This window comes from Crinia signifera, chromosome 2 (assembly GCF_055691185.1).
Source record: "Crinia signifera chromosome 2, ASM5569118v1, whole genome shotgun sequence".
Lineage (NCBI taxonomy): Eukaryota > Metazoa > Chordata > Amphibia > Anura > Myobatrachidae > Crinia > Crinia signifera.
The window spans coordinates 180,898,772-180,970,860 of NC_139218.1; the positions used below are offsets into that span (position 1 = coordinate 180,898,772).

The 72,089-nt window shown below is 44.0% G+C and overlaps 2 protein-coding genes across 3 annotated transcripts; one reads left to right on the forward strand and one right to left on the reverse strand.

Moving 5' to 3' along the window:
* The first annotated feature begins 21,101 nt into the window (after positions 1-21,101).
* Positions 21,102-35,731, forward strand: ZNF593 (zinc finger protein 593). The gene is made up of 4 exons (XM_083173275.1): positions 21,102-21,260; positions 31,085-31,286; positions 35,118-35,180; positions 35,363-35,731. Exons 2-4 carry the CDS (start codon positions 31,087-31,089, stop codon positions 35,481-35,483), a joined length of 384 nt encoding a protein of 127 aa, XP_083029401.1. The 5' UTR covers positions 21,102-21,260; positions 31,085-31,086; the 3' UTR covers positions 35,484-35,731.
* Positions 35,732-36,143: 412 nt separating this feature from the next.
* On the reverse strand, positions 36,144-55,354 carry ZNF593OS (ZNF593 opposite strand). 2 transcript variants are annotated; one of them, XM_083173274.1, is made up of 3 exons: positions 55,185-55,354; positions 37,245-37,365; positions 36,144-36,979 (listed from the first exon to the last, which is right to left on the reverse strand). In XM_083173274.1, the coding sequence occupies exons 2-3, from the start codon at positions 37,293-37,295 to the stop codon at positions 36,833-36,835; spliced, it is 198 nt and encodes a 65-aa protein (XP_083029400.1). In that variant the 5' UTR covers positions 37,296-37,365; positions 55,185-55,354; the 3' UTR covers positions 36,144-36,832. The 2 variants fall into 2 exon arrangements, with proteins under 2 accessions (XP_083029400.1, XP_083029399.1); XM_083173273.1 differs by lacking the exon at positions 55,185-55,354 and adding an exon at positions 37,491-37,806.
* Between the last annotated feature and the right edge of the window lie 16,735 nt (positions 55,355-72,089).

Genomic DNA, 72,089 nt, shown 5'->3' on the forward strand with positions numbered 1-72,089 from the left:
TTCATATACCCTAAACCTGTGGGTGTACCCTGAGGTGCTTTCACACAACTTATACATTTTTATGCCATACCTTGCCCTCTTACTGGGAAGGTACTGGCGGAATTTAACCCTTCCTTTAAAATGTATAAGGGACTCGTCTATGCAAATGAATTTATCTGGGATGTACATGTCTTCAAATTTGGCACTGAAATGATCAATGACCGGCCTGACTTTGAATAGCCGGTCAAAGGTGGGATCATCTCTGGGTGGGCACTGTGCATTATCGTTGTAATGCAAAAATTTAAGGATCGTCTCAAATCGAGCCCGGGGCATGGCCATACGGTAAAATGGGGTGCTGTACAGAACATCTGTACTCCAATATTGCCTAATTTCTGGCTTTTTTACTATGCCCATATGAAACACCAGACCCCAAAACGTCATCATCTCTACTGCATCTACAGGGGTCCACCTAGCAAATGATGACGTGGGGTTTTGAGCAATAAACTGCTGGGCATATAAATTAGTTTGGTCCACCATTAAATTTATAAAATCATCAGAGAAAAATAATTTGAAAAAGTCAATTTCTCTGAGACCTGTGGAATCAAATTGGATTCCTGGCATGGCCAAAAACTCAGGAACCTGGGGCTCAAAATTGTCTGGTGGTGGGGTCCATACGAGATCAATTATTGGGGGGGGTCTCAGCTGCTCTACGGGGGCGTCTTTGAGGGGGTCCCTCATCACCAGAGGAGGAAGAGGAGCTTAAGGCGAATCCTTCAAATTCCCCGCTTGCATCACTGGCTGTGTCAGAGTCAGAAGCAAGCAGGGCATATGCCTCCTCCGCTGAATACATTCTTCTGGATGACTGGGATGACATTTGGGATGACATTTGGGATGCCATTTTTATTTTTGTGTTACTGGTAGTGAAATGTTTCAACACGTGTATAGTGTAGGGGGGGGGTACAAACTTTATTTCAACCCGGGGGGTATGTAGTGTGTAGTGTGTATGTAGTGTGCAGAAAAAAAAAATACTTTATCCAAAAAAAAAAATGGAGGGGTTAAAAAAAAAAAAAATTGAAGGGGTTAAAAAAAAAAATTGAAGGGGTTAAAAAAAAAAAATTGAAGGGGTTAAAAAAAAAAAAAAAAAAGGTCCTGCGCCAAAAATTGAGCACAGATGTTGGTCAGTAACGTCCGTCACTGAACAGCGCTGAAAGGCAACAGGAATTTGATCAAAAAAAAAAAAAAAAATAGATCAACCCTGTGCCGAAAAAGATGATCAGTGATGTACGTCACTGATCCGCGCACAGCGGCCACAGGACACCCACAAAATCACAGTGTGTGTAAAAAAAAAAATTAAAAAAAGACCCCACAGCACACACAAAAAAAAAAAAAGGTGATCAGTGATGAGACACTGATTACTAGAGACAGGATTATATGCAACATAAAAAGCTTGAAATATGCATGCAAATATGCATGAAAAATACTTAAAATATGCATGAAAAATTTTAAAATATGCTACATTAAATAATAAAAATGTCATTTTTAACTTATTTATTTAAAAATCGGCATACAATTAGTAGCAAATAAACCTCAAAAATAGGCCCACAGCGTCTAGTGCTGTACACAGGATTTATTTTCCCGGCTGCTACAGCAGACTGCAGCGTCCTAGGCTCTTCTTGCATCAACTACACGGACCCTCGTCTCAAGCGCCGATGGATCAAATGTCAGCATAGCGTGTGAGGGCGGCTCAGTGGAAGGCTTCCTCCCTGCACCGCATACTCACTGTGACACGGTATTTCCTCCGCGCCGCGTGATGTCACAACCCTTCCGCCCGCCTCCTCTGCTGCAAAAGTCTCTTGGTGTAAAGTCCCAGGCCAGGGGCAGTTAAAGGTTCAGGAGCTTCATAATGGCATCCGCCCGACTGACTTTTATCAACATGGATTGGCAGCCTAGAGCAGTGTCAGACATAGCGTACATCCAAGGTTCCCCACACTGCACACATATTGCCCCAGCTTGCACACTCTACCACTACCTGTCCAGCAGCAGCAAAGCAGTGCTGTGACTCACGGGTGGGAAGAGGGTTGGGCCTAAAATATGCACCATCACTAGACTTTAGGTAAAATATGCAATAACCAGTGAGAATGGACAAAATATGCAAATGCATATGCAAATATGCAAATGCATATAATCCTGTCTCTACTGATTACCAGTGAGGGGCAGCAGGTGCAACTGACAGTGCAACTGGCAGGTATATATATATATAAAAAAAAAAAAAAACCTCTGCACCCCTAAAAAGTTGCTGATCACCTCAGATATAGTGATCAGCACAAAAGGCGGGGGCAGCAGACACAAAATTTAGCACTCTCTATCACTCTCTGTCGCTATCTCTCTCTATCTCTCTATCTCTCACTATCTAACACTATATGACACTGCAGCAGCAGCAGTGACAGGAATATATATATATAAAAATACCCTGCGCCCCCAAAAAGTTGCTGATCAGTTAATTTATACTGATCAGCACAAAAGGGGGGGCAGCAGTCAGTTATATAAAAAATATATAGCACAATCTGTCACTATCTCTATCTCTCTCTCTCTATCTCTCTCTATCTCTCTCTATCTATCTATAACTATCACACTGCAGCAGCACAAAATATAGCACTCTCTGTCACTAGGCCTCTCTCTCTCTCTCTATCTCTCTCTATCTCTCTCTATGGCCCTTATTCTGGTTGGTGCGGTCGAGCCGCATATGCGGCTCCGACCGCACCAGACGAATCCCCGCCTACAAGACGGATCGGCACGGCCGTCCGTACACGGACGGCTGCCGATCCGCATGAAAATGGCGGGGCGTACGCCTCCACCATGTTGGGACCTGCCCCCTGCATTCGATGGTCGATGACCATCGAAGGCAGGGCCGCACGCTCCCCCCGCTCACGCAAGCTTAGAGCACACGGACAATCGTCCGTGTGAAAGCTTGTATTGGGGCGGGCAGCTGACATCCGGCGATGTCAGCTTTCCGCCCCCATCACTGGCGTCATAGCCTCATTACCATGCATACGCCCCGCGTTTGCATGGGAACGCCCATGAAACGCTGGGCGTATACATAGGGTAATGAGGCTATTAAGCCCCTCACACCCCTATACGCCCCCTTTGCGGCGTCTAAATTTTTTACTCGGCGAATTCCCCTGCACATGCGCAGAGTGACCTCTGCGCATGTGCAGAGTGTAAACATCGGCGGTACGGCCGCACGCGGGCCGTACCGCTCAGATCAAAATAAGGGCCTATATCTCTCTATCTCTCTCTATCTCTCTCTATCTCTCTCTCTAACTATATCACACTGCAGCAGCACAAAATACAGCACTCTCTGACACTATCTGACACTATCTCTCTCTATCTCTCTCTATCTAACTAACGCTATTACACTGCAGCAGCACAAGTTCACAGGAAGTCACAAGTAACAGGATCCAGGAAGCATCCAGCACACTACAAGCACAGATGAAGCAGCCAAGATATTTGCAAGGATCAGGTAAGTATTTTGCAAGGTTCTGGTCAGTATATCGCGGCAGATTGGCACGGTGACCGCACTGCACGCAATTCCAGACCGGAATGGCGTCTGCAGTGCAGTCACCGTTAGTTTAAACCCCCCTCCATGGCTGTGATTGGTCCGTCGGTCCGACGGACCAATCACGGCCTTTGGGGGCGGGCGGGGTGAGGTGGGGTGACACCAGTGTCACCCTTACACCCCGCGGTGATTGGTGCTGTACTTTACAGCACCAATCACCTCCGATCGCGTGTCACCGGCAAACGTTATTCGCCGGTGACACAGAAAACGCTGTAATTGGCTGTTCACACTGAACAGCCAATCACAGCGATCGCCGACGGGGGGGCGGCATCGCAGCCCCCCCTGGGCATGCACGGACATGTCTGCTGTCAGGGACAGCAGACATGTTGAAACTGTCACCGCGTCTATAGACGCGGTGACAGTTAAATGCCATGACGTACATTTACGCCATGTGTCGGGAAGTACTTCCCGACCATGACGTAAATGTACGTCAATTGTCGGGAAGGGGTTAAAACAAGCGCCCATCAATCAAGTATGTGTGTTTTGCATTGTTAATTGTAATAGACCATTGTCCTATCACTACATACCTGCGTTATCCATATATGTTTATGACTTTATTTGCATGTACTGTTACACAGAGTAATTAGAAGATTAAAACTGAAATACTGTAGGCAGAAGATTATGGTGTGGCTGAGAGATGTTTTATATTGTAGCGAGTGCGAATTGCTGATGGTAGACACGTCTGATTGGTGGTGTAAGACACCCCCTAATGATATGTGCACCCCCTAATGAAATGTGCTGCGCACGCCTATTTCAGGGAAATAATGGCTGCTTTATTATTTCCCTCCAATATAGATATCAGTTTAAAGTACACTCCCCAAAAAAACTGCCCATTTTGTTCCAGGAGAGGTTAAGATCGACCCATGGGGACGCTTTGTTTTTATTAATGGTGCTATAAATCATGTTAAAATTTGCATCCTTACAGTTTATGTTCCCCCCCCCTTCTCTTATGAGGTTATTAAAGCTGCCGTTGAATTTTCAGTTAACCATCAAGATAGCCAGGTAGTCTGCCTAGGCGATTTCAATAATGTAATTGACCCACGTGTTGATAGATGGAAACGTACTATCGGTTATGTATCAAAGCACGGTAGTAATTTTGCAGAGTTTATTAGAGAGATTGGGTGGTGGGACCCTTGGAGACTTAAATATCCAGATTCTCAACAATTTTCTTATTACTCCCCTGTACATAAAGTCTTTTCTCGCATTGACCTAATATTAGTTTCTGAAGGTCTTCTCAATGATATTACTCGGATCGAGTATAAAGCTCGAGGAATTTCTGACCACTCCCCTGTTATTATGCATTTAGAGTTAGGGGGGGATCAGGGATTTAAATATTGGAAATTGCAGCCATATTGGTTATCTCAACTGGGTGATAAAAAGGTGATGGAGGACATAATGGCTGAGTTTCTGTCTTTGAACTCTGGGTCCTCAAGTAATATTATTGTGTGGGATGCCTTTAAGGCATTTATTCGGGGAGTTCTAATCAAGAAAATCGCCACTTTGAAGAAGGAACACAGGGTCAAGGCCTCTGAATTAGAAAGTAGGGCGGGGGACTGTGAAAGGTGTTACCTGGGGAGTAAATGTGAGTTGGATAGAGAAGCATGGCAACTGGCGCAAAGGGAATGGGTAGATTATTTACAAGATATCACGTCGAGAAGACTCATTGCTAACTCCCATCGTTGTTACTCAGTAGCAGACAGAGCAGTGAAGTGGATGGCTTATTTAGCAAAACAAGATCAGCCCTCTAATGTGATATCTAAAATACAACTAGGAACTGGGGAAGTGATAAATGAGACCCCACGGATAGTTCAGGCATTCGTTGATCACTTTAGCTCTCTGTATAAATCCCAACTTATTAAGAGTAATAGAGATGTGGAGGAATATTTGGGCCAGATTCAGCTACCCCAGCTATCGCAGGAGCATGCCGAACTTCTGGAGACTCCAATACAATTGGAGGAAATAAGTGAGGCGATTAAATCAATGCCGGCTAATAAAGCTCCCGGATTAGATGGACTTCCTGGGGAGCTGTATCGTGAGTTTGCCCCATTCATTGCTCCACACCTCTTGGATCTTTTTCAGTCAATGGAAAGGGAAGAAAATACCCCCACTTCCATGACCGAGGCCTCAATTATTGTAATTCCCAAGAGTGGGAAGGATCCCTCTCGGGTAGAGTCGTATCGCCCGATATCATTGATCACTTCAGATGCTAAGATCTTTGCAAAAATTCTGGCCATACGTCTTGGTAAAGTGATCAATGATATTATACATCCCGACCAGACGGGTTTTATGTCTGGCAAATCAACAATGACTAACCTGAGAAGGCTCTTTTCATACCTACAAACTGCAGTAAACAGAGAGGAAAATGTTACAGTGGCCTCATTTGACGCAAATAAAGCGTTTGATTCCATTGAGTGGTCTTATCTTTGGGCCACCTTAAAAAGATTTGGTTTTGGGGATCAATATATAGGGTGGATAAGACTTCTGTATAAAGATCCGAAGGCTAGGATGACCATAAATGGATATTCTTCCCCCCTATTTTCATTATTTCGGGGTACAAGGCAGGGGTGTCCGCTTTCTCCGCTACTTTTTGCGGTGGCAGTGGAGCCCCTGGCCTGTGTGCTCCGTGATACTCTACAGGAGTCAGTTGATGCCCATAATATGATATCATTGTATGCGGACGACCTATTGGTAGGGGTCTCGAATCCGGGGAGGGATATTCTTAGAATAGGAAAGAAAAACAGTTTGTATCCCTATTGGAGGGATTGCTGACACCTGAGTGCCATTGGAGAAGCCAGGGGTATCTCCAGGTAAGCTGGCTCTCAGATGTTGTAAAGCCATTATCATGTGGCCTTACACTGGGCTATTAGGCCCATAAATTTGTTATTGTGCATGGGATGGGTTTGGGAGTGTGATTCCCCCTTTGTTGGTATGGCTGGTCTGCTCCAGGGTAGCACACCCTAACACTTTATTAACATTTATGTTTTTTTCCCTATTGTATGTATTATTTTAATCACACCTTCACCTCCCTACATAGCACTTATGTGCTTCTTATTTAACACTTACTAATTTTCATTTGTGTGCTGCCCTGGAGTAGTCAGCCTGTGTCGGCATGTTGGGGGCCCACACCCCAGACCCATACCCAGTGTTAGGGACCCCCAGTGACAGAGACGCCTTGACGTACGGCCTGGGGGCTTAACCCTATATCTGCAGATATATGCAACCAAGATCTCTGTATTGTCTGATTATTATATGTATATTTCTCATTCAGTGTGCAATAGGGATACAAACTGTTTTTCTTTCCTAACCAGATTTACCCCTCCCTGTTGGCACCTGAATGACAGACCTCTGATTGAGCAGCTTACCAATAAAAATGTTGTGCAGTTGAGAGGCATAGATGGGTCAGCAATAGGAGGGATTGCTGACACCTGAGTGCCATTGGAGAAGCCAGGGGTATCTCCAGGTAAGCTGGCTCTCAGATGTTGTAAAGCCATTATCATGTGGCCTTACACTGGGCTATTAGGCCCATAAATTTGTTATTGTGCATGGGATGGGTTTGGGAGTGTGATTCCCCCTTTGTTGGTATGGCTGGTCTGCTCCAGGGTAGCACACCCTAACACTTTATTAACATTTATGTTTTTTTCCCTATTGTATGTATTATTTTAATCACACCTTCACCTCCCTACATAGCACTTATGTGCTTCTTATTTAACACTTACTAATTTTCATTTGTGTGCTGCCCTGGAGTAGTCAGCCTGTGTCGGCATGTTGGGGGCCCACACCCCAGACCCATACCCAGTGTTAGGGACCCCCAGTGACAGAGACGCCTTGACGTACGGCCTGGGGGCTTAACCCTATATCTGCAGATATATGCAACCAAGATCTCTGTATTGTCTGATTATTATATGTATATTTCTCATTCAGTGTGCAATAGGGATACAAACTGTTTTTCTTTCCTAACCAGATTTACCCCTCCCTGTTGGCACCTGAATGACAGACCTCTGATTGAGCAGCTTACCAATAAAAATGTTGTGCAGTTGAGAGGCATAGATGGGTCAGCAATAGGAGGGATTGCTGACACCTGAGTGCCATTGGAGAAGCCAGGGGTATCTCCAGGTAAGCTGGCTCTCAGATGTTGTAAAGCCATTATCATGTGGCCTTACACTGGGCTATTAGGCCCATAAATTTGTTATTGTGCATGGGATGGGTTTGGGAGTGTGATTCCCCCTTTGTTGGTATGGCTGGTCTGCTCCAGGGTAGCACACCCTAACACTTTATTAACATTTATGTTTTTTTCCCTATTGTATGTATTATTTTAATCACACCTTCACCTCCCTACATAGCACTTATGTGCTTCTTATTTAACACTTACTAATTTTCATTTGTGTGCTGCCCTGGAGTAGTCAGCCTGTGTCGGCATGTTGGGGGCCCACACCCCAGACCCATACCCAGTGTTAGGGACCCCCAGTGACAGAGACGCCTTGACGTACGGCCTGGGGGCTTAACCCTATATCTGCAGATATATGCAACCAAGATCTCTGTATTGTCTGATTATTATATGTATATTTCTCATTCAGTGTGCAATAGGGATACAAACTGTTTTTCTTTCCTAACCAGATTTACCCCTCCCTGTTGGCACCTGAATGACAGACCTCTGATTGAGCAGCTTACCAATAAAAATGTTGTGCAGTTGAGAGGCATAGATGGGTCAGCAATAGGAGGGACTGCTGACACCTGAGTGCCATTGGAGAAGCCAGGGGTATCTCCAGGTAAGCTGGCTCTCAGATGTTGTAAAGCCATTATCATGTGGCCTTACACTGGGCTATTAGGCCCATAAATTTGTTATTGTGCATGGGATGGGTTTGGGAGTGTGATTCCCCCTTTGTTGGTATGGCTGGTCTGCTCCAGGGTAGCACACCCTAACACTTTATTAACATTTATGTTTTTTTCCCTATTGTATGTATTATTTTAATCACACCTTCACCTCCCTACATAGCACTTATGTGCTTCTTATTTAACACCTACTAATTTTCATTTGTGTGCTGCCCTGGAGTAGTCAGCCTGTGTCGGCATGTTGGGGGCCCACACCCCAGACCCATACCCAGTGTTAGGGACCCCCAGTGACAGAGACGCCTTGACGTACGGCCTGGGGGCTTAACCCTATATCTGCAGATATATGCAACCAAGATCTCTGTATTGTCTGATTATTATATGTATATTTCTCATTCAGTGTGCAATAGGGATACAAACTGTTTTTCTTTCCTAACCAGATTTACCCCTCCCTGTTGGCACCTGAATGACAGACCTCTGATTGAGCAGCTTACCAATAAAAATGTTGTGCAGTTGAGAGGCATAGATGGGTCAGCAATAGGAGGGATTGCTGACACCTGAGTGCCATTGGAGAAGCCAGGGGTATCTCCAGGTAAGCTGGCTCTCAGATGTTGTAAAGCCATTATCATGTGGCCTTACACTGGGCTATTAGGCCCATAAATTTGTTATTGTGCATGGGATGGGTTTGGGAGTGTGATTCCCCCTTTGTTGGTATGGCTGGTCTGCTCCAGGGTAGCACACCCTAACACTTTATTAACATTTATGTTTTTTTCCCTATTGTATGTATTATTTTAATCACACCTTCACCTCCCTACATAGCACTTATGTGCTTCTTATTTAACACTTACTAATTTTCATTTGTGTGCTGCCCTGGAGTAGTCAGCCTGTGTCGGCATGTTGGGGGCCCACACCCCAGACCCATACCCAGTGTTAGGGACCCCCAGTGACAGAGACGCCTTGACGTACGGCCTGGGGGCTTAACCCTATATCTGCAGATATATGCAACCAAGATCTCTGTATTGTCTGATTATTATATGTATATTTCTCATTCAGTGTGCAATAGGGATACAAACTGTTTTTCTTTCCTAACCAGATTTACCCCTCCCTGTTGGCACCTGAATGACAGACCTCTGATTGAGCAGCTTACCAATAAAAATATTCTTAGAATAATAGAGAAGATACAGGTCTTTGGGCTGTATTCAGGTCTAAGTATGAATTGGGGGAAATCTTGTTTGCTCCATATTGCTGATCAATCTCCTTTGGGCCTGGAAAATATCCCTATTCAATCCACTTCCAAATTTAAATATTTGGGAATTATTGTATCCAAAGACACAAATGAGTTTATCGGGGATAACTTACTGCCATTGTTAAAAGATATTAAGAGCAAGTGCAGATGTTGGAGTAAACTGCCGTTAACTCAAATTGGACGGGTTAATCTTATTAAGATGGCCATTCTTCCAAAACTATTGTATATTTTCCAGCAGTCCCCTGTGTATATTAAAGATGCATATTTTCGGAAAATCAAAAGTATTATCTCAACATTTGTGTGGAGAAATAAGAAGGCAAGAATTAGAATGGAGACCCTGTATAGAGATCGGGATAAAGGAGGACTCGCAATTCCTAATTTTAAAGATTATTATGTATCCGCACAATTGGTCCATATTTGTTCTTGGGTTCGGGAAGAGGAGGCCTCTCTAGACCTGCGTGCGTTAGTGAGATCTACTAACTTGAATTTAACTCCACTACAACTGTTATTGGAGGGCGATCTAAGACGGCACTTTCCCCCAATTATTAAGCAAGCTTTGATAATATGGAAATGGGTGGGTAAGATAATTAAGTATGAAGGTATTGACCCTGAGTTGTCTTTATTCTCCATTGGGACTCTTAAAGCAATTAAAGCACACCAGGGCAGGGTCATTTGGGGAAGATTGGGCATAGAGGTTATTGGTCAGCTGTATCAGGAGCAAACCCTTAAATCCTTTTCTGAATTGCAAGGAGAATTTGATATACCCAAGTATATGTTTTATAGGTTTTTGCAAATCAGGAGTGCATTAACAGAAGCTGGAGTCGGAGATAGGATTAAGATAAGGGAGTCTCCTGCTAAGAGATTTATTAGGTTAGTGAGTACTGGAAAAAGACTCTCGAAAATACATAAATATCTTAAAACACTCACCCAAGATACGGAGTTGCCACTCCTGAAAAGGAGATGGTTGGAAGATATTCCACAGGTGGGTGCTCTTGAGTGGAGTGAGATTCTCGCAGCCCCAAGCAGGGCCACAACATCAATACGAGTACAGCAGGTGCAGTTTAATATCTTACATCGCAGTTATATCACTCCCGTAAGTCTAAGAAAAATGGTTAATACTAATTCTGATAGGTGTCCGAAATGCAAGGTTGAGATTGGGTCTTTTAAGCATCTCCTGTGGGAGTGTGTAATGATAAAGGGATTTTGGGCTGATATAACAAGAATATTGCGGATGGTGGGAGCCCCTCCTGAATTACTCTCTGTTACTAATCTCATTTTGGGGGTTTGGCCCGCGAATACCTATGGAAGGGATTGGGAGCATTCATTGAGGGCGTTCGGAGCAATTGCTAAAGTGATTATTGCCAGACATTGGTTATCATTAGCCGTACCTGATAAACAGGAATGGATAAATTTGATGAACACAACGTGTGCCCATGAGAGATATGTGTATGCAACAAGGGGTAATGGGGCTAAATTCTTAAATATATGGGGTCAATGGAAACAATCTTGTTTCTTTGAAGTCATTGATTGGAAGGTTGGGTAATTCTTTTTCTCATTTTTTTTTTTTTTTTGTAAGGCACTTGTTTTTCTTGTCTGATATATTAGATAATGTATAAGTTAGAATAACACTTGTAATAATTTGTATTGGATAGATTAGAGTATTTGCAATATTGACTAGTGTTTGTGGAAAGGATTTTGTATGGGAATACTAATGGAGATAGCTAGTATATCATGATATTAAGTCGGATAAATAGATGGGTCGAAGATAGTATCACTATTATTTAGATAACACGATGTTAAATATTGGTAGGTATGAGATAAATTGTGTCATAGATATTATATACACGGAATGAGACACCAAGTTTGTTTTTTTTGTTGCAAAAGTATAAGTTAGAAAAGCACATGTAATATCTTGTATTAGATAATTTAGTTGTATAATAGAGATAAATATTGGTATTAAGCCTTGCAGAATATATGCACATTGATTAGTGTTTAAAGAAAGGACCTGGTAAGGGAATATTCACGGTCACAGTAAGCACTTTGAGTTACAAAGTTAGATAAGGAGGTGGTGATCCGAAGAGGGTATTTTTTTGTATTATTAGATGAAAAGATGTTAATTATAGGTAGTAAGAGATAAATTGTGTCTTAAATATTGTATAAGGAACAAGTTGACAAGTCTGCATTAATTATTTATCTACTTATATATTTTTTTTTTTGTCTTGTCTTGACTTGGTTCACAGAACTTTCTATGATATGTAGATAAGTCTGTTAAACTTGATTATAGGACTTCAGACTAATGAATTGGGGAAATAACTCCATTACCCCTACTAAAAGGGAAATCTGTGATAGTAGTGAATTGATTATCTGCCGTGATGTTTGTATCAAGAGGAATTGGGATGTGTGATCATAAACAGCCTGTAAATGTCATTTGTTATTGTATGTGTTTATGTTAGGAAGCAGTACAAAATAGAAGTATTATGGATATATGTCAGAATTTGGGGAGAAATGCACTGGTTTCATTTGTGTATGTTTTATATGTATAAAATTTTGTATTCTTTGTATAAATAAAACTCAATTAAAAAAAAAGTACACTCCCCACCCAATTCTAAAGCTGGGTACACACCTACAGATTTATCTGTCCAATCTGCCTGGTAGGAACAAAAATTTGGTAATGTATGGGAACAAAGGAATTTCGGTACTTCGTTCCTATCAGGGCGCCCAGATTTATTACGTACGCAAGCGTACTGAAATCGCATTGCATCACATATAGTAGTAGCATGCGATGCAAAGCGATTTTCCCGTTCCCGCTCCCTGTCATTCCCGCCCCCTGTCAGATCCTCTCAGAAATCACTCTGAGGTGATATTCTGTCGTGACAAGAAGCATACCTCAGAGCTGGTGGTGATTTGTGGAGATTCTTTACTATTTGATTGCGATTATCGAGATGGCTGGATCTATGACCGTAGGAGGAGCATGCTGTCGCCTTTTTCCAAGCACATGATCTGCTACCAGTGGCGCAGAATTGCGCAAATGGCCATGTGATGCGTCTTTCTTTAAAGGAGTCGATGTGGCGCTGCCATGTGAAAGTGTGCCGGCTCAAGGTGAGCCTGAGAGCGGCACTCTGGTTTCCAGGGTGCCGCTTGTCATTTGTGACCATGCTGCGGTTCATTTATTCGTGGGCCCAGGAGCTCACCTCTATAGAATATTGCAGCCAGCCGCTGGACATTCCCAAAAAAACTGTTGTCCTCTATAACCGCTGGATGCGGGAGGTGGGCGCAATGGACATAATGGCGCAGCCCTAGCGGAGGATTGGTGGACCTGGCCACATAGTTGAAGTGGACGAGACCCTTTTCGTCAAGAGGAGAAACAATGCAGGCCGCATTCTTCACAGCAGTGGATTTTCGGAGGGATATGCCGGGAGACAGGACAGTGCTTCCTGCAAATGGTGCCTAGGCGTGATGCCACAACCTTAATGGACTGCATCCAGCAGAATATAGAGCCGGGCACCACGGTATATACGGACTGCTGGAGGCAGTGGCGTAACTATAGAAGGTGCAGGGGATGCAGCTGCTATGGGGCCCGGTGGCTTGGGGGGCCCAAGGCCCCAGCAAGCTATCCCCTGCACCCTCTAAAAATGTTTTCTTCATTTTTTATTTCTAATAATCACCCGGATATACGTCACGCACAGCTGCACTTGCACAGAGGGAGAGGGGAGGAGGGAACCGTCTTCTGCTGCAGATTCTGCCAGTGTGTGTAGCTGAGCCTGGAGTAGCGGAGCCGGGGCTGCCACTGTATCAGTCAGTGTCCGTCATCCAAGCTCCGCTACTGCAGGCTCAGCTACACACACTGACATAATCTGCAGAAGACACGGCTCCCTCCTTTCGCCTCCCTCCCGGTACACTGCTGTGTAGCCAGCCCTGTGCATTAAACAAAGCAGACATTCTTGATGCGGCTTCCTCCTTTCGTCTACCTCCATGTGAGTACAATGCGGCTGTGTGGGACGTAAATCCGGGGATTATTACAAATAAAAAGTGAGCAAAACATTTTATTAGAGGGTGCAGGAGATAGCCTGCTGGGGCCTCAGCCCCCCCCCCCCCCTCCCTCCCTAGTCGCACCCTCTATTATTATGCCACTGCCCATCACTGCCACAATAACTCCAATCATTTCCCCATCACTGCTGCTATTACTGCCCCATCACTAGCCCTGTCACTGCCACTATTACTATCCCCCATCACTGCCACTATTACTACCCCCATCACTGCCGCTATTACTACCCCCATCAGTAGCCCTGTCATTGCCACTATTACTATCCCCATCACTGCCACTATGACTACCCCTATCACTGCTGCTATTACTGCCCATCACTAGCCCCGTCACTGCCACTATTACTATCCCCCATCACTGCCACTATTACTAACCCCATCACTGCTGCTATTACTGCTCCACTAGCCCCGTCACTGCCACTATTACTATCCCCCATCACTGCCACTATTACTACCCCCATCACCAGTGGTGTAGCTATGAAAATTGTGCCCCCCCCCTCCCCGCCGGGAATTTTTGGCGCCCCCCTCAATAAAAGTTACCCCCCCCGCCTTACCCGCTGCCTCTTGCCGCCGCATCGCTGCCTATGTAACCGGGACATGCATATCTACTCTGCGGTCCCGGCGCTCCTCCTCGCTCGGCTTGGCTCCTGCTATTATAAAAAAAATCTCCTACACAAAATGTCTGCCACCTTACAGCAGACCATTTTTTTGGGTGCTAGAGGAGGCCGCGGCCTCCTCTAGCAGCCTAAAAAAACTGTCTGCTATAACGGGGCAGACATTTTGTGTATGAGATGTTTTATAATAGCAGGAGCCAAGCCGAGCGAGGAGGAGCGCCGGGACCGCAGAGTAGATATGCGTGTCCCGGTTACCTTTTCTCTGGGTGGGGACAGCAGTGGAACAGGCAGGCAGGAGCGGAACGATAGCCCCGCAGACCTCCGGTGCCCACACTTTACTCAGCGCCTCCCCGCCGCTGCGGGGCTATTGTTATGCCACTGCCCATCACTGCCACTATTACTACCCCCATCACTGCCGCTATTATTACCCCTTCACTGCTGCTATTACTGCCCCATCACTAGCCCCGTCATTGCCACTATTACTATCCCCATCACTGCCACTATTACTACCCCCATCACTGCCACTATTACTACCCCCATCACTGCCGCTATTACTACCCCCATCACTGCTGCTATTACTACCCCCATCACTGCTGCTATTACTGTCCCATCACTAGCACCATCACTGCCACTATTACTATCCCCCATCACTACCGCTATTACTACCCCATCACTGCCACTATTACTATCCCCCAACATTGCCACTATTACTACCCTGTTACTACAACCATCAATGCCCCTATACTATCCCCAATCACTATCACTGCCACTATCACTACATTAATCAAATCATTTAAGTAAATTAGTTAACACATGTCGTCATTACTGTGTCAGCTGTATGAATTTGAAGGTGTAAATGTGTTCCTAAAACACCACCACTCTCCACGCCACCACGAAGCGTGGCGAGCGGCGGCGGAACGCGTCCTCCGACCTTTTCATACACCCACTATCCACGTCGGCGTGGAGTTGATTTGATATAGTGTGGCAAACGCAGCGAGTCACCGAGCCCGAAGCGTGGCGAGCGCAGCACGGCCCGCGAGGGGACGCAGATTACTTTACATGTATTCTGCGTCCCCTCACAGGGCTCGCTACACTTGCCACGCTTCAGGCTTGGTGGTTCGCTGCGCTCCCCAAACTTTATATAATCAACTCCATGCCAACATGGATAGTGGGGGTATGAAAAGGTCGGGACGCGTTACGCCGCCACTCGCCACGCTTCAGGGTGGCGTTGATACTGGGGGTGACGCAAAACAATGCCATAGGTGCTTACAATTGTAAGCACCCATCACTTGTAATACTATCCACAAATCACATCTCATTGCATCACAAGCACCCATCACATCTAATCGCATGGGTGCTTGTACAATGAAATATCGCATCGCATCACAGTTGGTGCCATGCGATCCCATGCGATATTTCATTGTATAAGCACAACTGTGCACTTAATATGAACATCGCATCGCACGCATCACACAGCACTATACACGCTACGCGATGCGATTTCACTACGGAGAATAGCCCAGTACTATAAATGCGTACTGGGTGCCCTGCTAGGAAACAAGTACCGGAAATTCAACCAAATGCTGGAAATTAGACAAAAACAATTGTTCAGATAAATTTGTTAACTCAAATGGATTTAACCAATTTTTCCAGTGTTTGGGAGAAAATGTACGATTCTTATATGCTCCCATACATTACTAGATTTTTTTTCCCACCAAATAGATTGGACAGATAAAGCTATAGATGTGTAGCGAACTTTACTCTCTCTGCACACGTTACATCGGGCCTTATTCTAGTTCACTCTTTCTGACAAAATCCTTCTTAGATGGACAAAACCATGTGCACTGCAGGTGAGACAGATGTTACTTGTGCAGAGAGAATTAGATTTGGGTGGGGTTTTAGTTCAAAGTGAGATCTATATTGCAGTGTAAAAATAAAGCAGCCAGTATTTACCCTGCACAGAAACAAAATAACTCACCCAAATCTAATTCTCTCTGCATATGTTACATCTGCCCCCCTGCAGTACACATGGTCTAGCCCATTTAAGAAGGATTTTGTCAGAAAGAGTGAACTAGAATAAGGCCCATCAGCCACACCTGTAGTGCACACGGTTTTGTCCATAAGCAAACCAAATGTGCTTTGCGAATGAACTTGGATCACCCCCGATGTGTGAATTCTGTCCCTCATCACATAACAGAACCTAAGGATGAACTATAAACACAATACTTACATTTTTTTTCTTCATTTTTCAATAAGAATATTAGATATCTTTACTAAGATGGGAGTTCTGTTGAAGATGGGATGTTGCCCGTAACAACCAATCAGATTGTACTTCTTTTTATTTAGTACCTTCTAGAACAGTGGTTCTCAACCTCGGTCCTCAGGACCCACATACAGTGCATGTTTTCCAGGGCACCAGCAGCTGCCCTCTGTATCACCAACTGTCACATTTTAAAAATGCACAGGTATCTGGAAAACATGAACGTGCACGCGCATAATCCCAGGACTAGCATATCTGTCTGAAAGGCTATTCGTGGGATTTTAGTTGACTAAAATTCCGGGTCTTGCACACCTGCAATTGACCTGGGATTAAAAAAAAAAAAACAGGATTGTAGCAGGTTTAAAATCCCAGGTAGTATGTCTGAAAGGGGTATGAGTAAATGTATCCCTTATAGTCAGGCTAATACTGGCCTGTCGGGCTACCGGGGGATTCAACGGTGTGCCCCGCTTGTTTATAACCACACCCAATTGTGTAAGGGAGACGGGGCCTTTGTAGGTTATCACCACGTTCGTTATCACCACCGGGCAGTCTTTAGATATTGGTTGACCCAGCAGCTGTAGTCTGGGAGGCTGCAGAATCTCCTGTCGAGTTCCGTTCCCAGGGAGACTAGCAGGAAGATGTAGTCACACTGCATCATGATGCGGTGGATGTCATCATGACCAGCCGGTGCCGCATGTGGATCGGGGAATATCTACCAGGGCTGCCAAGCTGTAATCAGCCTCAGCAGGAGCAAGAGCAGGGCCAATGTGATTGCTACCTGGCCACTTTCACACTGTTAGCTGCAATTTACAGTGCATCCTGGGCAGCGCTAAGCTCATCCTGCTGAGCAGAGTTATACAGCCTGGAGAATGACCTTAGTTGTGTGGTAGTAACTACCATAGTGGGATGTCAAAGATCTCACATCTCCCCTTGGCCATGCCTGAGGATTCAGGCGATGATGGAGAGATGATCAGCTAGGCACTGGGAGCTCTGTATGATCATTGAAAGTATTATGTTGGGCTTGCCAATTAATGTGTTTTCTGGACTTTAATTGGGAAGAAGCTATGGTATTTTAATGTAGGGGATCATGTGTTTTTTTGGTACTCTTTACCTAGAAGGGCGCCCATCGCGGGCATCGCAAGTACTAAAAAATCGCATGCGATGCGACCGACACGATGACCGCGATTTCCCATAGGGAACAATGTTAAATGTCCCAATTGACCCGATTTTCCATAGGGAACAATGTTAAATGGCCCACAGAGGCCAAATAGGCACCCTGAAGTGTGAAATGGCCCCCACAATTGTTAACGCCACCCCACGATCAACGTCAACCCGAAGCGTGGCGAGCGCAGCGAGCCCGCGAGGGGCGGCGGTACGCGTCCTACGACCTTTTCATACCCCCACTATCCACGTCGGCGTGGAGTTGAGAATAGAAAGTGTGGCGAGGGGACGCGGACACCTTCACAGGTATACGCGTCCCCTCGCGGGCTTCACAGGTGTCTGTGTCCCCTCGCCACGCTTCGGGCTCGGTGGCTCGCTGCGCTCGCCACACTTTCTATTCTCAACTCCACGCCGACGTGGATAGTGGGGGTATGAAAAGGTCGGAGGACGCATACGCCACGCTTCGGGTTGACGTTGATCGTGGGGTGGCGTTAACAATTGGGGGGCCATTTCACATTTCAGGGTGCCTATTTGGCCTCTGTGGGCCATTTAACATTGTTCCCTATGGAAAATCGGGTCAATTGGGACATTTAACATTGTTCCCTATGGGAAATCGCGGTCATCGCATCGGTCGCGATGCCCACGATCAAAATTGTGGGTGCCTTTCTAGGTAAAGAGTACCGTTTTTTTTTTTATTCTATAGGGATGTGTGGGGGTTTTTCTATAGGGATGCTTTTTTTTCCTATGGGGCATAATGTGTGTGTGTGTTTTTTTCCTATGGGGAATAATGTGTTTCATTTGCAAATAGTCCCCATTAATAAAGATTCCTTTATTTGCAAAGATATATAGTTAGTGAGACACTCATCCTAGCAGTCACTGAGAAGTAATGTGCCTGCATTGCAATCACATTATTATTTGTCCCCTCAGCTACTGCCCAGAATCCGGGTGACTGCAAAAGCCTCCTTGAGGGTTGCCACCAAAAATGGGAGAATCCTGGAAATTCCGGGAGAGGTGGAAACCCTAGTGGTGACCGACAATTTTCTGGGCATGGTCTAAACAACACAGGCTGTCCATCACATGCAAATGCTGTGACCCAAAAATGGCCAGCCCGCACCTGGCTTCAAAGTTAGGCAGTGCAGCCAAGGGGGTTTCTGGTAATGTGCGAACCATGTGCGGGGCGTCCTTGCCCTATGCTGGGCGAAAGACTACTGCCAGGAGTTGTAGTTTTGATAAATTTGCTAAATTACAACTCATGCTGAATGAGGTCCATAGTCTGGTATGGCATCTGGGTTAATAAGTTTGGAACAGACATTGAGTTGCAAAGTGAGTTTTAAGTGCTCTAATAATTCACAGGAACTCTAAAGGTGCATACACACTTGGTGTGTATGCAGATCGATGATTGCTGAAATCAATGGACTGAACACTCAATTTAAACTTTAAGCATTATTTCATTTTGCCATTAAAGGGGGGTATCAATAAAAGCTTGTTAAGAGATAAAATCAGCGGCGTAACTATAAAACCAGAGCCTCCCCTGCCGGAAATATCTGCACCCCCTCCTCTAGCATCCTCAAAAAGTGTCTGCTGTAAGGGGGTAGACATTTTGTGAGAACTATTTTTTCCATTATCATGAGCCAGCCAGGAGGAGAGCCGGGACTGCAGACAAGTAGATGCGGGTCCCGGCCACACACCCGGCAGCAATGGCAAGCAGCACCAGCAGGGTAAGGCAGGGCAGTGCAGCACATCAATAGCCCCACGGATACCCGGTGCAACCGTGGGGGTCTGTGGGGCTATTGTTATGCCACTGGATAACATGGTGAGAAATAAAGTAATAAACAATTAGCTCCTGTAATTTTTCAAACTTAGCCTTCAAATTGGAAATTAGAAGCTGATTAGTCAGTTCTTTATCTCTCACAATTTTATCACCTGCCAATCTTTGATAAATACCCTTCTTATAATGCCCACACACTAGGGCAATCGGATGTGATGAGATATCATACTTCGATTTCCCTTGAAGCTTCCTGTGTGATAAATCACATCTGAAGTGCTTTTCCCCTCATTCGATAAGCATACAATCATGTGATAAATCGCATGCCCCATGTGATATAAAATCGTGTGATGTAATGAGGGCTGGGCTATCTGGGGGTATATAAACTGACAGATCGCATATCACATTGCGATAAATTACATGTGTTTCAAAAAACCAAATGCAATCACACATGCCTGGAATAAATATTATGTGCAGCACATAATATCTTGAGATGCGAGCATGGCCGTGCACATACCCTCCAACTGTACCGATTTAGCCGGTACAGTACCATTTTTTTACGGTCTGTACCGGCTAAAAACGGATGTACCAATTGTACCGGTTTTTATCTGCCAGAGGCAATGGAGTCGCCATTGTCTCTGGAGTCCGGCTCCTGGGGTCAAAGAAAGGAGGAGCGGAGCTTTAACAGCATCCACTGTTGCTCCCGCTCCGTGACTGTGGGTGCCGGTTTCTGGTCGCGGGCGTGATGTGTCACATCCGACCGTGACCACAGGGGGCTGTGACGCTGACTGGGCCGGGGCTCAAGTGTCTGGTCGCGGGCGTGACGTGTCATCTGCCCGCGACCTTAACAGAGGGGCCGGGTGCCGGCCAGGAACCTTGCCTGCCTCCCGAGTATGACTCCATCCATTATCTACAGTGCGCAGCGCAGCTCCTTCCCTCCAGGAACTTCAAGCTCCCAGGCTGGCAGGCTTTATTTTAAAAGAGCTGGCGGCCGGATGAAGAAGCACTCTCTTCCTCCCAGACACCCACCAGTAAGCAGTGCCTGCGGTGTTGCTGTGCGTGTGGTAGATGACGTGGAGGGTGGGGGGTGCCAAAATGCCCAGTGAACATTCGGAATGGGGGTGTGACCACGCCCACTTTATCCATGGCCACGCCCCTTCTCGAATGTGTACAGATTTCTACCCTTAAAATGTTGGAGGGTATGCGTGCATCACATCGGGAGACACATTTGATGTGCATATAATTATGCGATTTAACGCACCAATGCGGTCAAAATCAAATGATTGTATGCATTATCGCGCTAGTGTATGAGCACCATAAGAAAGAGTCTTCTCTAGTCCTTTATTTTTGCTAGTTAATTATGTGTTACAATGTTTAAACTATCTACAACACATTCAGTTACAATAAAATGCGAAAAACCTCTTACTAACATTTATACAGCCAGCAATTTACAGGAAGTGCAGATTAAATAATATCAGTACAAAACCTCTGGGGGTCGCTAGCATACGGGAAGGACACATTTCCTCATGACGTCGCCTGACGCATCCTACGTCCTATTGCAAGTGGCGAAAGAGGAGAGACGACATTTTCTTGGAGCCAAGGTTTTATAGTATTTCTCCTGCGCCTAAAGAACAGACGCGGATACGGAGACAATAATAATCACTTTGTAGTTTGCTCTCTTGTACATGTAAACTGTACAGTCTTTCAGCCTCTCAGGCATGGTAGGGAAACTCCGAAGGAAGCCAATTTAGGTGAGTCCGTCCCGTTTCTGTTGCGTGTCGGCAGTACGGGCTGGGGTAGAGCCGGGGTAGTTATATATATGATTGGCGGCTTCGGTCACTTCTTATAGTTTGTCGTAAAACCGGGTTACGGCTCTAGTAAAGTAATAAAACGATATTTATCCCTTCATTTATTCAGTCTATCGTTTTATTACGTTAATTCAGCATGAAATGAATGGTTAAGAACTCTGTGTACCCCAGACCTCGCGAGATTGCCCCTTAAATAACAAGCATTATTGTGGGCATAACAGCAGCGTTAAACTGTTATTGTAGGTGTGGTATAAAATTATATATTTTGTGTATGGTTTAGCAATGAGAAGCCACATATTAGGAAGGTCGAGTTTTTCCCAAGTCACCAATAGTGATGCTTAATATATATATATATATATATATATATATATATATATATATATATATATATATATATATATCTATCATATTTTAGTAGGCTAAAAGTTATGCTGAGGGGGTTGGGAGTAGGGATGGCCATCGACCATTGATGATTTATGGCCGATGTTACCGGTAAATACCTTTGCCATTCATGTGGGAGAACCAGATGGTTTCCCTACATCGATGGCAAAGGAGAACCAATGTTTCCTGTTTTTTTTTTTTTTCTTTTCTTCAAGTTACAGGGACACGGAGCAAAGCTCCACTACTGACATATTTACGTCCCACCCCCTGAGTTCTGATTGGCCCACAGGCCAAAGATGATGAATGACCATCGATAGCTAAAAGTTTTGATGGTTATCCATCAGATAGTTTATGACTATCGATGGCTGGTTGCAGAATTACGATCGATGCTGCACTGATGGCCATTCCTAGTTGGGAGAGGGTAGGTAAAGGTTAGGGATAGGTGGTGCCGGTGCTTGCAGTATTAAATGGAATCTAGGACCCAGAAGAAGATGCTGGAGCTGCCAGCAAGAGTTTGTCAACAGTTAATCGTGTTATCTGGTTGACATTATAGGGTAAATTCTATTTTCCACGCTGTGAATAGCCGACTAATGGATTTCTGCTTGCACCTGTCCTGGGTTGCATAGTGATATTTTCGGGTGCGATTCGATGCGCGCTCCCACGCACATCGCACAGCACAGAACATACTTGCCTACTTTTGTAAACTAGTTTCAGGGAGATTATAGTTGGTAATATAATTTAGCAAAGTGCCATGTTGAGGGGGCGTGTCATGCTCCATCCAAAGGGCGTGTCTAGTTCCATATATGGAGAGATTGTGAAAAGAGATTGTGAACGTGGCACCTAGAAGCGTGGGTGTGTAATTTAAAATGACTTATATCCAAATGTAGATGAGCCCCAGAACAGTAAGAGATACTATACTTGGTAATGTGCTGGGAAATGGTACTGATGATTGAATGTAAATGTTTTTGTCTCTCATTCCTTTTCCCCCCAAAATGTAACAGTGTAATGTGGGCTACGTGAAATGAGGGATATTGCTAGACTAATGAGGGAGAGAGGGAGATTGCTGCTATTTCAGGGAGTCTCCTGCATAATGCAGGAGGGTAGGTAACTATGGCACAGAAAGACTGTGCAGCCTGTACTTTCCTTACTAGATTGCATTATATCTAGTACATAAAGCATGCTGCTGTAGCATATTGTATGCTTTTTGAACTAGATACAATGCAATCTAGTACAAAAAGTATGGAGTTTTTCGTTTCCGTAAGAGCACCGTAAGGCCACAGGATATCTGTTCTTCCCTATGGAGGAGACATTTCACCCAGTAAAGGAACTGTAGCAACATGTGGGCCAGCATGCTGGATGATCCGGTGTGTCTAATCACTAGATATTTTTGGAACAGTCACACACATGCTTGCAGGTCCTCCGGACCAGTTTCCTTTTATTGCTACAAGTTGTAATTTGGAGCATATTTTTCGGGTGGGGATGTTTGCCTTTTCTTGTTTTTATTCTGTTTTTTTATTTTTTTATGACTCTTATACTAGAAATGTTTCCAACCAATTACGGTACATTTTTTCTCTGTCGTCCATCCTGGTGACACAGCTAACAATGGGATGTAGGAGGGTCTGCAGGAGCAAAGCACCTATGCTAACTTCTTTGAGAGTCATGCTCCTCCCTTCTGCATCCCAGCATTCCTCAGTTCATTTTAGGTGCCCACTGGAGTGGGTGCTATTCTGACTGGCTGCGGACTGCAGCCGTTCTCTAGAGTAGCTAAGGGTTTGTTTTTATATTAATATTCTTTTAGTGACAGGCTACAGTTCCAAACTTCCAGAGGAAAGTTCTTTACACTGAAAGCACAGCAGAGGCTGACAGAAGCGCGTCCTGTTAGCACTCTGCACAGTGCTTTAACCTCCATGAAAGGAGGTTTCCTGGGGTGAGTCCTGAACTGGCTCCCTGCTTAGGGGGGGATCTTGGGGGATGGACCCCCTTGCTATGGAACCGCCATTTTACCGGGCTTATAGGCAGAAATCCCTAGGGAGTTGATGCCTATTACAGGAGTCCAGCAGAGCTGGACGCTTCCAAGTGGTCCCAGACTGAGGGGAGACACTGGAAGTAAAGAGAAGCACTTGGTAGGAGCGTCTGAAAGGGGGATGGAGCCAAAATGCTTTCCTCCCCGCTGAAGCAGAGACTTGGTCTCTTCCTGCACTCTGCTCTGGCGCCTTTTCTCTCCACACTGTGTGGAGCTGAAGGAGGATTTCACACTGCAGAGCTGAGTGGAAAGCTTCTCTGGGGCAGCGCTTCCCAAGGTGACCGCTGAGGGTCCATTGCAGTAGACCGATAAGTACTTAGATATATGCCTGACATTGTGCAATGTGTGTGTTATCATGACAGAAAGGAGTAGATTCTCTTGGGGAGGGAGCATCTGCCATGTTAATTAACTGCAGGTTAACTAATTAACTATTGAAGGATCAGGGGGATTTGTGCCCCGTTTGTGAGTCTGTGCCCAGTGGGGCTCAAGCCCAGAGGCCTGAGTCTGCGTGGGTGGCTGCCTTGGGGAGATCTATGAATGCCTTAGTACAGGCTTTGAATAGGCAGAGAGATGATCTGGTTAAGTCTCCTAGGCCTTTTTTCTCCTCTCAACCTTCTGTGGGCTCTATTACCCTATCTCAGGTGGACCCTGTGTTTCTGCAGGTTATGCATGACACAGCTCAGTGTCCATAAAATTAATACTTTTATGGAGCAGTTGTCTAAGGCTCCTGAGGTTACTTCACCTAGACACCCTTTATCCACTCCTCCCCTCCTTAATTTAGAGTCAGACGATGAAGAGGAATGTAATGAAGATATGTTTTGGGACCAGAGGGAAGAATTTGAGTCTTCTGTCCCTGGCATTGAGGATTTGATTTTAGCAGTTAAATAAACATTGAATCTCTCAGATGAGGATAAAGTGCCAATTCAAGGTGTATTTAAGAAACTGCGCAGGGATGCAGTTACTTTTCCCTTGGATGAGGGCATGATAGCATTACTTGGGGAAGCATGGAAGACGCCTGATAAAAGGCTTCTCATGCCCAAGAGATTTGCAAACATGTATCCCATGCCGGAGGAGCATGTGAAATTGTGTGAAAAGATCCCTTTGGTGGATGCACCCGTTGCTAGGTTGTCTAAGACCACTGCTTTACCTGTACAGGGGGGTGCTGCTTTCAAAGACCCCGTGGATAAAAAGTTTGAAGGCTGTCTTAAGGCGGTGTCTGAAGGAGTGGGCTTTACCTTACACCCGATTATTGCATCTGCTTGGGTATCCAAGGCCATGATGAAGTGGGCGTTGTGTAATCAGCTTCAACCTGACACAGAAGCCTTTGCTTTGGCAGAAAAGCTGAAGTGTGCAGCGGAGTATGTTTGTGAGGCTGGTGAAGAAGGCGTATGGATAGTAGTAGATGCTCAATTAGTTCAGTAATACCATTTAGGTGCATGCAAGGGAGGAGTTAATACTGAGTAAGTAAAACAAGACCGTTTCCCCCAGCTCACTGGTGTATGATATGCCCCCAAGTCACGTATGCTTGGGGGCATATCATACACCTGCACAGGTATATGTAACCAGTATCTCTGAATTCTATTATCATGTAGTGTTCAAGATTGGTTACCAATACCATTCAGTGAGCTAGGGGGAACTGTCTTGTTTTACTTACCTGGTGAAGAAGGTGTCAAATGTGTCAGCCACTTCCTTGACAGCTAGGAGAGCTCTCTGGCTTAAGGCTTGGGAAGCTGACAGTGAGTTTAAGAAGTCTCTAGAGGCATTGGCTTTTAAGGGACAACTTCTTTTTGGGACAGAACTGTATTCCCTTATTAAACAATTTACTGAAAGAGCACCTTCCTTCCCACCACATTTGCTAAGCACTTGGTGTCTTGGTTTGGGGCATTTAGACCGTCCTTTCGTTCCTCCTTTCAAGGTGGTGCGTTTCAGGCTCTACCTTTTGGGCTTGTCACAGCGCAGAGAGTTTTCACGAAAGTGATGGCTGTCATGGCGGCGGCTCTCAGGTTGAAGGGGATTGTGATTATTCCATATTTAGACTACTTCTTGTTCAAGGCAGAATCGGCAGAGAAGTTTCAGGAACATCTGACGATTGTGACACCGTTCCTTCGAGACCGCGGGTGGATGTTAAATCTTCCAAAGTCTCATTTAACGCCCACTCAGAAACTTCAGTTTTTGGGTGTGATCTTGGATATGCATCTTTGTCTTCCTCCCAGAGTCCAAAGCAGTCGACAATCGCCAGTTGGTGCTGTCGATTCTCCAGTCACCAAATCCCTTGATATGGCAGAGTTTGAAACTATTGGGCAAAATGGTGGCAACATTCGAGACCCTGCAGTATGCAAGGTTTCACTCAAGGACATTTCAATGGAACATTTTGTCCAGTTGGTACGGGAATCTGAAGTCCATGAAACAGGAAACACTGTTACTGTCTCAGGAGATGAGGGAATTGTTGATCTGGTGGACGGATCTGGAGTCTCTTCATTTGGGGCGTTCCCTTCGCTCGTGGGATTGGTTGGTCGTCACGACCGACGCCAGTCTCAGGGGCTGGGGGGCAGTGGCCCTGCACCTCAGATTACAAGGTCTGTGGTCCATTTTGGAATCAAAACTGCTGATTCTAGAACTCCGGGCAGTGTGGAAAACCCTTCTACAGGCGGAAGACCTCCTGAAGGGATCGCCCATCCAAATACAATCAGACAATGCCAGGGCTGTGGCTTATCTCCACCATCAAGGGGGTACTCGCAGCAGGATGGCCATGCAGGAAGTCTCTCGGATGTTTCAGCGGGCAGAAGTGAACATTCCAGCTCTGTCGGCTGTGTTCATTCCTGGGATCTGGAATGTGGAGGTGGACTTCTTCAGCAGGGCGGAACTGCTGGAAGGAGAATGGGCATTGCATCAGGAAGTTTTTCAGGACATAGTAGCACTCTGGGGGCTCCCAGAGGTGGACTTGATGGCGTCCAGACACAATTGTCCGGTTCCCTGGTTCTGCTCGCGGACCAGGGATTCCCTTGGTGGATGCCATGACAGTTCCATGGTGATTCAGCCTTGCGTATGTATTCCCTCTGTTTCCCATGATTGCTCGGGTCCTCAAGAGAGTGAGGACACAGGGGGTACAGATTATGTTGATTGCTCCGGATTGGCTCAGGAGGTCTTGGTATCCAGACATACTGAGGTTGTTGACGTAAACCTGACGTCTTCTTCTTCGGAAAGACCTACTAAGGCATGGGTCTTCAACCTGTGGCCCTCCAGATGTTGAGAAACTACATGTTCCAACATGCATTGCCACATTATTTCCTATAAGAGCATGCCAAAAACCCTCAGGGCATGCTGGGATATGTAGTTCCACAACATCTGGAGGGCCACAGGTTGAAGACCTGTGTACTAAGGCAAGGACCTTTTCTACACCAGGACCTAGCTCGTCACAATTTGACGGCCTGGCTTTTGAAACCTCCTTATTAAGGAAGAAGGGTTTCTCAGGTGCTGTTATCCAAACCATGCTCAGGGCTCGGAAGCCTGTGTCGGCAGCTAGTTATCATAGGGTTTGGAAAATCTATATCAGGTGGTGTGAACGTTAGAAGGTACACACCTCTAGGTTCAGGGTCACTAGACTTTCTAGACGTTTCTCCAAGACGGTTTTTCAGCAAGGCTTAGCTTGCAGTCCTTAAAGGTACAGTTGTCCGTTTTATCCATATTCTTTCAAAAAAGAGTGACTCTGTTGCCAGAAGAACAGATTTCAAGGCGCCGGTGTTGTCGGTTCTTCAGAAACCTCCATTTGAGCTTTTAAGGTCAGCTGATCTTAAATATCTTTCTTGCAAACTTACATTTGTTAGCTATAGCCTTGGCTAGGCGGCTCTCAGAATTGGGGGCTTTGTCTTGCAAGTCCCCGTTTCTGTTTTTTCATGACGACAGGGCTGTTATTAGAACATTGCCTAAGTTTGTACCTAGGTAGTATCCAATTTCCATTTAAACCAGGGGATTGTGCTCCCGGTGTTTTGTCCTCCAGATGAGGCAAGAAATAGGGACAAACTTAAGAAATTGGACGTGGCACGCGCTCTGCGACAGAGTAAAGGATTTACGCAAAACTGATTTGCTATGGGTACTATATGACATGCATAAGAGAGGGTGGCCTGCTTCTAAGCAGACCATTGCTAGATGGTTAAGGTCGGTGATTGCCTTTGCATACACTAAGGTAGGCAGACCAATTCCTTCCAAGATTAATGCCCATACCGCCAGGTTGGTTCCTTCCTCTTGGGCTGTGTGTCATGGGGCTACAGCGGAGCAGTTATGCAGGGCTGCAACCTGGTCCTCTGTTCATACCTTTATCAAATTCTACAGGTTCCATGAGTTTGCATAGGGTGGACGCTTCATTTGGGCGAGTAGTGATGAGAACTGCAAGTCTGAGCGTACCTTACCAAAGGACCGGCCCTTGAACGTCCCATGGTTAGCTGTGTCACCAGGATGGACGACAGAGAAAAGGGGATTTTTGTAAGAACTTACCGTTCGAATCCCTTTCTCTGAGTCCATCTTGGTGACACAGCGATCCCTCCCTTACACTCAGTAAGTTTATACCGGTTCATGTATTGTCATGTTATTTGGTTATATTTGATTGTGCATAATAATATGTTCAGGCGTTATGCTGAGTAATGTATCCTAGTTTGCTTTGGAAGTTGAACTGAGGAATGCTGGGATGCAGAAGGGAAGGTCCTGCCTCTAATAGAAGTTAGCATAGGTGCCTTGCTCCTGCGGACCCTCCTACATCCAATGGTAAGCTGTGTCACCAGGATGAACTCGGAGAAAGCGATTCGAACGGTAAGTTCTTACAAAAATCCCCTTTTGGAATAACTACTAAAAGTTCTCTCTGCCATACTTATGCCCCTTTCAGACCGCACTTTTTACCCATTGTTTGGCTGTTTTTTTTTTTTACCATTTCAAAACAGTAAATTTGTGCAGTCTGAAAGGTGCAGAGTGAATTTACCGGTTCTATTGAACTGGTATTTCTAAAAGGTAATAAAGCAGGGTCCTACCCGTTTCAGACCCGTTTTTTTTCATCCACTGTTTTCTTTGGGTTAAAACTGGTTCAGTGTTGTGAAGGAACAAAAACTGCACTGAAATACTGTTTAAAGACATGCGGCGTGAAAGGCGTTTTAGCTGGCAGATCAGTTTTTAGAAACGTTTTAAAATACCTGGTCAAAGCCAGGTCTGAAAGCAGCATTAGTAGACATGCATGGTGGGGCCCACTCGTCACCACCCCTGTAATCATCTAGGGCAGGCTTGTCCAAACTATAGCCCTCTAGCTGTTGTGAAGTCCCATCATGCCTTGCCACAGTTTTGCTATTGGGGAATGCTAAAACTATTGCAAGGCATGCTGGGATGTGTAGTTTCACAACAGCTAGAGGACCACAGTTTGGCCATGCCTGATCTAGAAAACACACATACAGATAGTGGTAGATGCTCAATTAGTTCAGTAGCATTTCCCAGGTGCATGAGGGAGGGGTTAATTACTGGGTAAGTAAAACAAGACATTTTTTCCCTCAGCACACTGAGCAATGCTAGTAACCAATCTAGAACACTACATGATAATAGAATTCAGAGATATTGGTTACATATACCTGCGCAGGTGTATGCTATGCCCCCAAGCCGCGTCAAGGCTTCTCTGTATATTGGGGGTCCCTAGCGCTATATCTAGATGCAGGGTGCGGCACCCCAAAAAACCATCATAAGCTGGGAAGCCCAGTATTAACATTTTCCCTCACTAACACTATCTCTATCCTATTTTAATTATATTCATTTATCTCTCTCTTTTTATATAGCTTCGGCTTCCTATCACTAATTATTAACACTTAGTATATCACTGGCATGCCGCACTGGGCTTCCCAGCTTATGATGGTTTTTTGGGGTGCCGCACCCTGCACCTAGATATAGCACTAGGGACCCCCAATATACAGAGAAGCCTTGACGCGGCTTGGGGGCATAGCATACACCTGCGCAGGTATATGTAACCAATATCTCTGAATTCTATTATCATGTAGTGTTCTAGATTGGTTACTAGCATTGCTCAGTGTGCTGAGGGAAAAAATGTCTTGTTTTACTTACCCTGATCTAGAAAACTCCAAGCCCTGCTCTACTGACCACCTCCCCATTGCCTCTCCCTTCTGGCTCCTTATTGGGCAAATCACCATTATTCTTAGCCTTAAGGTAGCCATACACTGCTGCCAGTCACAGCAGTGTATGGCCAACTGATCCCCTTTAAGTGGTCTTTCTGCATGTGATGTATTGCTTGGGACCCTGTTCCCTGCTGCTCGGAGGCAGTCCAAGTCGGATCTGATGTGCACAGACCGTGTATCAGATTGGATGGTATTTCACCCGCATGCAATCTGGCACGATTTCACCTGATTTCTCCTCTCGATCCATCGGTATCAATTAAAATTGGTCCAAATCGCATAAGTGTATGGGGACCTGAAGGCTGCATCCTAATCTAGTCTTCATTCTAGTATCCGCCATCTTTGAAAACCCATGCAGTTCCACTTCCCTGTATGGGGTGTTGCTGTCTGCTGTAGTGCTTCTAGCTTAGTGTAGTCTGTATATCAGCAGTGATATGCAAACCAGACCTGTGCTAGAAACACCACAGCAGACAGCGACACCCTAGGCAGGGAAGAGGAACTGGGTTTTCGAAGATAGCGGGTGCTAGAATGAAGACTACTAATCCACCTCTGATCTTCCTCTGACAGGGGCTCCTGTATGACTTTGTTAATGCTCTCCCTGGAGGTTGAATACCCCAATATGTTTGCCTTCTCTGCTCTTGACCGCTTATAGCTAAGCCTAGGGAAAGCAGTTGAAAGGTCTACAGTGTCTAGGTCAATATGCAATATGTTGACATGCTATATGTTAACACCAATAGATCAACATGTTAAAGGTTGACCCATAAAAAGGTCGACATGAGTTTTTGCACAATTTGTTTCTTTTTCTTTTTTCAGGGCTTTTTCGTACTTTACTATCCACTTGGTCTTCCAGTGGAAACTGTAAAGTGCCCAGGCCCAAAGCATGGCAAGTACATGCTACACAAATTAAGGATCCATGTTGACATTGACACCTGAAAAGGTTAAAAACTCATGTGGACATTTTGCTCGTGTCAACCTTTTCACAAAGTCACCTTTCACCTTTTCTTCTGTGTGTTATTGATCTATTAACTGTCTAAGTAGACCTTTCAATCCACACCCAAGCATAAACCCCTCTGGTGCTCCGGATACATTTGTTGCAGCCAAGGGTAACTTCAGGCCATGAATTTTGCTTTGTCCTTCCATCTCTTGGCTTTCCCAAAGCTGAAGTTCGACTATAAAAATAGTTTTTAACGTATTCTCTCCATTTTCAGATATGGGTCGTTCAAAGCAGATTGGGAATCACAAAAGTGACAAAAAGAAAAATATTTCTAAACTTTGGAAAACCAAACGGCGGGTAAAAGATTTAGATCAGATTCATGAAGATCTCCGTCCAAGGAATGCCCATCGTTTACTAAAACAGGAGATTGATTACAATGTGCCTGGTAATGCCCAGCACTACTGTCTACATTGCGCGTGAGTAACATATGATGAAAGTATCTAATAAACCCATGCCTTGCTAGTATGTGAAAGCAACCTGATTCCACTGTCCGTACATCTGCTGCATTCATATAACTGCAGAAATCTGATTTATTTTGTATTTCCGAATTTAAAGAGTGCAAAACATATACAGTCACAAGGTCGACAGGGACATTAGGTCAACAAATGCTAGATTGACAGTCAAAAGGTTGACACACAGGGTTTTTCAACTTTCTTTGAGTTGACGTGCCGACAGGCAGTATTTTGTGCCCTACTATCCCCTAGGACGTGAATAAAATAGTGTGCCAAGCATAACGGTGGACTTTTTTAGTGTCCATGTCAACGGTGTTGACATTCGGTATATAAAAACCTTGAACTTAATGCATGTCGACCTTCCTCTTCTCAACTCCATGATCCCTACCCATAACATCTTCTTTCACAGAGCCGGACATTACTTCCGATTTATCTGCAGATCTGTCTGGTTGGAACAAAGACATGGTTATGGATGAGAGTGAATGACAGTTGACCATTTGCTTGGAAATGCTGGAAAACTGACACTGTCACTCACCCATAACCATGTTTTTGTTCCAACCAGCCAGATCTGAAGAGAAAGCTTACTAGTATATGGGCACCCTAAGAGCTATCACATGGTGAAAACTTTTAAGAGCTTATATGTCATGTAATAAATGAACCGGTTATATATTGTCAGTGACACAGTAGCTATTACTCATAATTGCATTTAGCCAAAACTAGAAAGATAGTTGTGATGAAAGTTGTACAACACTATTAAACCCTTGCTTAGGGACACTGACACAGGGGTAGATTTTGTATAAAGTGCAGATTACATCATTAACGTGATGATCATCTGTAATACATGTTGGTTCTGTCGGTGCAGTAGCCCATTGTTGCAGAAACATACATTAGTATGCATGTATGAATATTGTCCCATGACATACACATGGTTCAGACAGATGAGGCCTGCAATATAAAAAAAAACTTGTATATAAAACAGTATGGTATTCCCTAAAATGGCTGAGCAATATTACTGACCTGCCCACATGATATGATTGTGTAGGCACTGTATATAATCAGTGGTCTTACATATAACACATTTTATTATCTTCTGCTGATCGTTCAGCATACTAGACCTGCTTTAATCCTTGTGCATGGTTAGTGTATAGACCATGGTACTAAGAATTAATAGTAAAGAAACTAATATTACCTCTACTGTATAAAGACAAGACTCCTATTGTGTCTTTACCTCTTGGACAACATAGAGATGCACACATAGTTTTTAGATTACAAATACCATAAGATTGGAAATCAAAAGGGCCCGAAAGATTAAAGCTATAGGTTCAGCTCTTAAAAAAGCTTCATCAGCATTCATGGAGACGGCCGCTAAATTTTCAAATTAGTGTCCTTTTAAATGAAAAGGATTGACTAGATGGAATGTGAAAACGGCCAATATTTCCATGTATCAGAAACATCGGGAAACATTGAATACCTCCTGTCTTCCACATGGAATTGTCTATGAATGCGTTGGAACAGTCCATTAGTTCATTTGTTTTTACCAACTATTCATAGTCTGTCTCATTGAAATTGGGAAATCTTTTAGAAGACCTAGATTTACAAGAGACACAGTGAACATTGCGAGGCTTCCGTGAAACCAACCAGAAATGTAAAATGATTACTGTTGTTTGTTAGAGGCATTGGGCCTGATTCAAATTGGCTCACTAGGCAGAATACATTTGCTGCCTAGTGAGCCCATAAACGCCGCCTAGCCGAATGCCTGCTCCCCCGCCACCGAATGCCCTCGGTACCATGCGAGGGGTTGTGTTTGCGAACACATCTCGCAAGTGGCCAAAGGGAAAATAAATAATTTGATGGTTGGTGACCATCAAACTATTTTTGTTCCCTTCAATAATAACAGTCTATACTGACTTTTATTTCTGATGCTGTTCGAAGATGGGGCTGACAGGCTGTGATAACAGGCGCTCACCCCATGCCGGCTTCTATAGGGGGAAAGCCCATAAACCGCTTGATGTTCCCCTGCATGCCCCCAGCCATTCCTCTCCGCAGCGAATGAACCTCGCCAAAGCCATTTGCTGCCGTGGTTTGCACATGTGCAGAAATACGCATGCACAAACCCTGACCATCATGGCAGGGGACAAATTTGTATTGCAATGAGCGATCCTAAATCGGCCCCATTTTTCAGAGTGCTTTTTCAATGGCTAGTAAAGAACTAATCATGTTGTATCCTTTATCAACATGCTGAATATCCCTAGGGGTAATATTTATTGGAGTGCCTTAATTACATGCCGGAGTGGTCCAGTCCAGAAAGCGTAAGGTATTTTTTTACTCTAGTTCTAGAGAGCAACTATTGGTGGACCTCTTTCAAATAGATAGATTGTCACGAATTTATCGCTGGATCACTTTATCCTTTATTTGAGGAACACCATTTCTAATAAATGATTGTGTGATCAACTTATTATATTGATATTCCTACCTGCCCCAGATGAAGTCAACTCCTTGACTAAACGTGTTGGGCTAACCATGTTGATCAATTGAATCCATCAATTGTATAAGAGGATCTCCTTCTTTTATATTGCTGATTCACTGAATTGTACAAAAATACCTACAGTATATGCACTTTACTGTATGTCCTAAGGGCATGTTTTATTACATATTTATTTTAAAAATCCACGTTGGTCTATTTATCAAGGCTTAGCGCAATAAGCCTTGATAAATAGACCATTTCCATTAATGCTGGGTCCTATCTAACAGGGGACTCTTTCAGGGGTGCTGCCTAGATCATTCTCTGGTGCAGTGTGGGGTCCTATAGATAGATAGAGATATATAGATATCTATATAGATAAGATATATCTATCTCGAGATAGATAGATAGATAGATCTATCTATCTCTGAGAGAGATTCATTCCTGATGACGGTTTGCACACAAATCGAAACGTAGAAGAATAAAGAGTGACTTCTCTATTACATAAGTCCTAGAGTGCCGCTTCTTTTCTAAGAGTATATAGATAGAGATATATGGCCTTATTCTAGTTCACTCTTTCTGACAAAATCCTACTTAGATGGACAAAACCATGTGCACTGCAGGGGGACAGATGTAACATGTGCAGAGAGAATTAGATTTTGGTGAGTTATTTTGTTTCTGTGCAGGGTATATACTGGCTGCTTTATTGTTACACTGCAATATAGATCTCACTTTGAAGTAAAACCCCACCCAAATCTAATTCTCTCTGCACAAGTTACATCTGCCCCTCCTGCAGTGCACATGGTTTTGTCCATCTAAGAAGGATTTTGTCAGAAAGAGTGAACTAGAATAAGGCCCATAGAGAGAAAGAGATAACCACTAGGTATTTAGTTGATTTTTTTTTGTTCTTCACTTTGTTTGACATTCAAATATTTGTGTTTTGTCGGTAATGAGAATTTAGTGGTGTAATGAATCCATTTTCGTTCGTTATGTATGAAAATATGTTGTAAAAAAAAAAATGTAAATGTCTATTTTTTTTTCATAATTTTGACTTTTTTTCATGCAACTTTATCAGTAAGAGGTCTACGTACTTCACATCAGCATGGGGCAGATTGGTGCTTAGCCACCTGGCAATTAAATTCTAGTATGCACTACTCCTTTAACAACTGCTATGTATGTTTACAAGGGGTTAAACTGGAGAATACTTTGGGGTTGAATGTTAGATAGAGATATAATATCTATCTATCTATCTATCTATCTCTCTCTAACAATCACACACACATACACTTTCCTGGTCTGTATATACTTACTAAAAAATGTGTATACTTTTCCAGACGATACTTTGTGGACCTGAAGACTCTGAAGGAGCATTTCAAAACCAAAGTTCACAAGCGCAGGTAAAAATGCCTTCCCATACAGTATATGCTCAAATGAGTGTCCAACTAGCATGTTTAACATACAGAAACTTGTGTATTCATGTTCAGATGAATGCAATTTGATAATGGACGTTGACTGAACTGTAGGTGTGGCTTCCTTGGAGAACTGAGAATTTACTGTAGGTGTTAATTATCTATTGCAGGTTGAAGCAGTTGAAAGATGAGCCATACACTCAGGAAGAAGCAGAAAGAGCTGCAGGGATGGGCTCATACAGACCCCCAAAACAAATTCAGATCCAGACACAGGATGTTGATATGGAATAATTATCTATTGCTATACAGTACATGTACACCACGTCCTTTTCTCTTCTAGTGGACACTGGGATTCTTTAGTAAAACTGCTGGTAAAACAACATATCCCATTGAGCTACTACATTGGGGCTTTTTGACTTTTATTCAGCTAGCCAAGTCTGATTCCATATGTACCTTGTTTTTTTTTGTAATACCAGTAATGTTTTACCAAAAGCTCATTTTACATGCAAAAATTCACAGAGTAAACCGCATCCAAAATATGCCTTTTTTGTTGGTGTCTTATATGTATGGCATCTTAACTTTGCTGCCCGGATCCTATCCTGCAGTTAATTAGACTAAAAGCACTGTGGTCCGCTGTGAATGATATTCATCCATTCATGGATTATGTAACAAGATGACCTATTCTGTGTGTGGGTGTGAATGAATATGAAGCTTGCTCAGGCATCCATAAACGTAACTGCCTGTCACTTTCAATCACGTCTCTTCTCTCATCTTGCACGGATGCACAAATAAAGCTGCTGTATTTAACCTTTGCACTGCCATCCTGCATGTGATAAACTGGATTTGTTTATATGGCGTATGGATTTAGACAGAATGCTTAATATATAAGTAAGAAAGCATGATTGGAGTCACATTTTCTAAATCGTTTTACTAAACTCTATATTTTGTACTACAGAAAGATATAATCTGTGGCTGAATCCATAGTTCAAAAAAGAACAAATTAAGAGAAATATAAGTAGAAACATAACATCAAGTTAACATAATATGTATTCAATATACATTTTATTAGACAAGCTTAACATAACCCAAACATAATTTAGCAATCTGTATTTTTTAGCATTCCGTGATAGTTCTAATAATTTGGCCTCGTGTTAAGTGAGTTTCGATAATTTAGGAAAAGTAGTTCTAGAAATGACCAAATGTCTTCCAACTGAGACAATCCAGTTCCAGCATTCGTAGTATGATGTATTTTTCTATTTGAACTATGTGTGAAAAGCAACCAAATTAATTATAATGTTAGAAAAGGTTTTTCACTGATAAGACTGGTATTGTTTGCATTCTAAAAATATATAGTCATTATAAAGCTCCATGAAAGCTCAACGCTGACTTAACCCTCCACAATCTTTCATTATATAAAGTATAATGGGGTGTTCATGATTGATATATTATACCCCATGTCTAAGACTATGCTATCTGTGCATGTACATTCCTCAAAATACATTCTCTACCATGTTCTCTACCTTGCTGCCGTCCACCCGTTGCCACACCTTTCTCCAGGACCTCCAACCACTGCAAAGCTATAATTATCTATCATTTACATACAGTACAGTACAACCTTTCGGTCATAAAGCCTCCAGGCCTCATTGTGAAGGGGGGAGGCTGGACTCTTGCACCAGCTGACGGACACTGTAGTAGGATAGTCCAAGGCCCATAAGGGCAAGAAGAAGAGCAAGGTGATTCACTAGTCTGTCCTTTGGCTCTGTTGCCAATTCTCCAGAAACCTGCAGCTAAAATAAACATGATATAGCTAAGATCAGATACCCATGCATGTGACATAGAGCATATTTTACAGTCCGATCTGTATCACACATTGATAGTTCTGTATAATTTAGAAAACATGATACATGAAATGTATTTCTGTGGTAAAAATAATAACCGAAAATCTTCTAACTTCATATTTTGCTTCTGCATGTGATGTCTTCATTTTCTGAAAACGTATACTTGTCAGTCACTGTAATAGAACAATTGCCTATATATACATATAGATAGTACCTGCAGCAGACGGAAGTACCCAGGGGTGAGGCGTCCAAGGCGGATTAACATTTTGAGAGCCGGGTCTTTTATACAGGATTTACTGTTCGGGAATCGGCAGTAGGTTGTCTGATAAAGAGTACTGTGGAAGAATGTTGCATTTTGTAAATACAGATTTCTGAATACATATTACATACAATACTAAAGTCACTGAGCAATGAGTCTATGCACAAAATCTATCTTAAATTTTAACATTACAGCACCTACCTGTTTCATTAGTTGCCTCTTCTATTATACTTGTTTGTGCTTGTTAAGTACTGTTGCTTAAGATCACTTTTTCTTACGTCCTGTGTCCCTTATTTTTAAGGTTTATATTATACCGTTTCCCTTAGAGGTGTAACTTACGTGTGCCTGTACTACATTTCCTTTCTCTTGAATGATCGGCAATGGCTAGCCATTCTACCTGCAAAAACGTGTCCCCATTTCACCTTATCCACGCAGTCCAGTGTCGTCTCCTCTAAATATGTTTGCTTTCTGGCTAAAAGGGCGATAGATGCTGCGGTCCTCCATTTATCCACCCCTTAAGACCATCCCCCTTGTTATAACCTCCTCAACGCAGCCCCTCCCAAAAAAAAGAACAGCTGTCAGAAGAGATCAAGCCAGTGGATGTGAAAAACAGCCAGAGGGTAGAATGTGGGTAAAACAGCTTGGGAGAGGAGAGAACGAGAAAGGAAACACAATATAACTATTTCAGCATTTTTAGATTTGCGTTTGCCATCTTTACATTATGTTTACAAATGTAGATTTATGAGATTGTAGAGTAAGTACTGATGTTTTAAGGAATTGCAAATGTGTTTTATTGAAATACTTTTAACAAGTCGATATGCTTGCCAATGGAGAAATTGACCGCAAGTCCATTATTATCACTAATGAGGTTGATTCATTTTAACACATTTTTCCAGATGAACAGTATGCGTGGACATATTCATTACTGCTAGTATAGCTGTGTAGAATAAATGGTGTAGGGCAATTCGCCTCCGTCAAAAAAGTCCAGTTTTTTCAGTGTCAAACCTAAATAAATCATAGACCTAGAATATGGAACAACAAATTACATCACAAAGCAGATATGTAAATAATAAAAAAAAAAAGAGTATTGTTTTATATCCTGTGAGGGAATATTTTAATAATTTTCAGTTGCTTGATTAAATTTATAGCCATTTAATCTGTAATCATCCACTGGATCTCTAATCTTCTATATCAGGGGTCTTCAACCCATGGCCCGCGGGCCACTCGTGGCCCGCGAAGCTGATCTCAGTGGCCCCCTGCCTGCCGGCCCACCATGCATAGGATTTTTTTTTTTAAGTAAAAGAAAATGCTGCCGAGGGAGGCAGTGTAATGGAGTCCCCTTGGGTGCCGCCTACCCGATTTCTATTGGCTGCAGGCAGGGCAGAGGAGTGGATCCAGCGCGGCTGAGGGAGGAGGAGGCACGTCTGGTCACGAGCTGGGGAGTTGGGACCTGGCGAAGCTGCGGGAGGAGGAGACGCAGCTGGCGGGAGCATGGGACCCGGCACTGGAACTGCAGGAGGAGGAGGCACAGCTGGCGGTGGGGACCCGGCAAAACTGCAGGAGGAGGCATGGATGGTGGAAGCAGGTGACCCGTCAAAGCTGCAGGAAGAGGAGGTACATCTGGCGGGAGCAGGGGACCTGGCAAAGCTGCAGGCATTACTGGGGGCATTACTGGGAGCATTGTGTGTGAGGGGAACTGCTGGGGCATTGTGTGTGAGGGGCACTGCTGGGGCATTGTGTGTGAGGGGCACTGCTGGGGCATTGTGTGTGAGGGGCACTGCTGGGGCATTGTGTGTGAGGGGCACTGCTGGGGCATTGTGTGTGAGGGGCACTGCTGGAACATTGTGTGAGGGGCGCATTGTGTGTGAGGGGCACTGCTGGGGCATTGTGTGTGAGGGGCACTGCTGGGGCATTGTGTGTGAGGGGCACTGCTGGGGCATTGTGTGTGAGGGGCACTGCTGGGGCATTGTGTGTGAGGGGCACTGCTGGGGCATCATATGTATAAGCAGGAGTACTGCTGGCATTATGGTCTGTGGCATAATGGGCAGCAGTGTGGGGCATAATGTGCAATGGGCATAATTTTTGTGGATTAATGTGTAATGGTCATCACGGTGCGGCATAATGAGTAATGGGCATTATGGTGTATGACATAATGTACAACAGGTATTACGGTATGTGGCATAATGTCTAATGGACACTATGGTGTGATGCGCAATGTGTAATGGGCATTACGGATAAACAGTGTAACAGTGTATATTGATTTAAGTAGCCTTTCATTGTTTGGGTTTGATCTGTGAGGCATACTATTTCACTGTGTGGGCCTTCATGTTTATATGACATTGTGCAGCCTTCAGTCAACTTAAGCGTGTGAGGACAACGACCATTCCTGCGGTAACCAATGTCTGGTCATGCAGGTTGCAAAAGAGGTGTCAGGTAATTGTTTTCCTGCTAGATCACACTCGTTATAATTAGACCACGCCCCTTATAATTAGGTCACTCCCGTTTTTGGGAGCGCGCCTACGGCGTGTGCAATTTATTCAATATCAAATTATATATGGGGGGGGGCACATATTTTACTGTTTGCACTGGAACCCAAATTGGCTGCTGATAACTATTAGGGTGTGTGTGTGTGGGGTTCTGTGCTGAGTATGGGCGGCTGTGCCAACTATCTATGAAGGACTGTGCTGACGTTATAGGGGAGCTGTGATTCTATGGGGCTGTCCGAAATTCCGTAGGCGATTTTAGTGGCCCTCGGGCTTCACTGGATTTTTTTAGGTGGCCCACGCTGTCTTAAAGGTTGAAGACCCCTGTTCTATATCATCCCTTTTCTGGCAGACATCACAAATTACTAGCATCATGGTATTCATTGTTCAGTTTCTCATTTTCCTAAAGATGCAAGAGTAATTGATAGATATATATCAATCTAAAACAAAAGAAACGGGCGCTCCTTAGTGCAGTTACCAATGATTTAAAAAGAAAATTCTTATTGCACAGACAATCGACAGAAGGGTTGGGGACATGCACCAAAGAGGGCGGCATACAATTACCACTGTCGTACAGCATAAAAGACGGTGCACCAGAATTGGAGCGGTTGCACTTACCTGGACTCCATGATCATGACAATGGAACACAATTAATCAATGTTTCCACATTTTTGTTTATATTTGACATGCAAGGCCCTCTACAATATTCGGTACTTGTTTCCTAGCACGGCCACCACGATTTCTATCGTGGTGGTCGTGTCGGAAAAAATCGTGTCGGTCGCATACCAAAACGCACACGACGCGACCGACGCGATGCACCCGATTTCTCCATAGGCTTCAATGTTAAAATAATTTAACATTGAAGCCTATGGAGAAATCGGGTCCATCGTGTCCATAGGCTTCAATGTTAAATTATTTTAACATTGAAACTGAGTCCATTTAACATAGTAAAAAATGGTAAAAGGGCCAATATGGGCCATTTCTCATTGGGTATGGCCCCGTCATGTGTGTAAAAAATAATGGCCCCCCATTGTGGCCGCCACCCCCAAGATTGACGCGAACCCCAAGCGTGGCGAGCGCAGCGTGCCCGCGAGGGGCGGCGGTGCGCGTCCTCCAACCTTTTCATTCCCCTACTATCCACGTCGGTGTGGAGTTGAGAATAGATTAGTGTGGCGAGCCACCGAGCCCGAAGCGTGGCGAGCGCAGCGACGCTGATACCTTCACAGATCCCTGCGTCCCCTCGCGGACTTCACAGGTATCAGCGTCCCCTCGCGGGGCTCGCCACGCTTCGGGCTCAGTGGCTCGCTGCGCTCGCCACACTAATCTATTCTCAACTCCACGCCGACGTGGATAGTAGGGGAATGAAAAGGTCGGAGGACGCGCACCGCCGCCCCTCGCGGGCTCGCTGCGCTCGCCACACTTCGGGTTTGCGTCAATCGTGGGGGTGGCGGCCACAATGGGGGGCCATTATTTTTTACACACATGACGGGGCCATACCCAATGAGAAATGGCCCTTATTCGGCCTTTTCCCATTTTTTCCTATGTTAAATGGACTCAGTTTCAATGTTAAAATTATTTAACATTGAAGCCTATGGACAAATCGGGTCCATCGCATAGGCTTCAATGTTAAATATTTTAACATTGAAGCCTATGGAGAAATCGGGGGCATCGCGTCGGGACCAATGTTAATGGTCCCGACCAACGCGATGCCATTTTTTACCTTTGCTGGCAAAATGGACCTGATTTCAAAGGAAATTGGGTCCATCGTTGGGATCGTGTACCTTAACTTAAAGGTACACGATCCCAACGATTGTGGCCGTGCTAGGCAACAAGTACCCAATATTTTTTATCTTCGACAGCCTCACGACCGTTACTAAGGGCCTGATTCTGGTAGATACGGTCCCATGCAAATTCACACAGAATCGCAATGTTTTTATTCTGCGCATGCACATTTCTGAGTTCATGTACAGATGTGCGAGCTGCCATGGCAAATAGAGTGTTCTCCAGGCGCTCGCACACAACAGTGTGGATGTGGGGTGGCAGGCCGGGGGATGTGCATGGGAACCCCCAGCGTTTCATGGGCGTTCCCATGAAAATGCTGGGTGTTCTCGTGGTAATGGCCCGATGCCATCACCGGATGTCAGCTTCCCGCCCTGTCCTGCGAGTATCTTAGTTTTCTCTGTACGCTCCACATCATTCGATGGTTGGTGACCATCAAATTATGTGGACCTTGTCCCCTAAGCTGCAAATAGATGTTTATTCAAAACATCCATGCGCAGCCTTGTGGACAAATTTGCTGTGCCAAGGATGGTGGGTGGCAATGCGAGCTGCGAGTGGGCTTAAAAAGACATGCAGCACTGTGAACTTTGCATCGCTGTGTGTCAACCAGAATAAGATTCTAAATCTTTTTTGTGCCACTCAGACCCATATGCACGTGACCTACAATCTGCCCCATAAGCCTCGGTTTAGCTTTATGTTCAATGTAACAAATTTCTATTTACAAGTTGCTCTACGTTTAAATTAATATTTTTATGTTGCATGGGGAAAAAACGCAGTTTTGTCAAATGATGTGTGACAGTAGACTATCTGTAGGAGCGGGTGATATTTTTCAAACCATTTTGAAATAGTCCAGGGTCATTGGTTCCCTACTCTCTTTTATCTCAGACAATACAATTTATTTTTTTACAAGAACAGTAATGTTATGTAGTATTTATTTATTAACAGTTTCTCATATAGCGCACACATATTCCACAGCACTTTACAGAGGATATTTAAACATTCACATCAGTCCCTGCCCTAGTCTAGCTTACAGTCTATATTCCCTACCACATGTACATGCACAAACAGGGTTAATTTGTTGGGAGCCAATTAGCCTACCAGTATATTTTTGGATTGTGGGTGAAAACCCATGAATGTACAGAAAGAATATACAAACTCCGCACAGTTAGAGCCATGGTGGGAATTGAACCCATGACCTCAGTGCTGTGAGGCAGTAGTGCTAACCATTAAACCGTCCATACTGCCCCACTGAAAGTATTTAGCACTATAGTAAACTGATCCCTCTGGTTAATTGATAAAAAAAGGAAAAAAGAAATGGCAGAGCGCTAATCTATATATAATTGAATCTGCTGCTGTCTCTGATAAGGGGACACCCCAGCCCCTTAGACACAGGTGCAAAGAAAAAAACGGTTTCAGAGGCAGCGCTGATTCAAATAATCATTTAAAATTTATTATGGAACAATAAATACAATTTTGTATACAGATACCGGCCGGTACTTCAAATATATAAAATACACATTTAAATCACAAAAATAAAAAATTATAGCAATAATACGTGATACAATTGGTTAGTGGCTTGCTGCAATGAATGGTAATCCACTCTCTTTCACTCCAGTTTTAGTATAGATGTAGTTGTTAATGGATAATGAACAGTTAGCTCTCTTACAGCTTAGTCCAGGTTAGTAAGTTATGGCATGCATGCTTTTATGATTAGAATGGGTTAAATGGTAAAAAACATGGAGGGAATGAATGATGCTCAATTGAGCTATAACCTGCTTCCCTCCGATTCGATCACTCAGTCAGTCTGTGGGGAGATTTTTGTATCCAGCTGCTGATTCCTTGCGGTATATGCAAAACAGCTCCCAGTGTTTGGGTCCACAGGCGGGGGTGCGATAGCGGAGGTAGGAAATATGCAGGAAGGCACAATGCAGGAAGGCACAATGAAGTAGCGGTCAGCGTCTGGTCTCCTTAACGCGTTTCTCGGCCTGTCACGCTCGGCCGCTTCATCAGAAGGACGTAGATGTAGTGCGCCCCCGTCGCTCAGATTTTATGGCGTTCAGGGCTTAGTGTGCGCTTGCGCTGTTAGGACTTCTCCAAGCCTCGTTTTCGTTCAGACGCGCCAAGCGTCCATATTGCGTTCCATTCACGCTCACACCTCGTTTTCGCAAATGCGGAAGTGTTCATTTGGTAAGCGTCTTTGAAAATCATATGTGTATTGTTATACACTCACACCTCGTTTTCATATGAGGATTCACATTGGTGGATTAAAAATCACGTGTGTCACTTCTATAAAGAATATTATATGCAGCATTTTAATTTTCAGTCCGTTTTTCTTATATATATATATTAATTCAGCAGGTGTATATATACATAAACTAAATAATTCACAGATGAAAATTCTTCAGAAATATATATAGAATTGAAAGCACACTAACATGATCTCAAAGAAAAAATATATACATAAAAAAACTATGTATACACACACAAATTTACACTAATCTAACACAATAAAATGAATTAAAATCTTACTTTTATCATAGGAATGTCGCCATTATTGCATTTACTCATTTATATATATTTATGTTGTTTTTATTAGATAGTCACAATAATTGTCTTGATCATAATTAATTAATTTATCTTAAGCAGAGTATAGCAGTAATTAATAATTCTTTCTAGCATACTGTTATTAATGAACTAATTTATTATCAGTTTTAATAATTTTTAATTGTCAAAACATGACACATAGTGTGTCGCACATATTGGGAAGAGAGATATATAAAAAAAAATATATATATATATAAAATAAAAAAAATTATATATATATAATAATAAAATAAAAATAATAATAATAATAATAATAAAAAATCAAAATGAGAATAATAATAAAAATAAAAATAAATATAATAAAGATTTTTCTGGGGCTTTTTAGGTTTTTTTTGCTTACAATAAACAAGTATTACAGGAGAAGGGGGATATACATAGTCACATCATATGAAACTTAGGTACATGTGAGTTATCCGGACGCCCGATTTCAAAATCGGGTCGGATCGGGCACATCGCATCGCATCGCATGCGACCATCGGATGCGATGCGATGCGATGCGATGCGATGACCCGATTTTTCCATAGGAATCAATGTTAAAATGGACTGAGTCCATTTTAACATGGAATTCAATGGGAAAAAGGGGTCCTTTTCATACCCCTACTATCCAAGTGGGCATGGAGTTGGATATAAACCTGTGGCGAGCGTAGCGAGCCACCGAGCCCGAAGCGTGGCGAGCGTAGCGAGCCCCGCGAGGGGACACGGAATACCGTCCCCTCGCGGGGCTCGCTTCGCTCGCCACGCTTCGGGCTCGGTGGCTCGCTACGCTCGCCACAGGTTTATATCCAACTCCATGCCCACTTGGATAGTAGGGGTATGAAAAGGACCCCTTTTTCCATAGGAATCATTTTAACATTGATTCCTATGGAAAAATCGGGTCATCGCATCCGATGGTCGCATGCGATGCGATGCGATGCGATGCGATATCGCATTGCATCGCATCTGATTGTATGCCTTAACTTAAGGCATACAATCAAAAAATCGGGCGTCCAGATAACTCACAAGTACCGAAACTTAATAGCAAGTGCTTAGTATAGTATAGATAGATGTTCTTAATGTTAACATCAATTCTTGCATCATCTAATAGGGGACAATATACATGAATCCATAGGGCGGAAAAGAAGGGAGAAAACGAAAAAGATATGTTTGGCATGCCAAACCATGTGTCACAGGGAGTTATACATACAGAAATTCTATACCTTAAATCATATATTATTAAGTTCTACACAGTCATTAAGACCCTTAGGAATTAATGTGGCTAATCTAAAGATCCAGTACGCCTCCCTACGACACAGGTTTCCAAACCTATCTCCTCCTCTTATTGTTTTCTTTATTTGTTCTATAGCTTTTATTTGTACTTTATTTACACAATTTTCTTGACAAGAGGAGATGTGTTTGGAAAGAGGGTGCGTACGGATACCTCCCAATATATTCCTTCTATGTTCGAGGTATCTAGTATGTAGGCTTCTCGTGGTACGCCCCACATACTGCAGTCCACAGGCGCAGTCTATTACATAGACTACGAATGTGGATCTGCAGTTAAGATGTCCTTTGATTTTGAATTTTTCTTTAGTTTCATAGGACTCAAATTCGATACTCTTTTTATTTCCTGCTGTCTGGCATGTGTAGCATTTATGGTTACCGCATTTATGATAACCTTCAGGTAGTGGTGGGAGCCAGTTTTTTATATTAGGTTCTATAGACGGGGTTTTTGGCATAGAGAAGTGGCTTGACACTAGTTTGGATTTCAAGTTTTCAGCTTTGCGGAAGATAACTTTTCCGCCTTGTTCTATTACATCCTTCAAAAGGTTGTCTTGCAATAGAATTTTACTATTTCTGTTTACAATTTTTTTAATCTCATAAGCAAAGCTGTTATATTGTGTCACGAATGATACACTTCTCTCATTATTCTGATATTCTTCACGGGAGGAATTTTTTCTATTTTTACCAGTTTTTTTGTTTTCTCTATCTATTAGTAAATTTTCTCTATCTATCTGTTTCACCTCTTCATAGGCCTGATCTAACAATTGATTTGGGTACCCTTGATCTTTAAATGAATTAATTAGCCCTTTGGCTTGTTTATGAAAAGCTTGTTCGGTCGAACAGTTACGTCTAATTCTTACCATTTGGCTTTTAGGAATATTGGTTTTCCATTGTGTAGCGTGTGAACTTGTAAATTCTAAATATCTACTTTGGTCAACAGGTTTTATATAAGTTTCTGTGTCCAGCTTATTTTTATTTTTATTGGCCGAGAGCGCTATATCCAGGAAATTAATTTGTGTGGGGTGAAGATTAAGGTTGCATTAAAGGGTAGGGCTAAATATGGTATGTGTAATTTAACTTTTAACCCTTTGAGTGCCAAGGGAGTTTGTCAAAATAGGTGTAAAGTGCCAAGGAAACCTTTTTATTAACCATTTGAGTGCTTTGAGCGATGCTGGCATTTTTAGCAGACATTTTAAGGATCTCCCACAGCAACTTTGGTGAGTCAAAGTGTTGAGAAAGACATGATGCTACATTCTTAGGGTTCTACTGATCATTCAATTGTTACATTGAACTTTTGTAAAGAGTGCACCAATGCAGGCTAAAGAAAGATAACTGGTACCACTTTGTAGTTAGCCAGCATTGATACACTTAGGGGCTTATTCTGATTGACTTGAAGAGGCACAATCACTCTCTAATGGAAAAACCATTTGCATTGCAGGTGGGGCTGATGTAACACGTGCAGAGAGAGTTAGATTTGGGTGGGGTTTGTACTTACATAGAAACATAGAATTTGACGGCAGATAAGAACCATTTGGCCCATCTAGTCTGCCCCTTTTTTTTACCCTTCAGGTAAACTCAACCCTTTTTAATCCTTATTTCTTTGTAAGGATATTCATATGCCTATCCCAAGCATGTTTAAATTGTTCTACTGTCTTAGCCTCTACCATCTCTGATGGGAGGCTATTCCACTTATCCACTACCCTTTCTGTGAAGTGATTCTTTCTAACATTTCCCCTGAACCTACCTCCCTCTAGTTTCAGTGCATGTCCTCGTGTTTTATTACTTGTTTTCCTTTGAAGTTAATTTCCCACCTGTACTATGTTAAAACCCTTGATATATTTGAAGATTTCTATCATGTCCCCCCTTTCCATTCTCTGATCCAAACTATACATGTTAAGATCTTTTAGTCTATCCAGGTAAGTTTTGTGATGTAGGCCATGAACCATTTTAGTTGCCCTTCTTTGTACACTCTCCAATGTATTTATATCCTTCTGAAGATATGGTCTCCAGAACTGGACACAGTATCCCAGATGAGGCCGTACCAATGACCTATAAAGTGGCATTATTACGTCTTTTTTTCTGCTACTGATTCCTCTACCTATGCAACCAAGCATCTGACTAGCCTTCCTCATTGCTTTGTTACATTACCTCCCTGCTTTTAAGTCACTTGAAATAGTGACTCCTAGATCCCTCTCTTCCTCAGTAGTTTCCATTATAGTACCCTTGATACTATATTGAGCCTTTGGGTTTTTGAGTCCCAAATGCATAATTTTGCATTTTTTAGCATTAATCTGTAGTTGCCATTCTCTTGACCAATTCTCAAGTTTACTTAGATAATCAGTCATTTGATTAACCCCTCCTGGTGTGTCTACTCTGTTGCATATCTTTGTGTCATCTGCAAAAAGGCATACTTTCCCTTCAATACCATTTGCAATGTCACTAACAAAGATATTAAAGAGCACTGGTCCAAGTACAGATCCCTGGGGTACTCCACTGGTAACATGTCCCTCCATAGAATGCACTCCATTTACTACAACTGTCTGTTTCCTATCCTGCAACCAGGTTCTTATCCATTTAATTGTTTTATAATCCAATCCCACACTTTCAAGTTTATTTAGCAGCCTGCGATGTGGGACAGTGTCAAATGCCTTACTAAAGTCTAGATATGCCACATCTACAGCCCCCCCTTCATCTAGTATTTTGGTCACGGATTCAAAAAAGTCAATGAGACTTGTTTGGCATGATCTCCCTGCAGTAAAACCATGCTGTTTTGGATCCTGTAAGTTGTTTAATTTAAGATATTCCACTATTCTTTCTTTTAATAGTGTTTCCATTATTTTCCCTACTACTGATGTAAGGCTCACTGGTCTGTAGTTACTTGCTTCTTCTTTGCTTCCACTTTTGTGCAGTGGAATTACATTTGCTTTTCTCCAGTCCTCTGGAACTGCACCTGTATCTAGTGACTGGTTGAATAAATCTGTTAATGGCGCTACCAACACATCTTTTATTCTTTTAGTATCCTTGGATGCACTCCATCTGGCCCCATTGATTTATCCACTTTCAGTCTTGAAAGTTCTGTTTCTCCCTAGTAAATGTACTTCCATCTACCTTATTTTTATGAATGTCCTTGCAACTTAACTGTGGTCCCTTGCCTTCTCCTTCTATAGTGAATACGGAGCAAAAGTAATTATTTAGATGATCTGCAATTGCCTTCTCTCCCTCCACCAAATTCTCAGTGTCTGTCCGCAGTCTTATTATTCCTCCATTTGATTTTCTCCTTTCACTTATATATTTAAAAAAAGTTGTGTTTCTACTGACTGAGCCATTTTCTCCTCAGCTTGTGCCTTGGCACGCTTGATCACTTTCTTAGCCTCTTTGCGTCTGGCAAGATACACTTCTTTGTCATTATTATTTTGAGTCTGCTTGTATGTCCAAAAGGCCATCTTTTTTGCTTTTACACTAGTTGATACCTCTTTAGTAAACCACACTGGCTTCCTTTTCCTGGTACTTTTCTTAACCCTTTTGATACAAAGGTCCGTTGCCTTTAGTATTGCACTTTTTAATTTTTTCCACCTCTCCTGCACTCCTTTCAAATTCCTCCAATCCGCTAATGAGTCGCTTAAACATCTCCCCATTTTTGCAAAGTCAGCCTTCCTAAAATCCAACACCTTAGTTTTTGTGTGACTGGAGTTGGACCCTGCCTTGATACTAAACCATACTGCTTCAAACTCATATCTATATTGCAGTGTAAAAATAAAGCAGCCAGTATTTACCCTGCACATAAACAATAAAACACCCAAATCTAACTCTCTCTGCACATGTTGCATCTGCCCCACCTGCAGTGCATATGGTTTTGTCCATTAGAGTCATTGTGCCTTTCTGAGTGAATCAGAATAACCCCCTTAATCCTAGCACAAAGTTATATATTTTTGTTTTGGTCCATTCCCTGTATGCTCTTGTAAAATGACCATGCAAGTGCTGTTTGGCGTAAGTGATAAATACTGGAAGGACTTCTGCTTTTACCCTCTGGTTTCCATGTGTGTGAATTACATTCATAAAAATAAGGAAACAATTAAATGGAGGGAACAGCGTTGCTCCATTGAATGTTAAAATAAAATAGTTAGTATGATTTATATTGTAGAAGCTGATGTGTGAAAGAGTGGAGAATTAGGCAGTCAGCTTGTACTTATCATTTTATATTATGTACTTGATAAATGCTACCTTAAAGCTGATTTGTTACTAGGGAAACTTGTCCATTGGTCCACTTCTCCATTTTTGTTCAGTGCTTGAGACCTCAATCCATAAAGCCCTGTACAAACTAGCTGACTAGCAGCACCACCGGTATATCGATGCCGCTGGTCAAACAGGTGACCGATATTGCTCAGTGACATCAATGGGTCTACGGTTGGGCATGCAGTTGCTGACAATATAGTCAGATTGAGCTGCATGCACAGATGACGATGGGGGGAGAGCTTAATTAACGTATGCGTAAGAGCGCATCAGTAACTACATTGATCATACACACTACACTTTTTTTTAAAGTTATAAGAGCTGTTCTGACCGATATCTCTTTTTAAAAAATTGTGCAGTGTATATGAGCAGAAGTCTTCCCTTACCTATGCTTGTTCTCTGTTCTAAGGTGAACAATTAAGGCCGCCATACACTATGCGATTTGGGCCCGATTTGACCCGATTCGGAGGAATCGGGCCAAATCGCATGTGCAGACATCCCATCCGACCCGATGCGCAGTCCCGTGCGCATCGGGTCGGATTCGGGAGGTCGGACGGGCTGCACATAACAGTTGTTAAATCTTATTTGCAGCCCAAGGCGGGCAGGGGACGCAGCGTATAGTATGTGCGGTGGAGGGAGCCGAGCTAGAGAGGCGGGGGGGATGCCGCAAATAGATACTTCCAGGCGGTGAACGCCGCAAGGGGATCAGAGACAGAGACCGGGTAGCGTAGGGGAAGCCGGGCACATAGAAATGAATGGACAGCCAGTAATTGGCTGAGAGCTCTCTGTCTGAGAGAGCTCTCAGCCAATCACTGACTGTTAATTCATTTCTATGTCCGCCCGCTGCTGCCTGGCTTTCCCTACGCTACCCGGTCTCTGCTCTCTGGTCCCCTCGCGGAGTTCACCGCCTGGACCAGTGCGCCCACTGCCTCCCCTGCCTGGCTCCCTGCTTGCAGTCCCCCGCTCGGCATCTGGCTCCCTCCACCGCCGGTTCTACAGGCTGCGTCCGCTGCCTGCTTGCAGCCCCCATGCCCTGCTCAGCTCCCGGCTCCCGCTGACAGCAGCTCCCCGGGGGGACTGCATGTGATAAATCGCATGCGATTTATCACATGCAAAACCTGGCACATCAAGTGCCAAATCGTATGTGACCCCCCCAGGGGAGTTGTCAGTAGATTAGGTCCGACTTGTCCTTCGGACAAGTTGGCCTAATGTATGGGGGCCTTTAGAGCAAACAGATTGGTGTACCAATCATCTTACTATTTTATTTATTTCTCGTATATAAATTGGAAAAAAGAAATGGAGGTGGTGGATCGCTGTCTAATAAAATTATAAGTAGTTGACCAATTGGGTATTACATTATTATTTTAATATACCGTAACATGGAAAAAGATGAAATAAAAATAAAACACAAGTAAAAACACAATTGTTTAAGATAAAATTCAAATAAGACAATATTCACCCCTACATAGGACCTCAATGTGGAATTGGAAATAAGTCTCACTTGTTCCTGGTGATGCTCTCCTGTTTAGAATTGATTATGGAATATGCTGGAGTGGCCGGTGTCCATAGATCTGAATTGGAGCCGGATGTAATGTTCTCCCCTCATGAGGAAAGATGGCACACGTCTCACGGAATGGAGGGTCTCCCAGAATTATCAGGTGGTGGTGTCCCTTGGGGATGCAGTCAATTTGCCGGCGGTCGGGATCCCGACACTGGAATCCCGACCGCCGAAATCCCGAAACTTTCTCCCTCCGTGGGTGTCCACGACACCCATAGAGGGAGAATAAAATAGCGTGGCGAGCGTAGCGAGGCACCAGGCCCGCTGCGTGGCGAGCGCAGTGAGCCCGCAAGGGGGGGCGCTCCACGTCCCCCCCCATGTCGGGATTTAGGGGGTCGGGATTCCGACCGCCGGGATTCTGACCGCCGGGATTCCGACCGCCGGCATTACATATCGGATCCGTTCCTTGTTTATAAAATCCAGTGTCTTTGCTTGAATAAAGGAGAACTGGTCCAAATTGAGATAAGGTAATTGTAATCCATAGGGTCCAGTATAGGGTGTGCGGCTAACGCGTTTCGTCATCAACAGATGACTTTATCAAAGGCATGCTGCTATTAGATCCAGCATGGGGTTTTATACTGTCTTACAGGAAGTACAACATTTGACCTCAGTCAGCAGTTACCCAATTGGTCATATAAAAAAATGAACAAAATCCACTATAGTATTGGTTGTGCGGATAGTAGGAAGAACAGTATATAAATTGGTAAAGTTCTGAATTGTTGTGATCTCAGGTTTTGTGTAAACAATTTCTCGGAGTGTCTTAAGGCCCCATCCACTAGTGAGAGGTATGGCATGTGGTACCCTGGCAGCACCCGATGTATCGCATGCAATCCTAGTCATGGCTGCGGGGTCCAATACATCCTTTAGCATCTGCCATTGTGATGCAATGTGCCCCGGAATGTGCCTCGCATGGCAATCACAGGAAAAGTACAAGCAATGTGACACTTTTCATGTGATCCTTCGCAACAATCTGTCAGAATCGCAGAACTAGTGGAGGGGGGCATTATAGGATCTATTGGGCAAATTTACTAATCCTTTGTGAGTTCTAAAGTGAAGAGAGATAAAGTACCTATCAATCAGCTCCTAAGTACCATGTTACAGCAGTATTAGAAAAATAGCTTTATCTCTCCACTTTATCACTTTCCAAAGGCTAAAGATGGGTACACGCTAGACACTATGTCGTCTCATCTGGCAGATTAGCCTGGAATATTGGACACTAGTGTGTACCTGCTATGTTGCTGACAATATGCACTCCTGTGCATTATCAGCGACATCCTCCGTCAGATGCTGATGATGATGGTAGTGCTGCTGCTGAATGTCAATGCCAATGCCTGGTCCTGTCACGGCTGATGTCACTTGGTACACACATCACCCAGTGTGTACTCTGCTTTAGTACATCTACCCTTATGTTCTAAGCCTTAGAGAGTGATAAAGTGCACAAAGGTAAAGTATCAACCAACAAGCTCCTAAATGCCATGTTACAGGCTGTGTTTGAACAAATTAGAGCTGATCGGGTGGTATTTTTGCTCTGTTCACTTTATCTCTCTCCAAGGCTTAGAACATTGGACCCTTAGGCCTGTAGTTATTTTACAGTCCAGTGGTGTAGTCTGTGCTATAGCTTGTAGCCAGTGCAAACACTTGTTAAGGAACCGGTAAAACTTGAGTTATGTTCAGGAATCCTGCTCAATATATTCTCTGGCCTTGAGCAATTAAGTCAGTTTGTATTTTTGTTATAATAAAAAGAGTAAATTTATGAATCCACAAAAGTGATTGTTTAAAAGAAAAAGACTAGCTCATAATGTCTTTGTAAGATAAACTTCTATAAATATAATGTGAAATTAAGACAAATCCATTAAGTATTTATTATTATTATTATTATTATTATTTATTAGCAGTTTCTTATATAGCGCACACATATTCTGCAGCGCTTTACAGAGAATAATTGAACATTCACATCAGTCCCTGCCCCAGTGGAGCTTACAATCTATATTCCCTAACACATGTACATGCACATCAAAAACCGGGGCAAGGGGATGGGATGGTCGGTCGCACAGGGTTGTAAGGGTTAATTTTCTGAATGGACCCTCAATAAAAATTTATTAGAATTCCGTATGTAGTATTGAGAGGGTATGCTACCACTGGACATGCAGAAATTGAATACCAGGGACATGGTACATGCACACACAGACATTCTAGGGTTATTTTTTGTTGGAAGCCAATTAACCTACCTGTATATTTTTGGATTGTGGGAGGAAACCGGAGTACCCGGAGTAAACCCAAGCAAGCACGGGGAGAATATACAAACTCTGCACAGTTAGAGCCATGGTGGGAATTGCACCCATGACCTCAGTGCTGTGAGGCAGTAATGCTAACCATTACACCATCTGTGCTGCCCAATGGCTCTTATGGATCTGTGTGTGTACCGCATCCCCCTCGCTGCGCTCGGCACACTATTTTATTCTCTCTCCAATCCCTAGTGGATGATAGGGCATGAAATACCGCCTGTCGGCACATGCCAACTGAAAATTTTGTAAAAAAGTGCATGTTTACTTTTTTCATGTCGACCTTTTCCACGTCGACATTTTGACCATGTCGGTCATTAGACCCTGTCGACCTATTGTGTGTCGACCTTTAAACCCTGTCGACCTTTTGACCCTGTCAACCTTTTGACTGTCGACCATTAGTGGTCAACCATATGAATGTCTATCATGAGTCAGTCTATGATCAGTCTGGATACCAAATAAAATCACTGCCCCCCACCCCCCAAGCATCTACACACCTGGCAGACCCACTTGGTTAAAAGGAAGCTGGAAATTAACTTTGGTTATGGCATGCAATGGGACCCGATTTGAGCCTTTTCCCGGGCGTGAGTATACAATTTTAATATCGCATCACAAGCCATTATAATGGCATGCGATGCGACGCGATCATGCCCGATTTGGGCTTATTCCCATGTTAAAGGCCCACCAGACCCGATTTTTAATTGTGTACCCACCTTGATGGGTAATTACTATGTCAAATGCCCCCCCATTGTTAACGCCACCCCACTATCAACGCCAACCCGAAGTGTGGCAAGCGCAGCGGTACGCGTCCTCCGACCTTTTCATACCCCCACTATCCACGTCGGCGTGGAGTTGATTTTATATAGTGTGGCGAGCCCGAAGTGTGGTGAGCGGACGCGGAATATATGTGAAGTCATCCGCGTCCCCTCGCGGGTCTCGCTGCGCTCGCCACGCATCGTCATCTCCACACCGACGTGGATAGTGGGGGTATGAAAAGTTCGGAGGACGCTTACCACCGCCGCTCGCCACACTTCGTGTTTGCGTTGATAGTGGGGTGGCGTTAACAATGGGGGGGCATTTAACATAGTCATTACCCATCAGGGTGGGTGTACAATTAAAAATTGGGTCGGGGGGGGGGTATTTAACATAGGAATCAGGCATCTGGGTGCCTGTGCGATTAAAAATCGGATCCAACCGCGTCGCATCGCATGCGATGCGATGCAATTTTTTGGTTGTACAATGCCCTACGATGGAAAATGTGGGCGCCGTGATAATACACAAGTACCTTAACTTTTTAACTATTCTATGGCAACACAGTTTCTGTAACATAATATATGGATCATGTATGTATTATAAAGTAAAATGCAGATGATATAGCTTATTAAGTATACAAATAACCAAATCGGTCTGCAGACAGTGTTTTGGAAAATAAGGGGAAGTATTTATCCTGCTCATGTTGCATGACCTTACCCTATAGAAGAGAACCCATAAATAATAATACAGATGATCCTATTGCAAACAGACAAGAGTGATGAGAAATGAAACTTTGCCAAAGACAGACATCGATTCTGTGTGAGATAAATGTACACTGCTGGGTGTATATATTATGAGAGGATTTACAGTACAATAAATAGTAAATGGACTTTAGAATTGTCAGTGAATCAGTGTGACAGATGTCAACAGACAATTTTACACTTACCAAAGTGATCCAGGGGATGAGTCATCAGAGTCAATATCAGTTGATTGGAGAACTGAAGCAACACATATTACAATCTGGGAAATCTATGTCCTAATGTATTTCTCAAACTTAATGATAATTTAGCAGAGTGAGTGTTGCTCAGCTTGTGCTTGTAGAGAGCTGTGCATATCTTGTCAGTGTGTTTCTTTGCAGGCTCTAGTCAAACTTTCAGCAGCCTTTTGGTATGCAAGGGGAGGAGAATGTATGCATATATGTGTGTGTGTGTGTGTGTGTGTGTGTGTGTGTGTATATATATATATATATATAGCTCTATCTTTATAGTGTGAGTGAGACAGGTGTTCTCAAAAGGGCATTATAATTATAAGCTTGTCACATATTGCTACAAAGTTACAACAAATGTTTGCCACTACTTGTTTGCCTGCAACTTTGATGTTTACAATAAAGAAATGTGGCAACAGCTTTTGAATATTTTTAACGACAATATTTTTGTAAAATCACATTATTGAGACATTAAAATAGAATTAGAATACACTACAGTGAGTGGCTACTTTATTTGATACAGCTGTTCATTAGTGCAAATGTCTAATTGGCCAATCATATGGCAGCATGAAGAGATTGTCAAGAGGTTCCCGTATTGTTCAGGCCAAAATGGGAAGCCAATGTGATTCAAGTGATCTTGACATTGGAATGCTTGTTTTTGTCAGGTGAGGTGGTGATTTGTGTATCCTGGAAACTTCTGTTCTCCTAGAATTCATGTAAAAGAGTCTATAGATTTTACAGAGAATAGATAACAAAGCCCAAAAAACTTTCAGTATGCAGCAGTTCTTTGGACTAAAATGCCTTGTTAATGATAAAGGTCAGAGGAGAATGGCCAAGCTGGTTCAAGCTGACAGGAAGGCGTCAGAATATCAAATAAACATATTGTCACATTTCGTGAGCTGGAAGCACCAGCTGGAGTGTAACAGAGGCTGGGTGCTTTAATGTAGGGCTGTTGCATGAACGACAGAATGGAGTGAAGCAATTTAATAAAATTAAACCTTTTTAATTAAGATACTGCGGTACAAAGATAAGGAGGATGGCACAATGAAATAACTGTAGATATTGATTTGAAGAAGTCCAATTGTAATCTTTTGCTGAATGAGGTCGTGGCTGCCGGAATACCAGGGATACTGACCATGGATATTGACCGTCAGGATACAGGAGGAAGATGACACCTTTTGGGGTGTTTAACCTTGTCCTTGTCCTAAATGGCGGCAGAGGAATTCTGTGGACGGATATGGTGGATTAGTGGACGACCAGCAGAGAAGATCAGGATAGACTTCACCCAGGAGTTCGGAGAGTCAGCCTGCAGCGGATACTGCAGGAATTGCCAGGGATGCACAACGATGCTATCTAGTGGACAACATTGTACTGACTGCCGGTCTGGCCCGGCTAGTCAGTATTTAAGGGTTGAGCTGAAGAATGATTGGCTGCCCGAGTGACATCACGATTGGAGCCGCACAGCATAGGCTGTGGAAACCAAGAAGATGGCCGCCGCCTGTTGTGGCGACAGAAACCAGCTGGCGGAGGAAACTACGCCAGTCTGAGGCCTAGAATGACGCAGACACCATCATGGCAGATCGTTCCTCACGCTACCCGTAGCCAGCACACCAGGACACTGTACACCACAGCTGACACCCAGCAGATGGACATGGAGCCTGGGAACAGAGTGACAAAATGTAACCAGTCGGCATTGGCATCAGCAGCAGAGGTGAGCGCCAGGGCAGAGGGTATAGCGTCACAGGTCTGTGGGACTGGAACAGCACAGGGAGCCAGGGTAGCTGCAATGGTGGTCGTGACAGCACCCCCTCCTTTACGAGGAGGCCCCAGGACACTCTTTGGGTTTAGCTGGAATTTTTTTATGAAAGACCCAAATCATTCTGGGGGTGTGTACTTCAGACGCATTGGTCCAAGATCTCTCTTCAGGCCCATAGCCTTTCCAATCAAACAAATACTGTAGATGCTTGTACCTAATGCGAGAGTCCAGAATTTGGGCCACCCCATATTCAATGCCCCTATGCGTGAAAACTTTGGGAGACTTGGGAAGTGCAGTATGGATTTTGTTCAGCACTAAAGGTTTAAGTAAGGAAATGTGAAATGAATTTGGAATCCTTAAGTAATGCGGTAATTTAAATTTATAGGCAACTGGATTGATGATCTGTATTATCAGAAAGGGACCGATAAAACTGGGTGCAAACTTCATCGATGGTACACGAAGATGAATATTGCGAGTGGACAGCCATACCTTATCACCCACTCTTAATGTGGGAATAGATCTTCTTTTTCTATCTTCAAATTTCTTATATTTCTGAGAAGCTTTCAATAATGAACTCCTGACTTTCTTCCAATGCTGACGAAGCTGGTGAAGAGTCAAAGCTACCGCTGGGACACATGTCGAAGGTAGATGTTGGAAGTCAGGAACCCTAGGATGGAAGCCATAATTAATAAAGAATGGTGTAGAAGAAGAAGATGAGTGGTATTGATTGTTGTGACCAAACTTGGCCCATGGTAACACCCAATCATCCTGAGAGGATGAGACATGTAAATGTAAGAAAGTCTCTACATCTTGATTGACTCTCTCCGTTTGGCCGTTAGATTGTGGATGGAAGGCTGTGCTGAAGTTGGATCTTTAGAACTTTACTTAGGGCTCGCCAGAATTTTGCAACAAACTGTACCCCACGATCTGAAACTATTTCTTTAGGAAGTCCGTGGGTTCTGAAGATCTCTTTGATGAAAAGATTTGCTAATATAGGAGCTGATGGTAACCCACGGAGTGGTATGAAATGAGCCATTTTAGAGAATCGATCTATGACCACCCAAATGGTGGTATGACCATCTGACGATGGGAGGTCGGTGATGAAGTCCATTGATATATGAGTCCAAAGACCCTGAGGGATGGAGAGTGGCATCAATGGACCAACTGGAAGTGAATGGGAGGACTTGTGTTGAGCACAATGAGGACAGTAAGCAATATACTCTTTGACATCTTTTTCAAGGCAGGCCACCAGTACCTTCGGGACAGAAATTCGTAGGTCTTCTGAATCCCCAGATGACCGGAGAATTTGGAATCATGAGCCTAACGTAATATTTCTTTCCTTGAACTTGGCTTGACAAAGGTTTTACCTGGGGGAACTGACGCCTGTACAGTTGTTGCAGAAAAAGCAAGAGGATTAATGATAGGACTTCCTTCATAAGACTTAGATTCCTCTTCAGTCTCCCAAGATCTAGACAAAGCATCTGCTTTGCAATTCTTCACTCCAGGACAGAAGGACAATTAAAAGTTGAATCTAGAAAAGAATAATGCCCATCTGGCTTGTCAAGGATTTAGACACTGAGCATTTTTTAAATATAGCAAGTTCTTGTGATCAGTGATGATGTTTATGATGTGGACTGCCCCCTCGAGTAGATATCGCCACTCTTCTAAAGCCATCTTGATCACTAATAGTTCTTGATCCCAAATGGCATCGTTTTGTTCAGCTCGGGAAAACTTTTTGGAAAAGAAGCCACACTGATGTGAATGTCCGTCAGAACTTGTCTGGGAGAGAACAGACCCTACGCTTATAGCGGAGGTGTCGACTTCCAGAGTGAAGGGTAAACTGATGTTTGGTTGGGCCAGGACTGGCGCTGAGATGAACTTTTCTTTGAGAAGAGAAAAAGCTTTGGAGGCATCTGGGGGCCAGTTGGAAGGTTTGGCACCCTTACGAGTGAGGGCAGTTATTGGAGCTACAATAGTAGAAAAGCCTTTGATGAACTTTCTATAATAGTTTGCGAATTCAAGGAATCTTTGAACCCCTCGGAGGGTGTGAGGATGAGGCCATGTCTGGATTGCTTCAACTTTAGCTGGATCCATCTCCAGACTGGAACCTGAAACGATATACCCTAGAAAGTGTATGGATGAGACCTCGAAAATACATTTTTCTAGTTTACAGAAAAGAAGATTCTTCTTGAGGCGAGAAAGTACTTTTTTTGACAATTTCAAGATGTTTCTGAAGGCTATTGGCAAAAATCAGGACATCGTTGAGGTATACTATGACATGTTTATAGAGAAGATCACGAAAGAGTTTGTTCATATAGGATTGAAATACCGCTGGCACATTACTCAGGCCGAATGGCATGACGAGATATTCGTAATGTCCATCTCTGGTATTGAAAGCGGTCTTCCACTCTTCTCCTTCACGAATGCGAATGAGGTTGTAAGCTCCTCGAAGATCTAGTTTTGAAAAGATGGTAGCCCCCTTGATCCTGTCAAACAGTTCTGTGATAAGAGGCAACGGGTAACGATTTTTGATGGTGATTTCGTTTAACCCTCGATAGTCAATGCAAGGCCGTAACCCTCCATCCTTTTTCTTGACGAAAAAGAAGCCGGCTCCAGCAGGAGAGGAAGGGGGCGGATAAACCCTTTGGCTAGGTTCTCTTGTATATATTCAGACATAGCCTGTGTTTCAGGTAAGGACAAAGGGTAGGTGCAACCACGAGGAGGACTCTTTCCAGGCATTAAGTCAATTGAGCAGTCCCAAGGACGATGAGGAGGCAACTTGTCAGTAGCTTTTTTACAGAAGACATCAGAGAAATCTTGATATGGAGTAGGTAACCCTTCATGAACTTGAAGAGAGACTTGACGTGTATGTGCCACGGACTTAAGACACGACTCAGTGCAAGTGGCACCCCAGGCTTGGACCTGGGACATTACCCAATTGATACTGGGATTATGGGCACGTAAACAGGGGAGACCCAATATGATTTGGTAGCAGGATTTAGGAATGACGAAAAACTGATTTTTTTCAGAATGCAAAGTCCGATTTGTAAAGTCAGTGGTTGAGTTTGAAGAGTAACTGTCTCACCCAGAATACGGCTACCGTCTACAGCGGTGAGATAAACCGGGTGATGGAGAGGTATGGTAGGTAGTTGCCACCGCTTGACAACATCGGTTGTGATGAAACTTTCTGCCGCTCCTGAATCTAGAAGAGCAGGCAGTTGTCTGAACTGATGTTTGACTTGCAAAGACACTTGAAGAATACAGTCTTTATTGTTTGGAGAGGTAACAACAACCCCTAACCTATAATCGTCTCCTAAGCCACCTTACTGCTAACTCCATTCTAGACCCCCTCCAATCTGGGTTCCGCCCTTTACATTCCACTGAAACTGCCCTGACCAAAGTCACTAACGATCTACTATTGGCTAAATCCAAAGGCCTCTTCTCTATCCTCATCCAGCTTGATCTGTCGGCTGCCTTTGACACTGTTGACCACCCTCTCCTGCTCAACACCCTCCGCTCCTTTGGCATCACTGGCACGGTCTTCTCCTGGTTCACCTCATACCTCTCTGACCGCTCTTTCTCCGTCTCCACTCCGAGCTCCTCCTCTCCTACTACCTCGCAGCCAGTCGGTGTTCCCCAAGGGTCAGTCCTTGGCCCTCTCCTCTTCTCCCTCTACACCACCTCTCTGGGCACCCTCATCAGCTCCTATGGTTTTCATTACCACCTTTATGCTGATGATACCCTAATCTATCTCTCTTCCCCCGACTTATCCCCATCACTCCTGTCCAAGATCTCCAAATGCCTCACGGCCATCTCAGCCTGGATGACCCAACGCTTCCTGAAACTAAACATGGCTAAAACTGAACTTCTAATCTTCCATCCCCCGAACCTTTCCTCTTCTCCCACTATCTCCAGCAGCATTGGTGAAACCGAGATCACGTCCACCGACCAAACGCGCTGCCTCGGTGTCATCATTGACTCCTCCCTCTCTTTCACCCCCCACATTCGTGCTCTCTCACAGTCTTGCCACTTTCACCTATGCAACATCTCATGCATCAGACCATTCCTCTCCACTGACGCGATCAAAATTCTCATTCACTCTCTTGTCATCTCCCGCCTTGACTACTGCAACATCCTTCTCTCTGGGCTACCTCTCACCCGCCTCGCACCTCTCCAGTCCATTCTTAACGCTGCTGCTAGGCTCATCTTCCTCTCCCGCCGCTCTACCTCCGCCTCCCCCCTCTGTCTATCTCTTCACTGGCTCCCCATTCCTTTCCGAGTTCTCTTTAAACTCCTCACCACCACCTACAAGGCTCTCTCCTCCTCCACCGCTCCTTACCTCTCTTCACTGATCTCTATCCACACTCCCTCCCATCCTCTTCGCTCCATCGCTGACCGCCGACTGACCTCTCACCTAATCACCTCCTCCCACTCCCGTGTCCAAGACTTCTCTCGCGCTGCCCCCCTGCACTTGAACAACCTCCCGCCACCCAACAGGCTTTCTGATTCCCTTACCTCCTTCAAGCGCTCCCTCAAAACCCACTTTTTTCGACTAGCCTATCCCTCCTCCTAACCTCTTTTGATCCTCCTATCCTGCCTCCGTTCCCCTCCGTTCCTACTTATCCTATTGTTTTTCGTTCGTCCACCCACCTATTTTTAGTATGTTAACTCTTATGAGTAGGGTCCTCCTTCCTCACGTACTCACCCTACCTCTTTACCTCACCTATGCTCCTGTCCTGTTCTTCCCTTCCTCTACTTCATCTTCAGTTTCCTCGACAATTTTGACACCTACTTCTGAACTGATGCTGATTGAGCAGAAGCGATTGTGGTATGTAGGAGCTGGTTTTCCTCTCCAAATAACTATGGCTTGTATTTTGTCACTGCATGTTCTCTTTTATATTATGTATTGGACACTATGTTCTCTGTGCCCTGTATGAGTTGTACTCATTCCTTATACCATACCCATTGTAGTTTAAGTACTATTGGGGCTCCTTATTATGAATCATGAATGCTATGTGCATACACACTTATTGGTATGGGGAATTTTTACCCTTATTCATTTATGGGTTACATATTGGGGAGTGTTTATCCCCTGTCTTTTCCTGACCTCATCTGAGATTGACTTTGTACCAAACTAGATTTAGTCTAGGAGCTTGGAATTTCTGTATTGAGATATAAAGTCGTGCAATAATATTCAACCCCACTGTAATATTGTTATTATGAACATTTGGTTTACACCTAATACTTACATGAACCATCAATATTGTAGGTTTACTTATACCATATTAAGGATTAATCCTGAACCATTTCAGAACGTCATTCTACTTACTATTCCACACTTGGTATAAGAAATTGGTATGTCCCAATTCTATTTATTTATTTTGGTCATATTCGTTTTGTTTATACCTATGGCTTATGTGACCTATTCATGTTGTAGGTGTGCTTACACCACAGTAAGGAGTAATCCTGAACTCCTTCAGAACGTTTTTCACCTATTTGTCCTACGCTTGTTATAAGAAATTGGTATGTTCCAAATCTGTTTATATTTATATTGTCGTTTTCCCTCTGTCCTATCTTGCTCCTCCTCTTGACATATTGCATATATGTTTTAAATTCATGTTTTAGATGCTGACAAGCATTATGATTGAGATCTGTTAAAGATCCACTCCTTCATGTTCTTTCAAATGAAAGCTGTATCACACTGTGACTGAAAAAACATTAAGTTACCTGTTGGTATGTACTTTTAATACTATCTTGTATTCTGACCTTTTAGGTCTGTGCAATTACTTAATTTCCAGTAAGTGTAAAAACAAAAAATAATATTATCTATTTCCACCACCTAGACGGTTACCCCTGAGGAAGTCGTTTTAACGGCGAAACGCGTTGGGTTCTGTGTATACTGACCGTTATAGAAATCCATGACTCCATACAGATGAAAGAATTTTACTGTCATATTTTATCTGTTTTATATTAAATTTGTTGTATCGTGACCACATTGTCACCATTTGTTCTATTGGTGGTGGATACACTATAGGAGGGCGCACTTTGTTCATCTTTTGCTATTTCTCCTTTTTCCCCTACTAGCAGGGGGGATATACTTAGTTGCTGCCCATACATTTTCTGTAGCGCATTGAAAGGGTATCCCCTCTATATACCCCTATTTATGCTGTATTTTTCAACACACCCTGTACGTTACCTTGTAATTTGTTTTTTGTTTGCTATGTACGGCGCTGCGGACACTTTGCGGCGCCTTATAAATAAACGTACTACTACTACTAACCTGCCCTCTCTCTTACAGGTTAGGTTCTGGCGTTTCCCGGGTTTCTTGGGACAAGAATCCACGGCGTTATGAGGATTGGCACAGTAGAGACAGAGCCGTTCAGTACGACGACGCTTGTGTTCATCAGGAGTCAACATGAAACGGTTAACCTGCATAGGTTCCTCTGCTGGTGGTGGTGGAGGTTTAGGAATATTAATGGATGAATTAGTATTAGCTCGACTTTTCTCTTGAGACCTCTCTCTGAGCCTTAAATCAATTTTTGTGCAAAGGGATATCAAATCCTCGAGTCTAGGAGGTAAATCTCTTGCTGCAAGCTCATCCTTGATTTTATCAGAGAGACCATTCCAGGCCAGTTCAGCTGTCAGAATCTTGAATTGTATTAGATACTGTCCTACTGTTCGAGTACCTTGACATAGGCGAAGGATTTCAGTTGCAGCTGAGCTAAGTCGGCCTGGCTCATCAAAGATAATTTTGAAGGTGGAAATAAAACGAGGATAATCAGCTAGAAGTGGATCCGCTTTTTGACCAATTTAGAGCAGAACCAGAAAGGAGGGATATTACATATGCCACCTTGGTGCGATCAGTAGGGAAATATGAGGATTGAAGTTCAAAGTGAATTTCACATTGATTAATGAAGCCTCTACAGTTTTTTGGATTGCCATCAAATTTAGTTGGAGTAGGAAGTTGGAGATGTGCTGTGTTACCTGTCGTTGGAGATACGGGTCTGGGCGATTACGCTGGTGTGACTGCTGACCCTTGGCCCTTCTGAAGTGTTACTTGAATCGTATCCAGTCGCTTTGACAGTCCTTGGAGGGCATGAATGACTTGCTCCTGTGCGGCTTCCTGTTGATCTAGGTGGGCCGCTAGTTGTTGAACTGGAGCAGCCCCTCGCTCCTGTCCCGATGCTGGATCCATGGAGTCAGTATAAACTGTCACATTTCGTGAGCTGGCTGAAGCATCAGCCAGAGTGTAACGGAGGCTGGGTGCTTTAATGTAGGGCTGTTGCATGAACGACAGAATGGAGTAAAGCAATTTAATAAAATTAAACCTTTTCAATTAAGATACTGCGGTACAAAGATAAGGAGGATGGCACAATGAAATAACTGTAGATATTGATTTAAATGATAAAGAAGTCCAATTGTAATCTTTTGCTGAATGAGTTCGCGGCTGCCGGAATACCAGGGATACTGACCACGGATATTGACCGTCAGGATACAGAAGGAAGATGACACCTTTTGGGGTGTTTTACCTTGTCCTAAATGGCGGCAGAGGAATTCCATGGACGGATATGGTGGAGCAGTGGACGACCAGCAGAGAAGATCAGGATAGACTTCACCCAGGAGTTCGGAGAGTCAGCCTGCAGCGGATACTGCAGGAATTGCCAGGGATGCACAACGATGCTATTTAGTGGACAACATTGTACTGACTGCCGGTCTGGCCTGGCTAGTCAGTATTTAAGGGTTGAGCTGAAGAATGATTGGCTGCGCGAGTGACATCACGATTGGAGCCGCACAGCATAGGCTGTGGAAACCAAGAAGATGGCCGCCACCTGTTGTGGCGACAGAAACCAGCCGGCGGAGGATACTACGTGGAGGCGCTGCAGCCGGCGCTTCCCAGTCTGAGGCCTAGAATGACGCGGACACTATCATGGCGGATCATGCCTGAACACTCAGCAGTTCATGTCTTGAACCCATTTGTTTTCTGATTTTTGTGGGACAGTCCTGTTTTGTGGAACTGTCCTGCTGCCACCCCCTCGGGCATTAGTGTCTCACAGTGGAAGGGCAGTTGGGCGCCCCCCTTGCGGCTCTGTTCATCAGCTTCAGCATCAGGGAACAGATTCTGTATGGGTGCTGTATTCCCACGAGGCTAGGCCCCTTTTGCAGAGACCAAAAGCTGGAGTCCCTCTTCAGTGTTGGGAAGTATGTCATAATGGTTGGGTTGCATAAACAGAAAATCACGCTGCTGAGTTCTACTTCAGCAAAAACTGGATACCACATAAAAATTATCTGTCCAATGGGTACTTGTGGATTATCACGGCTCCCATCGCATGCCATCGCATGCCATATATAGTGGCATGCAATGCGATTTTTGCTGTTTTTTGCAGGTTTTTGTCAAAATCGCATGCAATCGCATGCGATTTGATCGCATGCGATTTTTCACTGAAAAGCATCCAAATGCATTGGAATTAGTATGAAACATGTTCAATGGCCCCCAAATGGCATTTTTGAGGCTGTACCACCCCCACTATCAACGCGAACCCGAAGCGTGGCGAGCGTAGCGAGCCCGCGAGGGGCGGCGGTACGCGTCCTACGACCTTTTCATACCCCCACTATACACGTCGGCGTGGAGTTGAGAATAGAAAGTGTGGCGAGCGCAGCGAGCCACCGAGCCCGAAGCGTGGCGAGGGGACGCGGACACCTGTGAAGCCCGTGAGGGGACGTGTATACCTGTGAAGGTATCCGCGGCCCCTCGCCACGCTTCGGGCTCGGTGGCTCGCTGCGCTCGCCACACTTTCTATTCTCAACTCCACGCCGACGTGGATAGTGGGGGTATGAAAAGGTCGTAGGACGCGTACCGCCACCCCTCGCAGGCTCGCTGCGCTCGCCACGCTTTGGGTTCGCGTTGATAGTGGGGGTGGTACAGCCTCAAAAATGCCATTTGGGGGCCATTGAACATGTTTCATACTAATTCCAATGCATTTGGATGCTTTTCAGTGAAAAATCGCATGCGATGCGATTTTTTCATGTACGATGGCCATCGTGGGAGCCGTGATAATCCACAAGTACCGTCCAATCTAGCTGGTTGTAATGAAAATCTAGTTTGGATAGATGCAAATGCCAATTAAACATTTGCTAACAAATGCTAGAAATTGGACACAAATTGTTCAGATGAACTGGTTAAATCAGACTGATTTAACAAATTTGTCTAAAGCCCCATACCCCCATACACATTTGGTGATATTGTTAACAATATAGAGAGATATCTAGAGATATCTATCATCCATTAAGGGATACCATGCAGAATATATATATATATATATATATATATATATTGATTTGTAATATCCTGTCGTCTCTTGGTCCCCATCTGTCCCCTTTATCCCTATGAATATGCTGAGGGCATTAAGTGAGGCGCACAAAGAAACCGCTACATGTGTTGAAATACCCCATTTCCCAGTGGGATTTGGAGTGGGATACGCCAATACGGTTGACTTAGGTACGTCACTATCTCCTTCTCTCTGGTGTTTGAAATCCTTACATTTCTTTATCCATAGTAAACAAGGCATGCACACTGGGTGCCCCTGTTTATAAAAACTACACACATACTGTATGGTATTACACATTGGATATTCCATTTATTTTTTTATGCTCATCACCATATCATCACGGCATTATGGAGAAAAAAGTTCTGAATGAATTCTAAAGGCTCCCAAAAAGAAACTGCTATATGAACATACCATGTAGCATGTGTTGGGGTATGCCCCCAGTTTACCACTTTAAAGATACCATGATATGTTTTCCATCACTTTATTTGGTGAGTGAGGTACGCTGTGGATTGTAGTATTCACTTACTTACCTCAGATCACAATTTTTCACTTTATATGCTTTAAATTTTGTTTACACATTGGATGTTTGTTTTTCCAATTTTACACTGCATCACACTGGGATGTAATGGGCATTATGGCGTAAATTTTTAATGCGTGCCTTTGGTGTGCAATGTCCCTGTTTGTGAAGCATATTGTGAATTTTGGCTCAATCCATTTGGTATAGTGTATATTTTGGCTCAATTCATGTGGCACAATGTTAATTTCACCTTATTCTAGTATGTGAATATTGATTCAATCCATACGCCATAGTGTAAATTTTGGCTCATTCCATGTGGCATAATGTGTAAGAGGCAAGTACAGTATAAGGGGGTTACTATTATGTTGCATGATTTGGTACTTGTTTCCTAGCACGGCGCCTACGATATTCAGTCATATGGCATCGTATACATTGTATAACATCGCATGCCATATGCCCGCATGCAATGCATGCGATGTGATTTTAAATTGTATAAGCACCCTAATGGGTTTTTTCAATATTAAATGGTCCCCCTATACGATTTTTAATTACAATGTTAAATTCACCCCCACGCCACCCCCACTATCAACGCCAACCCGAAGCATGGTGAGCGAAGCGTGGCGAGCAGACGCGTAATACATGTAAAGTAATACGCGTCCCCTCACTTTATGAAATCAACTCAACCCTGACGTGGATAGTGGGGGTATGAAAAGGTCGGAGGACGCGTACCGTGATTTCTGACAGTATGTATATATGTGTGTGTTTGTAAGGGACCCTTCAAGTGACCCCACTTTTCTGCAGGTCCTAACACTATTGCTCAAAATGGCTACAATACACATAGCTATCACATTATTGTTTGATTCCAGGCATGTTATCTGGTCTAAAGCTCACAGCAGACTATGCTTATAAAGGTGAGCAGTTATCAACACACCTGTCATTAATCATCTAGGGATATAGTTAACATAGGCCATGAAGTGTAGGTTAAAACAGGGTGCATGAGAGAATGTGACCACAATAAAGCCCTGTACACACACATCGATTTGCTTTAGATTTGATGTTAGATTCAATTTCCTATTAGATCTGGCATTAGACCTTTCCATTTGATTTGGCATTAGATATATAATTTGATATCCATTCATGCTACATTGTACACGTTCGATTTACTAGATCAAATTCGATATTTCCTTGGCTGCACAGTAGATTTTTGTGTTCGATTTTGTGAAAACAGAAGCGCGCAGTGAATGCAGATCGAAAGTAACACAAAAACCATTCGATTTCGTTTAGAAATCAATTAGATTTTGCTTCTATAAGCAAAATTGAATCGAAAATCTAGAAAAATCGATGCATGTGTACAGGGCTTTAGACTAATTAAAAAACAATTGAATAAAAAATATACACTAAACATCGGCACTCACCTTTCCTAGTTTTGGGGTGCCCTATGGCTTGTGACCACATTGTTTAAACCAGGGGTCTTCAACCTTTAAGACAGCGTGGGCCACCTAAAAAAATCCAGTGAAGCCCGAGGGCCACTAAAATCGCCTACGGAATTTCAGACAGCCCCATAGAATCACAGCTCCCCTATAACGTCAGCACAGTCCTTCATAGATAGTTGGCACAGCCGCCCATACTCAGCACATAACCCCACACACACACACCCTAATAGTTATCAGCAGCCAATTTGGGTTCCAGTGCAAACAGTAAAATATGCGCCCCCCCATATATAATTTGATATTGAATAAATTGCACGCGCCGTAGGCGCGCTCCCAAAAACGGGTGTGACCTAATTATAAGGGGCGTGGTCTAATTATAACGAGTGTGAACTAGCAGGAAAACAATTACCTGACACCTCTTTTGCAACCTGCATGACCAGACATTGGTTACCGCAGGAATGGTCGTTGTCCTCACACGCTTAAGTTGACTGAAGGCTGCACAATGACATATAAACATGAAGGCCCACACAGTGAAATAGTATGCCTCACAGATCAAACCCAAACAATGAAAGGCTACTTAAATCAATATACACTGTTATACTGTTTATCCGTAATGCCCATTACACATTGTGCATCACACCATAGTGTCCATTAGACATTATGCCACACACCGTAATACCTGTTGTACATTATGTCATACACCATAATGCCCATTACACATTATGCCGCACCGTGATGCCCATTACACATTAATCCACACAAAATTATGCCCATTGCACATTATGCCCCACACTGATGCCCATTATGCCACAGACCATAATGCCAGCAGTACTCCTGCTTATACATATGATGCCCCAGCAGTGCCCCTCACCTAATGCCCCAGCAGTGCCCCTCACACAATGCCCCAGCAGTGCCCCTCACACAATGCCCCAGCAGTGCCCCTCACACACAATGCCCCAGCAGTGCCCCTCACACACAATGCCCCAGCAGTGCCCCTCACACACAATGCCCCAGCAGTGCCCCTCACACAATGCTCCAGCAGTGCCCCTCACACAATGCCCCAGCAGTGCCCCTCACACAATGCCCCAGCAGTGCCCCTCACACACAATGCCCCAGCAGTGCCCCTCACACACATTGCCCCCAGTAATGCCCCACACACAATGCCCCCAGTAATGCCTGCAGCTTTGCCAGGTCCCCTGCTCCCGCCAGATGTACCTCCACATCCTGCAGCTTTGACGGGTCACCTGCTTCCACCATCCATGCCTCCTCCTGCAGTTTCACCGGGTCCCCTCCGCCAGTTGGGCCTCCTCCTCCTGCAGTACCAGTGCCGGGTCCTCTGCTCCCGCCAGCTGCGTCTCCTCCTCCCGCAGCTTCGCCGGGTCCCAACTCCCCAGCTCGTGACCAGACGTGCCTCCTCCTCCCTCAGCCGCGCTGGATCCACTCCTCTGCCCTGCCTGCAGCCAATGGAAATCGGGTAGGCGGCACCCAAGGGGACTCCATTACACTGCCTCCCTCGGCAGCATTTTCTTTTACTTAAAAAAAAAATCCTGTGCATGGCGGGCAGGGGGCCACTGAGATCATGGGTTGAAGACCCCTGGTTTAAACAAAACTAGGAAAGGTGAGTGCCGATGTTTAGTGTATATTATATATGACCCACTGTCATTGCACTTTAAGGTACAGTTGATAAAAATGGATTAAAAAGGATTCATCATCCAAATTGGAAGTCCGGTGAGTGCCCTCTTGAATTCTTTACAAGATATATATGCAAAGTCTTTTGAACACCGGAATGTCCAGCAAAACGGGAGGCGTGACCCCAGATCAACAGCTTCTTGCGTAAGTTGGGTGGCACAAAGGACTTGCCTGAAGGAGGTGTAGGATGAGGAGTGACATTAGCGAAGACTACTGGGTTCAGGATGGGCTGCTTTAGAGGTTCAGAGTCTGAACTGGCATCGAAGGAAAAAGATAAAGCGTCAGCCTTGTTGTTTAAAACACCTGGATGATACTTGATTTGGAAGTTAAATCGTTCAAAGAACATAGCCCAGCGGGCTTGTCGAGAAGTAAGACACTGGACATGACTTAAGAGAGAAAGGTTTTTGTGATCCGAAAAGACTGTAATCTGGTGACGAGCCCCCTCCAACAGGTACCGCCAACTTAACCGCTAGCAGCTCCTGTTCTCCAATGGGGTAATTCTTTTCTGCCGGAAGAAATTTCTTGGAGAAATATGCACAAGGGTGAAGCTCTGAATCTTCTCTTTTTTGCGAAAGAACTGCCCCTACTCCTTCTGAAGAGGCATTGACCTCCAGGATGAAGGGTCTATTCACATCTGGCTGAAGAAGGATTGGGGCAGTTATAAAGGCCTGTTTTAGTTGTCGAAAGGCCTTGGAGGCCTCGGGTGGCCATTGTGCAGGATTGGCCCCCTTTCGCGTGAGTGCAGTCAGAGGAGCTGCTATGGTGGAGAAATTTCAGATGAAGCGGCGATAGTAATTGGAGAAGCCGAGGAATCTTTGCACCCCTTTGAGGGTGGTAGAAAGCGTCCAATCTTGAATAGCACGAACCTTCTAAGGATCCATCTCCAACCCAGTACTTGAAAGAATGTGACCAAGGAAGGGAACTGAAGAGACTTCAAAGACGCACTTTTCAAGCTTGCAGAAAAGCTGGTTCTGGCGAAGACGACTTAACACCTCACGGACGGTGTGCCGGTGAGTACTGAGATTGGGAGAGAAGATGAGAATGTCGTCCAAATAAACAACAATAGATACATACAACATGTGCCGGAAGATGTCATTGACAAATTGCGGGAAAACGGCAGGGGCATTGCATAGACCAAACGGCATGACATGATATTCATATTAGCCGTCTCAGGTATTGAAGGCAGTCTTCCATATATCCCCCTGGCGGATACGGATCAGGTTGTATACACCGCTCAAGTCTAGTTTGGAGAAGACCGTAGTTCCCTTAACTTTATCGAACAGTTCGGTGATGAGAGGCAGCGGATAGCGATTTTTAATGGTGATGTCATTCAGCCCCCGGTAGTCGATACATGGTCTCAAACTGCCATCTTTCTTTTTGACAAAGAAGAAACCTGCCCCTGCAGGAGAGGTGGACGGCCGAATGAATCCCTTCTCCAGATTTTCTTGGATATATTTTGACATGGCCTCTGTCTCAGGTAACGAAAAGGGATACGTTCGTCCCCGAGGCGGAGTCTTGCCTGGAATGAGGTCGATGGGACAGTCCCACAGCCAGTGGGGCGGCAGAATATCGGCACCTCCTTTACTAAAGACATCCGAGAAAGACAAATAAGGAGCTGGTATGGCTGAGGTAGGGGGTTCGGAAGAGGGTACTTGTGACTCACTCAGAAGGATGGGTATGACTCGAGATAAACAGGAAGAAAAGCAGTCCTTACTGCAGGCCTTGATCTCCATAGTCAGCCAGTCAACATGGGGGTTGTGCTTGATAAGCCATGGCATTCCCAGAACTACAGCGTGTGAAGACTGAGGAAGGACCAAAAACTCCAACCTTTCTTGGTGCAGAGCTCCGACTTGAAGATGTACTGGTACGGTCTGAGAGGTGATATGACCGCTGGAGATGTGGCTACCATCAACGGCTGTCAGAACCAAAGGCTGCTCTAATGGCTGGAGAGGTATGGAGAGCTGTGCAGCGATATCGGCCGAAATGAAGTTTCCAGCTGCGCCTGAGTGGGTACTCAGCATAACAGAAATGGTAGAGTCTATGGTAGAGGGAGATAGCAATAACACTCCAAATCTAACCTTCCTGGTGGGGATTAGGAACGGTCGTTTTCCCGGACGGAGTGGACAAGAGACCAGGAGATGGGAGGAT

What these genes read in the sequence shown, in the direction of transcription:
- ZNF593 (XM_083173275.1), top strand. Translation starts at nt 31,087, where the DNA reads ATGGGTCGTTCAAAGCAGATTGGGAATCACAAAAGTGACAAAAAGAAA. An exon ending in CACTACTGTCTACATTGCGC is followed by an intron (nt 31,287 to 35,117) that starts GTGAGTAACATA and finishes ATACTTTTCCAG; the next exon opens with ACGATACTTTGTGGACCTGA. An exon ending in ACCAAAGTTCACAAGCGCAG is followed by an intron (nt 35,181 to 35,362) that starts GTAAAAATGCCT and finishes TATCTATTGCAG; the next exon opens with GTTGAAGCAGTTGAAAGATG.
- ZNF593OS (XM_083173274.1), bottom strand. Translation starts at nt 37,295, where the DNA reads ATGTTAATCCGCCTTGGACGCCTCACCCCTGGGTACTTCCGTCTGCTG. An exon ending in GGTACTTCCGTCTGCTGCAG is followed by an intron (nt 36,980 to 37,244) that starts GTACTATCTATA and finishes TGTTTATTTTAG; the next exon opens with CTGCAGGTTTCTGGAGAATT.